Source organism: Narcine bancroftii, chromosome 1, assembly GCF_036971445.1.
Source record: "Narcine bancroftii isolate sNarBan1 chromosome 1, sNarBan1.hap1, whole genome shotgun sequence".
NCBI lineage: Eukaryota > Metazoa > Chordata > Chondrichthyes > Torpediniformes > Narcinidae > Narcine > Narcine bancroftii.
The window spans coordinates 362084667-362156755 of NC_091469.1; the positions used below are offsets into that span (position 1 = coordinate 362084667).

The 72089-nt window shown below is 39.8% G+C and overlaps 1 protein-coding gene across 1 annotated transcript; it reads left to right on the forward strand.

The window, feature by feature from the left end:
• The first annotated feature begins 14654 nt into the window (after window positions 1-14654).
• On the forward strand, window positions 14655-52176 carry pdia4 (protein disulfide isomerase family A, member 4). The gene is made up of 10 exons (XM_069912403.1): window positions 14655-14892; window positions 22545-22704; window positions 23695-23900; window positions 29735-29873; window positions 30193-30398; window positions 31220-31378; window positions 37511-37662; window positions 38093-38249; window positions 48892-49125; window positions 51495-52176. Exons 1-10 carry the CDS (start codon window positions 14817-14819, stop codon window positions 51908-51910), a joined length of 1905 nt encoding a protein of 634 aa, XP_069768504.1. The 5' UTR covers window positions 14655-14816; the 3' UTR covers window positions 51911-52176.
• Window positions 52177-72089: the final 19913 nt, after the last annotated feature.

Sequence of the window (72089 nt, forward strand, 5' to 3'; positions counted from 1 at the left end):
TAATTGAAGATATCAGAGTTCACTAGCATGTCAAATTTACAAAAATTTACAATCATATTTAGAGAAAAGTAATAAGATCTGGAATAAGATTTGGGCAGCACGGTTAATACTGAGGTTAGCTATTACAGTGTCAGTAATCCGGCGCTGCCTGTAAAGAGTTTGGACACTCTCCCCATGACAGTGAGAAGTCTGAGGAAATGGGGGAAAGTTTGAATGATTTCTTTGCCTCGGTATTCACTAGGGAAAAAAATGTTGAACCAGTTGAAGTAAAGAAAAGTAGTGGGGAGGTCATGAAGCATATAAGAATAACCGAGGAGGTAGTGATGGCTGTGTTAAAAAAGATAAAGGTGGATAAATCTCCCGGACCAGACAAAATATTCCCTAGGACACTCAGGGAGGCTAGTGGACAGTTAGTGGGGCCTTTAACAGAGATATTTAGGATGTCACTGGCCACGGGGGTGGTACCAAAGGATTGGAGGGTGGCGCATGTAGTTCCTCTGTTTAAGAAAGGGTCCAAATGCAAACCTGGGAATTATAGGCCTGTAAGTCCAACGTCTGTGGTGGGCAAGTTGATGGAAAGTGTTCTGAGGGATGCTATTTACAAATTTTTGGAGGTACAAGGATTGATAGGGAGTAATCAGCATGGTTTTGTCAGGTATAGATCCTGCTTGACAAACCTGATTGAGTTCTTCGAGGGGGTTACAAAAAAGGTTGATGAAGGGAAAGCTGTGGATGTTGTCTATTTGGACTTTAGTAAAGCTTTTGACAAAGTTCCCCACAAGAGGTTAGGAAAAAAGGTGGAGGCATTAGGTATAAATAAGGAGGTAGCGAAATGGATTCAGCAGTGGTTGGATGGAAGGTGTCAGAGAGTAGTGGTAGAAAATTGTTTGTCCAATTGGAGGCCGGTGACTAGTGGAGTTCCTCAGGGATCGGTCCTGGGTCCACTATTATTTGTTATATATATTAACGATCTGGATGTAGGGGTAGAAAATTGGATAAGCAAGTTTGAGGATGACACAAAGATTGGTGGTGTTGTGGACAGTGAGGTAGATTACCATAGATTATTTTTTTTTAAACTTTATTTAAAATTTTATGACATGAATAAAATAAAAATTACATTTAAAGAAATAATAAAAAATAAGATAATAAAAATTAGAATACTACATCATTAAACTACACAAATTAACCCCCCAATAATTATAACACAACATTAATCATCTAATTTAAAATTAATCCAACCCTCCCCCCAAAATAAAGAGTGAAGAATTAATTAACAATGTTGTAAATAAAATAGAAAAAACCCCACTTACGAAAAATAGGATAAAACTTAACAACAACAAAAAAAATTACTAACAACAAAAAAAAATCAATACTAAAATAATACCCTTAAACATATATTTAAATCAAACATAATTCATGTGTTTAACAAATGAAATCCACTTTAAAACTAAATTCAAATATTAAAATCATATATCAACCACATATCTGTTAAACAAAAAATCATAATTAATAATACATAAATACAGAATTTCCATTAATACCAAGTTTTCTTTATAATTCATCGAGAGAACAAAAACATCCGAGAAAAACAATCAGATAAACTTTTTATTCCCTTCCCCTCCCCTTATATAAAAAAAGAAAAAAAAGAAAAAAAAGTTCAAACTCTTATAAAATTCTCCATATTCTTCATTTATAACATCTTCAAAATTCTCTATCAAAATTAACTTAATTTTATTAAACTCTTCTCCCTCAATGTATTTGTACTTAATTTTCTTCTTCTTCTTATCACCTTTCCCCTCATCTTCCTCTTCATCTAATTCAACATCCTCAATTTTTGACTTATTATCTTCTGTGACATCATCCTCTTAAAAAAGAAAGAAAAAAAGAGAAAAAAAACCCAAAAAAAGAGAAAAAAAAGGAGAGAAAAAAAACCTCCCAATTCCCTCTCAATTACAATCAAAACAAAAAGAGTTTAAAAAAAATAATTATTTATTTTAAAAAAAATTTAAAAAAACCTTCACTTCTTAACCCAAAAATTAAAAAGAAAAAAAAACAGATCGGAGGTCACAACTACCTGCTCCTGTTTTTACCGCCCAAAGCGGTAACTCCCCCAAAACTCACAGATAACTCACAGGTAGCTGATGACTTCTGGAAACTAGTGCCCACCCAGTTCCCTCTCCCAACTCCCATTTCATTAAACTATCATCATTATTTAAACTATTTAAACACTTTTCAAAAAAAAGATAAAAGATTTATTTTTTTAAATCAACGTTACCACTTCGATCACCATTGCTTCCATTTCTTTTAAAAATCTGGATACCACCCTACATCTCTACTCTTTTTGGAGACCTTGAAGGACTACATCGTTCCTGAAACTGCATGATTGGTAGAGACTAAGCAAAGTCCATAACCTCTTTAGGATTGTCAAAGAATTTTGGCTAATTTCCATCCTAAAAAATCTTCAGTACCGCAGAATACCTGAATGTTGCCCTATGTCTTTTTTTCCACAACCGTTCTTTCACAGAATTAAATTCGCGTCATAATAGCATAGTATTAAATCTCCATCTTGAAGCTTTCTGAACATCTTGTGAACTCAAATATTCTAATAATAATAATGAATGATCCGAAACCAATCTAGCCTTATACTCCACAGATGTAACCCTATCCTGCAAATGTGCTGATATTAAAAAATAATCAATTCTAGAAAAAGAATTATGTCGCGAGGAATAAAAAGAAAAATATTTCTCTGTAGGATTAACTCTTCGCCAAATATCAATTAAATTCAAATCTGCCATCATATTAATCACTTGGATTGCCATCTTAGACTTCTTAATTACTCTTGAGTACTTATCCAATAAAGGATCCAACACCACATTCAAATCTCCCCCAACATCATATTAGAGTTCGATTGTCCAAGTAATAAAGACATATCCACAACAAAAGCTGTATCCTCAACATTAGGAGCATAAACATCAAGCAAAGTCCATGCCTCATTAAAGATTGTACAATTTAATTTTAATAATCTTCCACCATTTTTCTCTTCACTCTGTAACTAAAATGGTAGATTCTTATGTACCAAAATTGCCACACCTTTTGCCTTAGAATTAAACGAAGAATAAAAAACGTGCCCAACCCATTCACGTTTGAGTTTCAAATGTTCCTTATCTATTAAATGAGTTTCCTTTGCCTTTGCGACCACCGTTTCTTCCATTTCTTCCAGAAATCAAATTCCCTTCTTGCAGCTCTGCCCTCTCTGGAGACCGTCATTCCTGGAATTGCGTAATTGGTAAAGACTGAGCAAAATCCATAGCTTCTTTAGGATTATCAAAGAACTTTGGTTGATATCCATCCTGAAAAATCTTCAGTACCGCAGGGTATCTAAATGTTGCCTTATATCCTTTTTTCCACAATATTATTTCACAGAATTAAATTCACGTCGTTGAAACATAATTTCCTGACTCAAATCCAGATAGAAGAAAAGACGATTACTCTAAACCATCAAAGGAGATTTGTTTTGCTGTGCATTTCTAATAACCAAACGTAAAATAGTCTCTCTATCACAGTAATTTAAACAGCGAACCAGAACAGGTCTTGGATTCTGTCCTGAAAAAGGTCTCCTTCTCAAAGCTCTATGAGCCCATTCCAATATTAAACCTTCAGAAAACTTATCTTGTCCCAACACTTGTGGAATCCATTCAGTGAAAAATTTTCTTGGATCTGGCCCTTCTATGCCTTTTGGCAAGCCGACAATTTTCACATTATTCCGTCTGGATTGGTTCTCCAAATAATCAACCTTTTTTGCTAAATTTTTATTCTGAATCTGTAACGTTTCAATTGTTTTATTCACATCTTGCAATTGATCTTGTACATCAGATAATCCTTGATTACACATCTCAAGTCTTTCAATAGTTTCAACTTTAAAAGCTCCATAATCAGCCATCTGTTGAGTATTGACATCCACCAATGCATTAATCTTAGAAGTAAGATTATTCATAGAATCACCTAAATGCATCATTGAAGAAAATATCTTATGTTCAAGACTCTTGAAAAGTATATCAACATCAGTAGATCCAGACATGGTGGGATTCTGCTGTTCTTGTGGAATCAGAGGACCTTCTATCCCTTCTTTTAATTTAGTAGCTTTTCTTGCAGTTTGACTCCGTGTAAGAGCCCCTGCCACAGACCCCCCAGAAGTGTCAGGAGGCTGATGATCAGGGTTATCTTTGATCCAAACCTCCTTTAAAAGCTTTGTTACATCAGTATCTGGAAGAGCTGATATAACTGGTGGTATAGCAGTCAAATAACAACTCTTTAACTCTCCAACTGGTGGCGCCCCAGCTAATTCAGCAGTCAAAGTCTCAGTAGACGTTGTTTGAAATACTGGCATCCGGCCAGCCCTTTGTTCTAAAGGCAGCTGAAAACGACCTTCAGAAAGACTTACGGAATCAGAACGGAGCTCCAAGGCCGAATTCTTCGCTTGTTTTCCTGGATCCATTTCACGCTGAGTCGTGGCTTTTTGTAAACAAGCAGGCTCAGGTAATTTCAGAAAATATAATTTTTTAACAATCTGTTGATGTTTCCTTTTACTTTTTTTTAACAAATGTACCATTAGGTATTAATTCAACATCTCATACTAATTATAAACTTTTTAAAAAAGTTTTAACGGGCACTTAAAGACAAAACAATAAGTTAGAGTCAGGAGAGGACTGGAAGGCACGTCTGTTCCTTACGCCATCTTGCCACGCCCCCCAGATTACCGTAGATTAAAAGGTGATTTAGGAAGGCTGGAGATGTGGGCTGAGAAATGGCTGATGGAATTTAATACAGATAAATGTGAGGTGCTGCATTTTGGAAAGGCAAATCTAAATAGGTCATATACATTGAATGGTAGACAATTGAGGAGTGCAGAGCAACAAAGGGATTTAGGAGTTATGGAAAATAGTACCCTCAAGGCTGATACTCAGGTAGATGGTGTGGTGAAGAAGGCACTTGGAATGTTGGCCTTCATAAATCGGAGTATTGAATTCAAGAGTAGGGAGGTTATGATGAAATTGTACAAGGCATTGGTGAGGCCAAATTTGGAGTACTGTGTACAGTTTTGGTCACCAAATTATAGGAAAGATATAAACAAAATAGAGAGAGTGCAGAGAAGGTTCACGAGAATGTTGACAGGATTTCAGGGTCTGAGTTCCAGGGAAAGGTTGTGCAGACTGGGGCTTTTTTCTCTGGAGCGTAGAAGATTGAGAGGGGACTTGATAGAGGTGTTTAAGATTTTAAAAGGGACAGACAGAGTAAATGTGGATAGGCTTTTTCAATTAAGAAAGGGGGAGATTCAAACTAGAGGACATGGTTTAAGATTGAAGGGGGAAAATTATAAGGGGAACATGAGGGGAAATTTCTTTACGCAGAGGGTGGTGGGAATGTGGAATGAGCTTCCGGCAGACGTGGTCGAGGCGGGATCATTGGTTACATTTAAGGAAAGGCTGAATCGTTACATGGATAGGAGGGGACTAGAGGGGAATGGACCGGGTGCTGGTCAGTGGGACTAGGAGGGTGGGGATTTGCAACGGCATGGACTAGTAGGGCCGAACTGGCCTGTTCTGTGCTGTAAGTGGTTATATGGTTATATGACAGTGTAGGTTTCAAAAACATTCTAGGATTGATGGTTAATTGGTGCATTGAGGGGATTGGGGCGGAGTCATAGACTTTGTCGTGTGTCTGAATCAAAAAAAAATCTTGGACAATTGGAATGTTTTAGGGCAGAAGTGATCTGAACAAGAGGGACTGGTTGCAAATGAATTGGCTGGGAGATATGCTCCAGCAAATCAGGTAGGAGTGTGGGACCCAAAACAGTATTCTATTAGATGAGAAAATTGAGGGAAATATAGAAGTTCAATAATAATAATAAACACCATCAGTCAGTAAGAGTAGGACAAGGGCAAGGAGGGTTTTATAAACTGCATTTATTTTAATGCATGAAGCCTCACATGCAAGGCAAATGAGGTCAGGGCTTGGATAGGTACATGGGACTGAGATATTGTAACTATTATAGAAACAGGTAAAGACTGGCAACTCAATATTTCGGGGTACAGATGATACGGTGGAGGTAAGAGAGGAGGGGGAGCTGCGTTTTTGATCAGGGAAAACTTAATGGTAGTACTTAGGATGGATCGGTGGGGGGAATCGGCCAATGAGGCTTTAAGGATGGAATTTAAAAATAAGAAATGAGAGATCACTTTAAAGTAATTGTGCTATCAGTAGGAATAGTCAGCAGGAATTATCGGAGCAAATATGTAGGGAGATTGCAGATACCTGTAAGAATGGTTGTAATGGTTGGAGATTTTAAGTTCCCTAATGCTGACTGGGTCGGTTATAGTGCTAAGGACTTGGGTTGGACAGAATTTGTTAAGAGAGTCCTGAAAAGTGCTTTTGTACAATATGTTGATTGTAGCAATAGAGGCAGGCAACACTGGACCTCCTATTGGAAAATGGGCAGGACAAGTTACTGAAGTGGCAGTGGGGGAGCACTTTGAGGCTAGTGACCATAATTCTATTAGTTTTTATATAGCTTAAGGATAGGACTGGATGATAAATTAAAGTCCTAAGCCTCAGCAAGGCTAATTTAGAGGGCCTTACACAGGAACTTGCAGAGGTTGACTGGGAGAGGCTATTTGTAGATCAAGGGACAGCTTGTTCCTCTTAAGACTGAAGGGTAAGGCTAGCAGAATTAGGGAACCATGGCTGACAAAGGATATTGTCAGTCTGATTAGGAAAAATGTGGAAGATGACAGGTATAGGCAACTGGGATCAAGCAAATCCCTTAAGGAGTACAAAGGATGTAACCACATATTTAAGAAAGAAATCAGGAGGGCAAAAGAGGACATGAGATGACATTGGCAGATAAGGAAAATGAATTCTATAAGTATTTTGAAAGCAAAATGGTAAGTAGGTGGGAGAACAGGTTCCTTAAGGATCAATGACTGATATTTTTGAGGTAGACCAGGTGGTGAAGAAGGCATATGACACACAAGCTTTCATTGGTCAGGGCAATGACTAGAAGAATGGAACATAACGTTACAGCAGTGCAAGACATTGCTGAGACCACGTTTAAATGATTGTGTTTAGTTCTGGTTCCCTAGCTATGAGGAATACCATTAAGATTGAGAGGGTGCAGAAAAGATCAACATGTAACTTGCTGGGACTGGAGGCTTGAGTTACATGGAGAGACTAGATAGGCAGGGCTTACTTTCCCTGGTGCATAGAAGATTGAGAGGTGACCTTCATTGAGATATACAAAATCATGATGGGGATAGTTACATGAATGAGCTACTGTCAAAGTGTTTATCAGTGTGTTGAACAGTGAGTGACCAAGAAGACGATAAAAATATTCCACAATTGTAAACCATGGGTTAAATGGGAAGTTGAGTTGTTGCTAAAGAACGCATTAGTGCCATTCAAGCAGGAGACCCAACCCTCTTCAAGATATCCAAATACGAGCTCTGCAAAGCCATCAGAGAAGCAAAGAGACAGTTTCACACCAAGATAACATCACAGCAACTACGGCAGGGAATACATGCTATTGTGAAATATAAACCAAACCCAGTAGCATGAAATGCAACAATCCAATACTCCGATGAATTAAACATGATCTATGCTCATTTCAAATGGGAGGCTAGAGGGAGGTGGCATCCACAACTATTATCACTGATGTCAACCCATGGTCACCGCTGCTGAAGTCAGGACGGCCTTCCAGCAGATGAATCTGTAGAATGTGATTGATCCAGAACGTGTCTTGGGATGTGTCGGGAGATCTTGCACACATCAACTAGCGGACATATTGACAGACATCTTTAATTTCTCCTTTCAACAGACCAAGGTCCTCACTTGCTTCAAGGCCATCATATATCAGTACTGAAGGATAATATCAGCCTGAATGACTACCTACCAGTGGCTTTGATATCCATCATCATGAAGTGCTTTGAAAGGGTGGTCATGACACACATCAACTTTAACCTACCAGCCAACCTTGACCTACTTAAATTTTCCCATCAGCCCCCTAGCTCTCCACTTGGTCATAAAACACCTAGATTCCACGATCACATGTTAGACACCTGTTCATTGACTATAGTTCTGCCTTTGAGTCCACTGTTCCCAGCTCTACCTATTCCCAAACTTCAGGATTTGGGGCTCACTATCTCCCTCTGCAACTGGATCCTTAACTTCCTACAGACCACAATCAGTGAAGATGGTTAATAACATTTTTGGCGGCACGGTTTGCACAATGTTATTACAGCACCAGTGATCAGGTCTGGAATTCAAATTCCATGCTATCTCAAAGGAGTTTATACAGTTTCCCTGTGTCTGCATGGGTTTTCCTTGGTGGCTTTGGTTTCCTCCCACCTTCCAAAACAGGGTTGTAGGTCAATTGGGTGTGTTTTGGCGGCACGGGCTTGTGAGTTGAAAGGCCCTTTACTGTACTGTATGTCTACATTTTTTTGCTAAAAATTAATGTCCCCAGTGATCACACTCAACACTGGCAATCCTCCAGGATATGTACCTAATCCACTACTTTATTCTTTCTACACCCACAACTATATAGCTAAATACCATTCTAATCCATCTTCAAATCTGTCAATGACAACACAGTAGTGGTTTGGGTATCAAAGAGCAATGAGTCAGAATTTAGGAACGAGATTGAAATTCTAATAGTATGGTGCCAAGATAATAACCTCTCTCTCAACATCAGTAAGATGAAGAAGATGATCATTGACTTCAGAAGGAGCAGGGCCCACATCCATCCACATTAATGGACTTGAAGTCAAGAGAGTAGATAGCTTGTTTAAGATTAAATTTTTATTAGATCCGAAAATCTTCTTGTTGGATTATATTGTTCTATTTAATGATTTGGGGTTGGATAAGTTTCAGATCGCTTTTCTTCGTCTAGCATTGGCTGTAGCGTGTAAATGTGTGGTGATTTCTTGGAAGGATGACGTAGAAGTGAATATAACTCATTGGCATAATGAGTTTAGATCTTGTATTTATATGGAAAAAATAACATATAATTTACATGATAATTATAATTTTTTTCTTCAGATGTGGTCGTCTTATTTGAAATGTATGGGTTTGGTAAATATCTTAAATCATTGTATGTTTTTTCTATTATGTTTTTTTACGCTCCCCTTGAAGGGTTTATTGAGGGTGGGGGGCGGGTGGGCTCGGGTTATTTGTAGTTCTTTTTTGATTTTTATTTTATGTATTCTTTGATGAGTATTTTGAAAAACTTTAAATAAAGTTTGAAAAAAAAAAATGAGGGTAGATCGCTTCAAGTTCTTAGGAATAAAAATCTCCAATGACCTGACTTGGGACAAGCATGTTGACATGACAATTAAGAAACCACACCAATACCTCTACTCTCTTAGACAACTAAGGAAGTTTGGCATGTTCCCAACAACTCTACAGGTGCACCATTGAAAGCATACTTACTGGATGCATCACAGCTCAAGATTGGAAGAAAGTACATTACGCAGCGAATGCAGCTCAGAACATAACCTCCTTTCTCCTCCATGGACTTCATCTATCTCGGAAAGGCAGTCAACATACTGAAAGGCCCATCACATCGGGTACTCATCAGGGAGAAGGCTCGAGAGTGTGAAAACATGTACCAACAGGCTAAACAGGCTAAAGTGAAAAACAAAAGCCTGCAGACACTATGAATATATTAAGAACACAAAAATACTGTAGGAAATCAGCAGGTCTCGTAGTGTCCATAGGAGATTGATACATAACCAATGTTTTGGACCTGAGCCCCTCTTCAATCATTTGTTATATTTACCTTCTATGGATGCTGTGAGACTTGCTGAGTTCTTCTAGTATTTTTGTGTTTTTATTACCAACAAGCTAAAAGACATTTTCCCTGCAGCCATCAGGCTCCTGAATGAACCCCATAAAAGTTCTCCAAAGCTGCCTTTGCTTGGTGCTAACTGATCTGCCTTTTTATTGTAATCTTGCACTCTGTAAATTGTGCTATATACGTCGTTGCATGTAATGCTAGAGATAACCTATTTGTCTGTTTAACCATTCTCACTGTACAAATAAACCTAAACTTCATTTAAATTTTCAACAGGATTCAAGATCCCTTTTACTGTTATGTAAAAAGAAAATGTGATAAACAGGAAATTTCCTTTTGCCTGCTGTAAGGCAAAAAATGAGTCAACATTAGCATTGCCCTGTCCCCCTAACCTTAATAGAAAGAGAGCAAAAGAAAGTCCTTTCAGAAGGCCATTTCAGGTCAAGTCTCCGCCTGGAGACTGACTAGGGAGCGGATTAGAACTTACTATTCAGACTGCAGCCCAAAATTACTGCTCCAGTGTCCCATTCAAAGGAGAGGCGCCTCGTAGCGCCCTCCGGATCCACGTGGAGATGGGCCGACTACTGCCATAGCCCCACCCACTGACATCACTGAAGCGTGCCGAAGAAGAGCCCTATATACTGGATCAGGGCAGCCCCAGAGCAGGCCAGGCAAATGCTTATAATGTTCTCAGCCTACTTTGGTGCTCCAATTGAGATCCAGCACATCCTCGGTAAGGCCATTAATGCCATTAAAACTCTGATGTCCGTGAGGTCTGAGAATCATGTCATTGAGATTAGAAAATGATTCCTTCAGAGACTGTGGAGAAGCAGGAGGCAATTTGAGCTGGAAAGGTGAGCAGAGCGTAGGCACTGCAGACGAAGGCAAATACTGCTTATTAGCCAAATAGCTCTGATAACAAATTGGACTCTATAGAGGTTAGACAGATCCTAGGGGATGAGTTTTGGAGTAATGTCCTCACCAAATTTGATCATCATCAAGAGTGGAGGAGGCACTTCCTATGTTGCCTGGTACCTTTCACTTTGTGCTGGAACTCATAGAACCTCACCTAAGGCTTCAGGCAACAAACTGGCAGCAGCCATTTGAGCCTGAACTCTGATTGGCTGTTGCCCCGTGGTGGTCTGCCAGCCCTTCTGAGTATCAATCCATCAGTACCATCTTTGGCATAGATATCAGCACTGAGTGCATGGTGGTGCGGCAGGTGACTGGAGCTTTGAAGAAGGTCCTCGGTAAGCGTTTCATTTCCCTGCCAAGTGGAATGCATCTCCAGGAGACAAATGGACAATTGATGGCTTCACAGAAAGGGGCTATCCAATGTGTGCTGGTACCATTGATCGGTCATATATTCCCATTATTTCCCTCATTTTGGATGTTGCGGCCTACTACAATCACAAAGGGAGGCATTCAGTTGTTCTGCAAGCTATTGTTCACCACAAGTTCTGGTGAGTTTACGCCTTTGATGTTTCCCACTTCACATGTCTCCATGTCCATAATTGCACTCTGATTTCTGTTTCACAGGTTCACAGATGTGTTTGTGGGTGGCATGGCCACACACACAATGCACAAATGCTTGCCATGTAAGTGTGCTCCCTTCAAACCCTATGCGTTACATTATTCAAGGTTCCAGTTCCCTCGGCCAGGTGTCTGTTGTGTTTTCAGTGCATGGCTACTGACCAGGGAGTGAAGTAACATTGGTAGGTTCCCACAATGCGCAGGTCTGCATGGTGGAGAGCAGTGTGGCACCTGATAGATGAACTGACATCATATCTGCATTGTTGTGACCACAGGTATCCCAAGATGTGAATGGAGTGGAGGTCCCAGCACACTTTGTGGGTGACACAGCTTACCCCTTCAGAACGTGGCTGATGAAGGGGTTCACCCAGCACCGCGCACTGGATCCAGAACAGTGAAAATTTAACAAAGCCCTGAGTTCCACAAGGATAGTGGTGGAACATGCTTTTGGCCGTCTGAAAGGCCGATGGCAGTGCCCCTCCAAGTGCCTTGATATTTGTACCACTTCTGTTCTAGATGTTGAACTTGCATGCTGTGTGCTGCACAACATAAGGAAAAAGGAAAATTTTCAGCCAGAGTGGACGTCTGCTGCAACAGATCTCCTGGCACCAAACAGTCAGGATTGTAATGATCAGCAAGAACATGGACATCAGGCCATCCATTCAGCAACTATGTCCATCATATATAAAGGGAAGAGGGTCTCAGGAGTTATCGGTATCAATGGGAAATGTCCCCCAACCCACCATCCCCACTTGTTCCCAAAAGTGGTGGCATGAGCCTGTTCTGATAAGCTCCTGATGCAAACAGAGAAAGAAATGAAACACAAGAGATGTTACAACCTTTTGAAAGTTTAATAAAAATCATTTTCCATTGCACATGTATGGTTTTTTTAAATATTCAAGTTACATAAATATGCTAAGGCCACACATGACAGGACAAGGGAACACATGGCTGCCCTCTTCAATCACCTATGCATTTTACATGTATCATGACATGTAAAATCATCAAAATGACTACTATATATAGTGCAAAAAGCTATCACTGCGAACCACCACCATGTTATTGCACTCAAGAGTGCGTTATTCCATTGAAAAGTGCACAGTGCATTGCTCACATCAGTGTTTAATTCATAAAGTTATGCACATTAAATACAAAGTGTCAAATGCCTGAGCAGCATAAACATAATGCCCTTCCATAGTCATTTCAGACCTACACATCAATCCAGCATGCAGAGGAAGGAGGTGGAAAGGAGGACTCTGTAAATGACCCAGCCACCTCACTCGTCTCCATGTGGTCATAACCATAATCGTGTCGGTGTGGAACGAAATGGCACATTGATGGCAGGGGGTTGGTATATGTCATGCAGGGGACCATACAGCTGTGGAAATGGCTGCTGTGGAGGGAAGCCATTCTCAAATTGAGCTACCATGTTGCGGAACATGGAGGACTGCCTGTCCATTGCAGCACTGAATTCCCACAGAAGAGGTGACAAGACATTCACCACCTGCGCCTGGCTGTCAACTTCAGCCTGGCATGCTGTATCCTCCTCCTTCCTAAGATTGGCAAGCATAGCTCTCTCCTGCTCCAGCTGCATGTCATCATGCAGGCGAACACCCTCTCTGTCCACCTTGTTCAGTGATGTCATCATGACCTCCAACTCCTTTGAAAGAACCTACGCCTTTGTCAACCTCTGACGCTTGCGTCTCGGACAGGGTACCGTGGATCATATCAGGAAAAGGGGATCAATACGGAAATTACGTGCTTTTCCACACATGAAACATTGATGATACTATACCCGCCTTATCAGGTGTCCTTCCTGCCTCAGCCCTTTCAGTGCCATTGATTTGGTCCACCACCTCGTCATGTTCAGAGACGTCCATATCAGCACCTGTAGATATGTCAGAGGTGACCGGCCACTTCTCGCCCAGTGGCTCTCCACCATCAGCACTGCTAGTTGCTGCCTGAGATGACTCAGGGATGAGCACTGGGGAATCATGGCTTTCCAATGCACTAATCACATTCAGTGGTGTTGCTGAGCATCTTGTCCACCAGAGGTGTGGCATTGCTCAAAATACGGCCAGTCCAAACGTCTGCTGCCACTCCTGTTATGATCCAGCACAGAGTGGAACTTCTTCCTGAGGTTCTTGTGACTACCTGGCCTTCACTACAGCTGTGACCACGAGCTGGCCAGTCAATTGAAAGGGAGGACCATCCCTCACTATCCCTGTGAGCTCCTTTTCCTGGCCTTCCTCAAACGAGAGGTCAAGAAGCAACCTGGTTTCTCCATCTGCCCAATTACGAGTCTTTATCCATGAATGGCTCTTCCTCACTCTGAACGCGCCTGCAGGCACACTGTCGGGGCTTTAAAACACGTGCTCCTGCCTCGCAGGCTGAGGACGTCACTGCGACGTCATGAGCCTGCCCCCGAACCACCGCCTAGCGCAGCTCCCCATTCAAATCAATCGGTGAAGGGCTTCGCTGCGGAGATTCTCCCTCTGGGAGAGGGATTTGAATATGCGCCTCCACACATTCATATGCATTTTGGCGGATTTTCTCCATCTTTACATCCAGACTTTTGGCCTATCTGAAATGCCTGTGGATTCACCTCCATGGACCCGTTTGATCTATTGGCAACCTGAGCTCCATATCCAGACATCAGATACAATCAGGAAGCTTTTAACACCTGAGTCCCTTTGTGTCTTGCCATCAGCACCCCCTTGGCATAAACATTTCTCCAAAGAAGTTGAGTCCAATGCCAAAGAACACCTTTTTAAGATTAAAGGGGAAAGATTTAAAAGGGAGCAGTGTGGTGGGATTTGAGGGAACAAGCTACCGGAGCAAGTGGTACAGACTAGCACAATCACATTTTAAAAATATTTGGACAGTTACACAGACAGAAAGGGGAAGGCCAAGCACACCTGGATTCCTATAAGTGCAAATTCCAGGGGTCGCCCAATATCATTAAAAATACAAATCTATTCTTGCAATAAATTTGTGATCCATCTGCAAAGTCAAGAATACTTTGCCTCAAATCTGCAACAAACTTGCAGTTTGCAAAATACATTTTCAGCTTACTTTAAAGGTTCTCATTAGCATTCGGGGCAGCACCTTCCTATTTGTCAGTCTGAAGATGCCCTTCATTCCTCCACCACACATTCAAATCAGTGCAAACCTCTCCCACCCCGCCTTTCCTCCTGCACCACTCACTGACACCCACGTGCCCCGACGTAACGAGTGGCACCATCCCATTGGATGGCAGTGATTGACCAATAGAAAACCGGCAGCTCAGAGGAAAGAAAGCAAGGCGGACCTACCGCGGGTCGCGGAACGGGCGACTCCAGCTCGAGAGGCGCGGGAAGAGCCGAAGGTCTCGTGAGAAAGGAGGCGCTCGAGCGAGCGAGCCTTGAGGTCGAGGCGCGGGTCGCTGTGGGGTTCAATGGAGTTGAAGAAGGCGTCGCTGTTGTTGCTGCTGCTGCTGGCCCTGACCGCTCTGGCCCAGGAGGACGTAGTGGGTAGGTACCGCTGGGTTTGGTGGCCGAGGTAAAGTGGAGAGCTCCCTCTCCCTCTAGTCTCGATGAAGGGCCCCGATCGTGAAGGCCGACTGCAGTTCTCGCCGTGCCGGTGGTGGGGCCCGCTGAGCCCCTCCGCCTGCTCCTTTGTCGAGGACTCGGCCGACGCTGGATCCAGGCGGACAGGACGTCCCGCGCCCCGCGCCTAAGAGCACCAACACTTGATGCACGCCCACGTCCCCTCTCAAACCAGAAAGTCTGGAGGGGCTCGGTGGGGCAGACAACCTCTGTGGAGATGAAAGCAGTTAACGTTTCAACCCCCCCCCCCCGACCTTTTCACGGGAAGTATGATATTTTGCTGAGTTAACACGAAGCTATCAAGCGTTTATTCTCATTAAAGTCGGCTCTAAGTTGACTACAGCACGTTTCTTTTCCTGCGGTTGTAATCTGCATAAATCGGAGTAAATCAAGGATGTTGCTTAAAAACAACATAAATTACAATGCAACTTACTTAATGGTAAATAATTTAAGTTTAAAACTGGGTTAATGGCTTCCTAATTCTGCAGGCCAAGAATCTCCATTCATAGGGATTCTGATTTTTGCGGCAGATCTGACCGAGCGCTGAATTGGCGAGACTGTTTCCTTGCGTGGTATAATGTTGAAACTGGCCGGCAAGATTAGCCTGTCGCTGCTCAGTATCTGCCTGAATGTCTGAACAAGCTTCTTTGTCACCCTACTTTGCCCCATTGCTTATTACATGCTTGGCTGTAACCATTGTTCTTGTTTACATTACACAGAGCTGTAGTTAAATTTGTGACATTGAACCTAATACTAAGATTCAAAATTACATTCATTTAATATACACCAAATATGCCCTTTTTCCCCTTGTTTGCCTGTAAAAATAATTTAAAATGTTTGCTGAAATATTGATTAAAACAGCCATGAATTAATTTAAAATTAATTTGTGGGTAGGGCAAAGTTGGTTTACCTGGAAATGACATCACCATTTAGTTTTATACTGAAGCCAATCTTTGTCTTAACCAGAATGCTGTCTGAATTTGTATTTAATTGTTTTTTTAGATCTTTTAATCTTAAGAGAAGTCCCTTAAGTAATTAGAGTAACCAGAACAAAATACAATTGTTTAATCAGTCATTTTGCAATTGTTAAACATAACCAGGCAAAAAAAAAACCATGATGTTGAAAGGTGTTACTCTCATCTTATCTCCTAGAATTTGGCATTTTGGTCAATGTTTATCCTTGAGGTCTAGAGTTGAGGTGAAAGTGTCAGTTGATAGCACTGTCAATGACAGTTCCATCATTTTCTTTTAAAGAGTAGGCTAGGCAGGACTTAACCAGAGCTGATTTTTAAGAAATTGACATATCTGGATCAATTTCTGTTTAAACAGTCTGTAGATGGTAGTGTCCAGTTCAATACACAAACATGCTAGAGAAACTCAGCAACTCACACAGCAACCATTGGAAATAAAGGGTGATCAAGTTTCTGGCTAGATACCTACAGCATATCTGGATAATTTTCCATGTGCTGTTTTGTTAAAGTGAGCCTGTGGTTGCTTGGTACACAAATACAGATGCAAAATGCAAATTCATTTTGCAAAGTGTGAAAACTTCAATGCAGCAAGAAGCACTGCCACAAGCAGTTAGTTTCACCCCAAGAGAATCTGCCTTGTGGCTCACAAGTTATATATTTATACAGACAAACTTCTAGTTTTCCAGAATATTCGATCAAACTTTCATCATACAAGTATGTTTCTTGGGATTCATTAACCACCCTGATGGTTTATAGTCTTGTACTGTCTTTACCAATAACGAGTTCATAATCAGCTCTAGCTTTTTTGAATTATAAATGAGAATGAAATGTGATTGGTCTCTTCCCCCCCCACCCCCAGTCAACATGTTAAAACTCTCATTCGCAATTTCGATTCCGATTTATTGCTAGAGTATGTAAGTGACATTACATACTCCCCTAAGATCCTCTTTCCTTCAGGTGAGGCAGAATTACTACTTATTCATAGTGTAAGAAAAAAAAACTGTACTCAATGTGCACATGTAAACAAACTGACTGCAATATTGAGAGAAATATGAACAACAGAAGTGTCACTGAGTTTGTTGTTGAGGAGCCTGATAGTGGAAGGGTAGCAGCTGTTCCTGAGCTTGGTGTGAGTCTTGTGGCACCTATATCTCTTTCCAAAAACAGAGCATGTGCTGAGTGTGGATCCTTGATGATGCTGCTGCTCACACGTGACAGGGTTCCCTGTAGATGTTCTCGGTGCTTGGGAGGGTTTTGCCTGATGTCCTGGGCTGTGTCCATAGCCTTTTGCAGGGCCAGTAATTTTAATTGTGAGTATTGAATCTGTACTGGAAAATTGTGCCCCAGGGCATTCTATTGCCTTTTAGCACTTCATAAGAGTTATTCTCAACTCCCTGGTCTGCTCTTCCATGCCTATCACTACAACCCATTGAATGGTATTTTCCAATGTAATTCCAGGAGATGTAACATCAAATCAATAACTTCCTTTGTACCATCAGAGACCCAGAATATTTCCAGGTGAAGAGGGAATTCACTAACACTTCTAATTTTATGTTCACAATGTTGCTTCATCAACTTTGGAGAATCCAAACAGATTGGATGATTATCACCTGCTTTCTGACCTTTGCCTGTCACTTTAATCTGCCACTCTCACTTTGACTTCCTGAACAGTTTGACCTTTTGCAAGCTTCAGTTTTGGACACGCTTCAGCCTTAGGACTTGATATTCTTTACTCAACTGTTTATAAGAGATCTGATCACTTTTGTGCATAATCTGGCCTTGGTACATATCAGTTGACCAGACTGCATGTTACATGCTGTGCAACATTAACAAGAATGCATTGTCTAATTTTTAATCTGTCTTTTAAAAAAAAAACACTGAAATGCTGGAGATGTATTCCTGTTGTTTTGGGTTTGAGCCCTTCTTCAAAGAATGAGCCAGAAGCAGGAAGTCTCAGAATTCAGATAATGCTGGCTGGGGGAAGAATCCAGACCAACAAAAGGTGTTAATTGGATATGATGAGGGATGAGTTAAGAATTTATGTCTGTGTAAAAGGAGATAGGGGAAAGACAGAGCAGGGGGAAGGGGACTGGGAAGAAGTTTTTTTGGGGGGAGGGCTGTTATAACGAAAGCTAGAGAAGTTGATATCTGGTTGGAGGGTGCCCAGTTGGAAAATGGTGGTCCTCCCCATTACATGTGGTCTCAGTCTGGCAGTGCACGAGACCATGGATAGGCATGTTGGCAAGAGAATGGGATGGGGAATTAAAATGGTTGGCCACTGGGAGATCCACACTATTTATGGGAGACAGAGCTGAGGTGCTCAACAAAGTGATCTCCTAGTCTCTGAGCACAATGGGAGCACTGGATACAGTAGATGATCCCTGTAGATTCACCAGTGAGATGTTGCTTCACTTGGAAGGACTCTTTGGAGCCTGGACTGGTGGTGAAGGAGTGAAGCATCTCCGGTGGTCACAGGGGTAGGTACCAAGGAAGGTGATTGGTGGAGAGGTAGGAGTGAATGAGGAAATTGTGGAGGGAGCAGTCCCTGTGGGAGGGTTAGAGGGGAATATAATCGAGTGGTGGTTTCGTGTAGTAGATGGGAGAGGAGGATTTATTGGATGTGGTGGGTGAGGTCAAGAGGAATTCTACCCTTATTGCACGTGGGGGCAGAGGGGGCCAGGGTAGAAGTGTGGGTAATAGAAGATATGCAGGTGGTAGAGGGTAAGCTATGTTGTTTGAAGAAGGAAGACCTCTCTGATCTATATGAAAGTCCTCATCCTGGGATGTCCTCCTCCCTCAAACAATATGGTATTAATATCGACTTCTCTGGCTTTTGTTAAAACTACCTTCACTTCTTCCCCTTTTTCCTTCCCCAAGCTCTGTTTCTCTTCCTTTTTCCTGACTCCTTTAGCACACAATAAATTCTTACCTGCCCCTTACTGTATATCCTTTTGTTGGTTTGGATTTCTCCCTAGCCAGCATTGTCTGAATTTCGAGAGTTTGAGATTTCCTGCTTCTGGCTTATTCCTTGAAGGGATCGGGTCTGAAATGTTAGCAATATAGCTTTGTTTTTTATGGACATTGAAAAGACTGGCTGAGTTTCTCAGCATTTCGGTGTGTATTTACTACATTCACAGTGTCTGTAGACCTTAGTGTTTCACTCTATGCTTAAACTGCTACATTTTTTCACACAATCAAAGAAGTTCCCATCATTCTACCTAAAGCATTTTCTTTTCTCTCCTCACCTTGTAGACTAATATTTTCGGTCTAAGTAAGCTTGGGGGAAGTAAACAATTATTGAACAATCTTTTGAAAACCAACTAGTCAAGTGTGAATTGTGCATAAACTTCCTTCCAGAGTCTCAACTATTGTATAATTCAATTTGTATTTTGATGCAGGATCAAAAATACAAATGATGCTGCAAGCATCAGAATGCTTGAGTGTATGTATATCTTCACTCCATCATTCTTTGCTCATTGTAAAGTTGTGTATGTTTTGAATAGAAGATATCCATTAATGTGATGTTGAGCACAGTTCTCACTCCACATGTATGTAGTATCTTGTTGGATAGTGTTTGCCACTAAGAAGACTTGGTTTGTGTTGGATGTTATTGATCATCTCAAATTGTCCACAGGAATGTAAAGTGAGATTTTTGCCTTACTGCGTAAGGCATCTGATTCAACCCCACTATTTTTTTTAGGATGGCTGTTCCCATGCACTAGCTGCTATTCTATATAATAGGCACAACTAAATTGAAGAAACTTTGACAATTTCCTACATTATAGGAGATGGCATGTGATGTATCCATGTTGTGCAAGTGAAGTTAATGGTTAAGGTTGTGGATGAATCAAATGAATAAATGTTGTGCTTAATTATCCAAACAAGTGGTGCCTCCTTTGGCATCAACCAGATTTCCTGAAAATGTTCTGCCACTAAAAATATCTTTTCCCCTTCGAAGCTGTCAAAAGATGTTCCACAATTTGCTGCTTTGGTTAACCTTTGGTTGATTCAGAAACTTTATTGGTGATTTGATAGCAAGTATTCAGTGATGGCATAGTTCATAATATCCTGGGAAGATGTGTTATTACTGTTTGTGTAATGCAGATAACAGCGTCTTCATTATCTATCTCGGCTGCACCATTTCATCAGATGCAAGGATCGACAATGAGATAGACAACAGACTCGCCAAGGCAAATAGCGCCTTTGGAAGACTACACAAAAGAGTCTGGAAAAACAACCAACTGAAAAACCTCACAAAGATAAGCGTATACAGAGCCGTTGTCATACCCACACTCCTGTTCGGCTCCGAATCATGGGTCCTCTACCGGCACCACCTACGGCTCCTAGAACGCTTCCACCAGCGTTGTCTCCGCTCCATCCTCAACATCCATTGGAGCGCTTACATCCCTAACGTCGAAGTACTCGAGATGGCAGAGGTCGACAGCATCGAGTCCACGCTGCTGAAGATCCAGCTGCGCTGGATGGGTCACGTCTCCAGAATGGAGGACCATCGCCTTCCCAAGATCGTGTTATATGGCGAGCTCTCCACTGGCCACCGTGACAGAGGTGCACCAAAGAAAAGGTACAAGGACTGCCTAAAGAAATCTCTTGGTGCCTGCCACATTGACCACCGCCAGTGGGCTGATAACGCCTCAAACCGTGCATCTTGGTGCCTCACAGTTTGGCGGGCAGCAACCTCCTTTGAAGAAGACCGCAGAGCCCACCTCACTGACAAAAGGCAAAGGAGGAAAAACCCAACACCCAACCCCAACCAACCAATTTTCCCCTGCAACCGCTGCAATCGTGTCTGCCTGTCCCGCATCGGACTTGTCAGCCACAAACGAGCCTGCAGCTGACGTGGACTTTTTACCCCCTCCATAAATCTTCGTCCGCGAAGCCAAGCCAAAGAATGCAGATAAATAAATAATTTGATAGGCTGTGCCCAAATTTTTCTTAACTCTTGCCTGGGCACAATTTCTGCAATGAATGTATCATTAGACATTACGGTACAGGGAGTGCCCGGATTACTAATGAGATCTGTTCCTACGTCTGTCTTAAATTTGTAGATAAGTCAGAACAGGTACATGTGGTTGTTATTTAGCGTCAGTCAAATATTTATCTTTGTACTGTTTTTAAAAAAAAAAATTAAAGAAACTGTTCTTAAAACAGTTTAGATAGGAAAAACAATCATGATTAAAAGTTAACACTTGTTCCAATAATATCTTGCATACCGGAAGGGGCATTGGTGAAGAAACATTATATGCATGTGCGAATTGGGGGCACAGTTTCTTAAGTTGGACATTTGTAACTTGGGAACTCACTGTCAGAACAGTTTGAATGCCAAATATATGTGTAATAGTCAATACAGTGTAACAGTAGACCCCTCCATTTTTGGCCCCAAAATCTGGTACTTTCTATATATTGTGTAAAAGTTGACACCACTCTTTCTCTCTCCGCCCCCCCCCCCCCCCCCGAACTTTGGTCCCGGCCACCCGCCTGTCATGTAGAAAGATTGACTTTTGTTTTCTATGGATGCTTTATAACTTAATTTCTCTAGCACTTTGGTGTTCTGTTTCAAGTGCTACAAATTTGCTGATGACACCACAGTCACCGGCTGAATTACAGATAGCAATGACGGAGGGAGATGTTTCAGCTAGTTGAGTGGCGCCACAATAACATCACACTCAATGTTGGCAAAACCAAGGAACTAATTGTGGACTTGAGTAGGGGGAAATCAAGGGAGCATGAACCAGTCCTCATTGAGGAGTTAACAGTAGAAAAGGTTAAGAACTAGAGTTCCTGGGTGTCAACATCTCAAGGCATGTCCTAGAGCCTCCATATCGATGCAATCATGAAGAAGCAACTACATGAGCAATTTGAAGAGATTTGACATGTCACCAAAGACTTGCAAATTTCTATAGGTGTACCGAGGAGATCATTCTGACTGATTGTATCACTGTCTGGTATGGACATACCAATGCACAGGACTGGGGGGATAAAACTACAGAATTGTGAACTTGGCCAGTGCCATCATTGACATTAACCTTCACTCCATTAAGAAAATCTACAAGAGATGGTGACTCAAGAAAGCAACCTCAATCCTCTAGGGTCCTCATCCAGTCCATGCCCTCTTCTCATTGCTACCATCAAGGAGGTACAGGAGCCTGAAGATACCCAACATTACAGAAACAGCTTCTTCCCCTCTGCCATCAGATTTCTGAATGGTCAATGAGCCATAGTCACTACCTCACTTTCTCTTATTTTTGCACTAATATATTGATGTAATTTATAGCAATATTTTCACTGTAATGCTACCACAAAACAAATTTCATGATATGTTCATGACAATAAATTGTGATTTTTATTATAAATGTTTGCATGAGACCTTAGTTGTGCATTGATGACTTTTAAATAAAATTGATGCGAGTCTCCACCTTTTGGTTCAGAGATCTTGCATTCTGATTTCATGGTGTATTAGATTCACACAATACACTATTAAATTAGATTTTGTACACAGTTTGTTGACTCAACTGATCTTGTTGAAACAGCATTTTTTAGACTAAAATGAAATCTTTACTCAACCGTTTAAACTTTCATTTTATCTAGAATCTGATGGGGAAGAGGAGGAAGATGGTGATGATGAGGAGGAGGAGGAGGATGATGAGTCGGTCAAGGAGGAAAATGGTGTTTTAGTTTTGACAGATGCAAACTATGATTCCTTTATTGCAGACAAAGATGTTGTGCTAATTGAATTTTATGCCCCTTGGTAAGTATGAAATGAAAATTTGTTATTAACTCAGTTGGAATACAGTGATCGCTAAAATGAATGCTTTGTATTATCTTGCTTCAGAAGAGGCCGCTCATTATGTAGGTGCCAGTTCAAAATGATTGTTCTACCACTACTTTGCATTTTCCCCATAGCCTCCTTTCCATTAAGGATACCTATTCTACTTCCTCCAATTTTATTTGGCAAGTAAATTCTGTTTAACTCTGATTCAAATTTGATCATTTTTCTGCCCATGATTTAAAATGTTGACATCCTTTCTGTTTGAGCTTGGAATGGGACCCTATATTTGAGCTGAAATCTAACAACAAATTTCTGAATGTTCATTGTTTTCTTAAACGTATGTTCACTTACAGCCAGATCCCTAAACTAATAAATAACTTCAGTTTCTGTAGCCATTTAGTACAATATTTGCCTGTGAACTCCCTGGTTTGTCCTATACCATTTGTAAAGTTTTACCATTACCATAGTTGATGTAGTGGTTAGCACAATGCCTTTACAGTGCAAATTCAAATCCTGCTTTGTTTGTAAGGAGTTTGTACGTTCTTCCCATGCCTGTATGGGTTTTTCCCCCAGGACTTTGGTTTCCTTCCACCATTTCAAACGTACTGGGAGTGTAGATTAATTGGGTGTATTTTGAGCAGCATGGACTCGTAGGCCAAAATGGCCTGTGACTATGCTGTGTTCAAATTTAAAATTTAGGATCAGTTTTCAATTTTTTTATTCTAAAACCTATCTTTGTACTTTAAATTTATTTGCTGTACAATTTAATATTTTCATTAAAAAATACTTTCGTGTAAAAGGGACATGAAATAGACATTAGAAAATAAATTATTCAGGAAAGATTCCAATTAATTTTGGTGTGATTTGTTAAAATTGTCAAGTGTTTGGGATGTTTGTTTAAATATCTGGAGTCAATTTTCCATTTACCAGGATGTTAATCTCCTGCTCTTGTAAATTATCTTTATGTAGGTGTGAGCACTGTAAAAAGTTTGCACCAGAATATGAAAAAATTGCCAGTGAGCTAAAAGAGAAGGAACCTCCTATTCCAGTTGCCAAAGTTGATGGCACATCACAAACAAGTTTGAGCCAAAGGTTTGATATTGGCATGTACCCAACAATCAAAATTGTAAAAAATGGACAACCTATTCGTTATAAAGGAACTTTAAACAAAGAAGGTAAGAACACTTTCTAATCATGTTTTTTTTAAATTATTTAACTCTAAAATATACTTGCTAATAGTGGTCAACTAAAGTTGACATTGAAGCCAACTTGTATTGACTTGTCCATCAATCCTAAAGTTTAATTAGCCCAAAATGTAGTGTACAATTAAGTATTAACCTGTGCATGTGTCAGAGAAATTATTTTGGTATAAACCCTTCCAGAATGTTTACATTCTCAATTAGGCAATAATAAAAACCTGAAGAAATTACTTATGATTTGTACTTTCCATGCAAGGAATTTAGTTTTTAACTTGAGCATATTGAAGCCATGATATTCTGATCTTGTCATGCTTCATACATATGTTACTTCATTCCTTTATAGTTGCAACTGGGATTTCTTGGTTTTTTTTGTATCATGTGCTAATGTTTCAATTCTAAGAACAAGGAATCTACATAAATGAGGATAAAGATAGTAGGGAAGGAAGGGGATACTTTGATCTAATTGGAAAGGAGGTGGTAGGGAAATAAAGGAATTGATTTCTAGAAACTTAGAATAATGTAATAATATGTTGTCATTCATTGGATTCTTTTGTACATTTAACCATTTTTGAAGGGTTTTGGCTTAAAATTTTGACACCTTTTTTCCTTGGACTGATGCAGCTTGATCCCTGAGCTCCTCCAGCAGATTGTTTTTAGCTTCTCATTCTAGCATCTTGAGTCTACTGTGTGTCTTTAAGTCATTCTACTTTTGCAATGCTATCCCACTAAAGCAGGGTTTCCCAACCAGGGGTGCGAGATAACATTTCAGTGTTTTTTGTTTATATTAATGGTACTGTCCTATATATTCAAGATAAAAAATATCAATATTTTAAAAGTCCAAATTAAAGACGGGGATCTCCTTTTTTCTATCAATAGAATGAGATTCTCTATGAATTTTAGTGCGTTTCGACGCGTTGGTTCCTTTTAAATGGCTTTTCCCTATAACTTTTTAAATTGAGACATTTAAAATGGGGGCCAAACTTGTTGTTTCGTGTTTTGTAGTGAATTACATTAGATTTTTATTTCTTATTATTTATTTGTGTTATGTAAATTATTAATTAACCCTTCATTATGTCAAAGGAAATGGAATGATGATGATGTGCAGTTTGGTTTCACTTGCACCGCGGAACTGAGGATCTGCAAATACCCCAGTGCATGCTTTGTTACACTCTTTTCAAACACAAATTTGAAGCCATCTAAGCTGCAGGAACACTTCCAACAACCGACATGGTGGAGCGAATGTTGCAGGACATGATGTTGGATCATTGAAAGCTAAAAGGGCCTGCTTTGATTCTCGAGCAACCCTTCCAAAATTAGGTTTTATATCTGCTGACAAACCACTGCTGATGGCTTCATACCACGTGGCGTATAAAGTAGCTAAATCCAAGAAGCCCCATACAATTGCAGAAGAGGTGATAAAACCTTATTAGAAATGGCAACAATTTTTCTGGGAAAAGAAGCCTCAAACAAGCTTAAATTAGTGACGTTATCAAATAATGTTATTCAGAGCAGAATTGGTGATTTGAGTTTGAACATTTTGGACCAAGTTATCGCAGATATCAGGGCTAGTCCCTTGAAAATCTCTCCAGTTGGACGAAACAACTGATGTTGCAAATTGCAGTCAACTCATCCATGGTGTCATAATGGAAGATTTCCTGTTCTGTGAAGATCTGAAAACAACCACAAAAGGAAAAGATGTCTTCCAGTGTGTGAAGGACTTGGATATCCAAATTATTGGTTCTGTGTGTACTGACAGTGCCCCTGCTATGCTAGGAAATAAATCAGGATTTTTTTGCACTGATGAAATGAGAGATTCCGCACTTGCAAGGTACCCAAGGTTTTCTTCATCAACTTGCTTTGGCATCAAAAACATTGCCTCCAAAGTTGAAAAAGGTCTTTGACACTTCTGTGCAGACCATCAACTGGATTAAGGGTCGTGCTCTGAACCATCGCCTCTTCAAGTCGATTTGTGAAGATTTTGGAAGTGAGCATTCAGTTTTGGTTTTCCACATGGAAGTCCACTGGCTGTCACGTGGGAGAGCTTTAATGTACTTCTTCGAACTGCAAGAAGACAAAGCTGTTCTTAAGGAACGTGACGATCTACCCGGAGAAATGGAATCACAAGAATTCAACTAAATGCTAGCCTATTTGAGTGATATTTTCACTCGTATGAATGACCTGAGTGTATCTATTCAAGGAAAAAACATAAACTTATTGAAATGCTGCAAAATATCAAATGTTTTCAAAGAAAAGTTGCATCTTTGATGTCGACGAGTTAAAAGAGGGAATCTTTCAAATTTTCCATCACTCGAAGAAATGGTTGATGATGATGAGTTCCAATTCCAAGTGTGTGTGTGTGAAGAAATTGTGGATCATTTGGAAATACTATCAAAGTCATTTGATGGATATTTTGGAGGAGGAGAACTGGAAACTTCTGAAGAATGGATAATCCATAATCCTTCAATTTGGATAATATGTTGGATGATGAAGAGATGAAGGAAGATCTTATTGAACTGTGCACAAATAGTGTTCTTAAAATGCAGTTTGAAAGCCAGACTTTGGAACAAATATTGGTATTTGGCAATGGCCATGCTTTGAAAACTTTGTGAAAAAGCACTAACTGTGCTCATCCCATTTGCGACGACATACTTGTGCGAGTCTGGATTTAGTGCCCTTTTGTCAATCAAGACACAATCTAGAAATCGCTTGGGTGTGCAGGCAGACGTGCGGATTCCTATCAGCAACAAAGTGCCATGTTTTGAAAAACTCCTGAACAATAAACAGGAACAAAAGAGTCATTAAATTTAAATTGGCTTATGAACATTTGAACAATAGTTCTTTAATTTTTTTAAAGAAATTTCATGCATGGATGAAAATGTAATTTTTTTGTAGGGTTTATGCAACTTTTAATTTGTTATAATTTTTCTTTTCCATATGTTTCATTTTTGTTTATTAAAAATTGATTATACAAATTTGTTTTGGTCACCTTCACCTTTATTCTTAAATAAATTATTACTTTAAGGGGTGCGAGAACATGTTTAAAATTTTTTAGGGGTGTGGGGCATAAAAAGGTTTGGAACCACTGCACTAACACTTGCTGATTTGCTCTTTCCCTCTGGCTGTTTCTTACATTAGATGTACAATATATCTTGTTCTCTTGTAAATACTATGCATTGTCACTGAAAATAGTTTCTTCGTCTATTTCTTATCCCTATGTTATGAACCAAGTTCTGTCATTTTTATTGGGTCCTTGTTGGGGATCCAGACTAATGTCTTCAAATCCTGCCATGGCAACTGGAAATTTTGAATTGTTAAATTTGAATTTAAAAAAAAAATGAAAACCCACATGTATGACTAAAGTTTTTTCTACAGTCCACCATGTTAATCAGAGTTCCTCTCCCTAATATTTTTTTGGATATGCCTAAATATAATTTTCTGATTTGTCAAAAAATCAGGCTGTCATATTCTATCATACCTTTCAGCCAACACCCAAGACCTCTAAATCTTGAATGACTATCCTGCCTTTAGATATGGCAACAGCACAAAGATATCTTGGAAAGGGATTGATCTGGAATTTGTTGACTTTGAGTCCATGAAGTCTTGTGGCATCATTAAATGTGGGCATCGTGATTAGTATGTCACCTTTTCTTAGCTAATGTTAAATAACACTAGCAAGCATCAGGCATATGGGAGATGAATAGAATGTAATCTGGATGGAGAACTTCAGGAAGCACAACCACGGAGGTGACACAGCTGCTAGATTGAGCTTGCAGTAGATGGTGGGAGGAAGGAGCATTGCCATGTTTCAAGTGCTGGTCATCGAGTCCATTACTGCCCATCTGAACTACCCTTGAAAAAGTAGTGAGGAACTGTAATATGTAGGAACAGAATTAGGCTATTCGGCCCACTGTATCTTTGCCATTCAAATCATGGCTGACATTTTTTCCTCTCAACCCAATTTTCCTACAAGACCACTACCATAAGCTGCTGTACATCTTCTGGTGGAAGTATTCCCACAGTGCTGTTGGAATGAAGTTCCAGGATTTCAACCCAGTGACAATGAAGAAACAGTGATACATTTCCAAATTGGAATGATGTGCAACTAGGAGCAGAATCTTCAGGTGATTGCATTCCCTTGTTCTGATTGACTGTAGTTTGTGGGGTTGGGAGGTGCTGTCACACTTAGTAAGCATAATCTTTCTAGATGGTATACATCAAAGCTGTGTGCTTTGGAAGGAAAGAATGAATAAGATGAGTGCTTTTTCCCTCTGTTAAATGGAATGTCGTTGAAGCTGCACACAACCAGCCAGGTACAAGGAATCCAATTCCAATCCTAACCTAGACTTTGTTGATGGTGGAAAGATATCAGTAGACTAGATGGGATCTTAGTCTCTGAACTATTGTGTAAGTCACAGTATCTGTGGCTAGTTGAAAATGGATTTCAATCTCTTATTGATAATGGTTGAATTGGATTTATCCTGTTTTTCTTGGATGGATGATACCTCAGTAATTACTGCTTTGACAATACTAGCATTACTGGAACTGCTTGGTTAGAGATGTGGCTGGTTTTGAAATGCATTTTCATTGTGGTACAGCTGTTTCTTGATATCACAAGGCATGAATTGGCTATAGGCTGGGTTCTGTGATGGTGAGGTCTCTGAAAATCAAAATGTATTGTCCACATGGCTCTTTGTGGAGGATTTGGCTTGGAGTGACTTTGACTCTGACTTTGTTTGCTGGTTCACAGCTGGATTAATTTTCTCCATAAATGTTATGGCACAGATTTGAGCATTTGACTCGACAAGTTCTATCTTTCCTCATCTTGATCTATCAATCTATTCTTACTTATGGTCATCCTGTTTACTACAATCTTACCATTTTAAAGCAGCTGAATGGTTGGCTGGGTTACATCAAAGGGCAGTTGATTAGCTGCTTAACTTGCTATGTCAGGAATCACAGTTGGCAAAGACTAATTTCTCCCACACAATGGACTTTTGGGTAAGTGCTCATGATGATTAATTCTTGTAATTAGGTTTCCAGATTATGATCGTAAATTTCCATTCCATTGTTATGTAAACTTGTGTTTCTAAATTGTTAAAGACATTTGGGTTACTAACTGCTCAACTGCCCCACCACCATTCTCTACTGTTGTAATTGCAGTAATTGTGTTTCTAATCATCTGAAAAGATGGTACCAAGGGGCATGGTGAAGGTAATGGTTTTGAATTTTAATGTTTGGTTATTGCACATTTTTTTTTGAGATGGTCATTGCCTGAGATTTATGATAGAAATATAGCTTTAATTTCCTGTGCTGAAATGTTATCCAGGTGTTGCTACTTGCAGGTATGAATTGCTTCATTTTTATTTTTAAGGAGCCAGTGAATGTAATTGAACACTAAATATCAACATGTACCTCTGGATCATGGAGATTATTGATAGACCTGAAGATATTTAAGAATAAAGTTTTTTTTTAAATATTTCATTTTATGCATGAATGCCATCTTTTTGACAGTGATTCGTGTTATTTTCAATTCCGGATCTGAAGTGTGCACATCTAGGCTTGAACACTTTTTAAAACTTTTAGAGCACAATATAGCAGAACCTACACCTTCAGATTCATTCTTTTGTTAACGAGCATTTGTGTATTTAAATATGTTGTAGCACTAGCTAATTCAATAACTGAATTAAAGAAATATGATTAATTTCTCCTTTGTAAATGAACACATTCCATTCCTGCGCCATAAATATATATTTGGATAACTGTGTCCAATTAAAAATTATTCATTTCTGATTTTCTTAATCTTTGAATAGAGATTGTATCTAAAGTGAAGGAAGTGGCTTCCCCTGACTGGGTTCCACCACCTGATGCAACCATCACCTTGACAGATGAAAACTTCGATGCTATGGTGAATAATGCTGATATCATCCTAGTTGAGTTTTATGCTCCATGGTAAGCACATGCAAAGTTATTATTTAAAGTAGATACCATTTTATGATCAGTGACAGTGAGAAAGGAAAAAGACAGATGCTTTAGTATTACAAAGTATCTTTGGCAGATTAGAAATCCATGTTACATCCATGTGCACCTTTATCTGTTGTAGCACATGGATATCATAGGCAAGACCAGCATTTCTTGTCCATCTGATTGTTCTTGAAAGTGGTGGTGAACCACCACCATGAACCATTAGTTCTTTTGAGGATTCTTTCACAGTGAATAACTTGCAGTTCTGGAGTTGTATGCCAACTGAGTTCATTGTATTTTGTTACAGGTGTGGGCACTGTAAAAAGCTTGCCCCACAATATGAGGATGCTGCCCAAGAACTGAGCAAGCGTTCTGTGCCAATACCTCTTGCTAAAGTAGATGCTACTGCTGAAACAAAGCTTGCTAGCAAGTACCAAGTCACTGGCTATCCTACTCTGAAAATTTTCCGCAAGGGTAAACCTTTTGAATATAATGGACCAAGGGATACACATGGTAATGTAATATTGGATCCTTAACATTCAATGTTTTTTGCACATTTATGAAAATGTTTATTTTTGCAAGTTGGAATTATTTTGCTGGATGGCAGTCCCAATTTAATTTTTCATTCCATTTTCCAGTTTGTATTGAGCTTTTTAAAAAAAAAAACACTTATGGAAGCAATCAGTTTGAAAACCAAAGTGAAATGGGAAGACAAATTGGTCTGCTCTGTAAAACATGGGATGATTGATTGCCAGTGCATTTACATAAGATGCAAGAAGGCAGAACATTGTACACCAAACCTTTTTAATTCAAGACAGCTGCTAGTTGTGATTCTAGTTAGTGCTGTAGGTCTTTTTTTTTAAAGGCTCATTGTCCTAGGGTTAGTAGAGAAGCTCCACACCATCTTTACCTGATGAATGTAAACAAAAGTATCATGCTTTAAATTTAACCCATCTTTATGGCATAATGCTAAATTGAATGGAGATCCTTGATTTAACTTGGAATTGCTAACCTCAGTTTGACAGTACCAAATTTCCCCTCTATTCTGCCATGAGAAACTTTGCAATTGAGTGACCATAAAATGTTGGATTTGATCCATGTGTGCTTGAGTTAAATTCCAGGACTTGGTTTTCTGGGGTTGTGTGTGTATATTTGACAAGATTTTCTTTTGGAACTTAAGTTCTGCAACTGCAACACAATCAAGGGAAGATGGGAGCAAATGGAATGTATAATTTTTGAACACAATATTTTGTAATTCTAGTTAATGGTGTAGATTTTTTTAAAGGCAATCAACAGTCAAAATGTAATAAAGTTGATATGTTTTTCAAATGTAGGTATTATTGAACATATGATTGAACAAGCTGGTCCACCTTCAAAGCAAATTCAAGTTGTAAAGCAAGTACAGGAATTTCTTAAGGATGGTGATGATGTAATAATTGTGGGAATTTTTAATGGTGATCAAGATCCCGCATATTCCATCTATCAAGATGCCTGTAAGTAATCTGAAGTTCTGTAGAACCATTAGAACATGTATGGGTTATTGGCTTAAAACTAGATAAAAACAGGATAGAAAATTGAGTAAATGGATCAAATGAAATATATGGATGGAGAAATGGATTATACAGAGAATTCAAAATTGTATTCTCCAAAATCTTCATTTATCCAATTTTTTTTTAATTGGATAAATGAGAATATCCAAAACCAATCAGAAATTCTCATTTATCCAAAAATTTTTTCAGAGCCAAATAACTGGGGCCATTGGGCTCCCAAGCAGGAGTAGGGCCTTGGTGGTGAAGTGTTGGAGATAGGTGGTGGTCAGCATTTTTTGGAGATAATTAAACACATTTTTAATGCTTAAAAAGACTTCCCTTGTTTGTTTAAACAACTGTTACAAGTGATTTGCTGTTGCTACTGTTACTTTTAAAATGACCAGTTAGCCCAAGGAATGTGGATCTAAAAAATGGTCCCGACCATTTTGGATAATCGGAGTTGAACTGTATCTCTTTAAAAAATAAAAACTTCAAATCATTGAAAGTAGTAAAGGACAGTAGAGTTGTGTTTTTATAATTGAACTGGAGTTCTTCCAGTTTGTTTTATTGGAAATTTGAAGTGTTGTCATTTATTCTATTAGTATCTCCAAAAGCCTATTTGAAATGCTGTGGGTTCTTCACTGATTGTTTTCCCCTTCAGATATTAAGTAAATGTGCTATTTTGAATCAACCAGATGTCATAATAGAAATCTACAATGGTGTGTTCCCTTTAGTGCTAATTCAGTTGACCAACTCTACCCCTAATTGGGTTTCACTTTTTAATTGTAAATGTTGATCTCACCACTGTTTCAGCCCCATTCAAAGTGAAAGCTATTTTAGAACATCCGTATATTCAGGCAAAAATAAATTCATTCTAAATACCCATAATTTGGGCTATGTGGCCTCTTGTGGAATTATTTTTAGGGGAGGTAAAAAATCAATTTTTTTGCCACGTTAGAGGCATTGGAAAAGGAAAACATTATTTACAATTTAGGGGACATTGGAAAAGAGGACATTTACAATTTAGAGGAACCATCTAAAATTAATTCATAGTAAATAAGGTTTCAATTTAAAGCCGATTTTGAAGAACCGTAATTAATCTGGTTCATTTCATTGAGACCTCTGTTGTATTTTTAAACATTTGCTCTATCTGCAGAATTTGAACCTAAAATAGTTTACTTTTTGTCATGTATATTTGTGTCAGACACCAGTTAAATGAAATGGGCCCTTGGATCATCAAATGAATTTTGTATAATTTTCTTGTGATTTTTTTTTTAGTACAAAATTCCAATAGTTTCCTTACACATTAAGATATCAACTTGATAGACAAGGAATCTTTCTCAAATTGCACTTCGGTTTAATAGACCAGTTTGTAGAAGATAATTATTGGTGTTCATACTATACATTTTTGTTTTACTCTAACTGCTCTTGTTGACCACTTCCAGCTTTATCCCCTCTTTTCACTGACATGGTTGTCATTTGTATTAATTATAATTTTGTCCTGAACTCGTGCACTTTTGTGCTTGATTCAGTTTCATTCATGCTTTCAGCATTTTGGATAACTGAAGAAGTTTTCTTTTTACTGCTAGATTTCCTTCCCCTATTTTCCCCCCCCCAAAAAAAAAAACTAGGTAGTACATCATAACATCTTCTTTGGTTTGACTTCGCGGACGAAGATTTATGGAGGGGGTAAAAAGTCCACGTCAGCTGCAGGCTCGTTTGTGGCTGACAAGTCCGATGCGGAACAGGCAGACGCGGTTGCGGGGGAAAATTGGTTGGTTGGTGTTGGGTTTTTCCTCCTTTGCCTTTTGTCAGTGAGGTGGGCTCTGCGGTCTTCTTCAAAGGAGGTTGCTGCCCGCCAAACTGTGAGGCGCCAAGATGCACGGTTTGAGGTGTTATCAGCCCACTGGCGGTGGTCAATGTGGCAGGCACCAAGAGATTTCTTTAGGCAGTCCTTGTACCTTTTCTTTGGTGCACCTCTGTCACGGTGGCCAGTGGAGAGCTCGCCATATAACACGATCTTGGGAAGGCGATGGTCCTCCATTCTGGAGACGTGACCCATCCAGCGCAGCTGGATCTTCAGCAGCGTGGACTCGATGCTGTCGACCTCTGCCATCTCGAGTACTTCGACGTTAGGGATGTAAGCGCTCCAATGGATGTTGAGGATGGAGCGGAGACAACGCTGGTGGAAGCGTTCTAGGAGCCGTAGGTGGTGCCGGTAGAGGACCCATGATTCGGAGCCGAACAGGAGTGTGGGTATGACAACTGCTCTGTATATGCTTATCTTTGTGAGGTTTTTCAGTTGGTTGTTTTTCCAGACTCTTTTGTGTAGTCTTCCAAAGGCGCTATTTGCCTTGGCGAGTCTGTTGTCTATCTCATCGTCGATCCTTGCATCTGATGAAATGGTGCAGCCGAGATAGCTGGTTGACCGTTTTGAGTTTTGTGTGCCCGATGGAGATGTGGGGGGGCTGGTAGTCATGGTGGGGAGCTGGCTGATGGAGGACCTCAGTTTTCTTCAGGCTGACTTCCAGGCCAAACATTTTGGCAGTTTCTGCAAAGCAGGACGTCAAGCGCTGAAGAGCTGGCTCTGAATGGGCAACTAAAGCGGCATCGTCTGCAAAGAGTAGTTCACGGACAAGTTTCTCTTGTGTCTTGGTGTGAGCTTGCAGGCGCCTCAGATTGAAGAGACTGCCATCCGTGCGGTACCGGATGTAAACAGCGTCTTCATTGTTGGGGTCTTTCATGGCTTGGTTCAGCATCATGCTGAAGAAGATTGAAAAGAGGGTTGGTGCGAGAACACAGCCTTGCTTCACGCCATTGTTGATGGAGAAGGGTTCAGAGAGCTCATTGCCTTATCTGACCCGACCTTGTTGGTTTTCGTGCAGTTGGATAATCATGTTGAGGAACTTTGGGGGACATCCGATGCGCTCTAGTATTTGCCAAAGCCCTTTCCTGCTCACGGTGTCGAAGGCTTTGGTGAGGTCAACAAAGGTGATGTAGAGTCCTTTGTTTTGTTCTCTGCACTTTTCTTGGAGCTGTCTGAGGGCAATGACCATGTCAGTAGTTCCTCTGTTTGCACGAAAGCCGCACTGTGATTCTGGGAGAATATTCTCGGCGACACTAGGTATTATTCTATTTAGTAGAATCCTAGCGAAGATTTTGCCTGCAATGGAGAGCAACGTGATTCCCCTGTAGTTTGAGCAGTCTGATTTCTCTCCTTTGTTTTTGTACAGGGTGATGATGGTGGCATCACGAAGATCCTGAGGCAGTTTACCTTGGTCCCAACAAAGCTTGAAAAACTCATGCAGTTCAACGCTCGTGTCGGCAAAGACTCAGAAACCTGGCCAGGAATCCTGGGCAAGCATGGCGTCGGCAAGTGCAACGACAATGGGCGCCTCCTGTTGGAGCTCTGCGCAGAACAGCGGCTTGTCATTACAAACACCCTTTTTCAGCAGAGGGACAGACTTAAGACCACCTGGATGCATCCCCGATCCAAACACTGGCACCTCCTGGACTATATCCTGGTGCGAGGAAGTGACAAACGAGATGTGCTCCACACCAGGGTCATGCCTAGCGCGGAATGCCACACTGACCACCGGCTGGTTCGCTGCAAGCTCAACCTTCACTTCAAGCCAAAGCCCAGGAACAATAAAGCCCCAGAAAGAGGTTCAATGTTGGAAACCTGCAGTCAGACGAAGCGAGAGGAAACTTCCAGGCAAACCTCAAAGCAAAGCTCGACGATGCAACCCGCCTCACGGACCCGTCCCCTGAAACCCTCTGGGATCAGTTGAAGACTACCATACTGCAATCCACTGAAGAGGTACTGGGCTTCTCCTCCAGGAAAAACAAGGACTGGTTTGACGATAACAGCCAGGAAATCCAGGAGCTGCTGGCAAAGAAGCGAGCTGCCCACCAGGCTCAACTTACAAAGCCGTCCTGTCCAGAGAAGAAACAAGCCTTCCGTCGCGCATGCAGCCATCTTCAGCGCAAACTCCGGGAGATCCAAAATGAGTGGTGGACTAGCCTCGCCAAACGAACCCAGCTCAGCGCGGACATTGGCGACTTCAGGGGTTTCTACGAGGCTCTAAAGGCTGTGTACGGCCCCTCACCCCAAGTCCAAAGCCCACTGCGCAGCTCAGATGGCAAAGTCCTCCTCAGCGACAAGATCTCCATCCTCAACCGATGGTCAGAACACTTCCATTCTCTTTTCAGTGCCAACCGCTCAGTCCAAGATTCCGCCCTGCTCCAGCTCCCTCAACAGCCCCTAAGGCTAGAGCTGGATGAGGTTCCCACCCTGGATGAGACATATAAGGCAATCGAACAACTGAAAAGTGGCAAAGCAGCAGGTATGGATGGAATCCCCCCAGAAGTCTGGAAGGCTTGTGGCAAAACTCTGCATCATAACATACTGCATCACAAAATAAACAGATATTCCTGCCTGTGAAACCTAATAAAAGTGACAAGATACTTTATTGATGTGGTTCTTGACCACAGCTGCAGGTATCTGCTTAAAAGTTTGTTCTACAAAGGAAACAATGTTTTGTATACATCTGTGGTTGCATATCTCAAGATTCCTTTGCATATAATAAAACAGCAAATGTAATAGTGTAAAACCCCAGTATCTGCAACCTGTGGGGATTGCTAGATATGTGGATTTTCTGGTTGCATGAGACTCTTTTTAGTGACTATCATACATCTGCATTAAGAATAAATAGTTCAAAAGATACAAATACTATACTGTGCTTGCACTGAACAAACTTCATATACTTGCATATTCTTTGAAAACGTTTGCTGTTGCTGTATCTCCATGGTGCCACCTAAAAGATTAAGAATGACATTATAGATAATTCCCTAAATTAATCCTCTCCCCAAGTTTACCAATAAAGCCTTACTTCTATACTTAATAATATAGTAATAAAGACTCTTACTAAGCAGGGATAAGGAAGAACTTAAAGAGAGTCATCCCCAGCAGTGATTAGCATCAACCAGCTCATTCTGGACACCACCATTTTATTGAAACACTACTTTATTTAAACAGCTGCTATGAGAAAAGCTCTTCTTCCTGGATGAAACTATTTTGTTCACAGCACTCTGCTGGCTGAATATTTGCTCCCACCTTCACCAAAGGTTGATGTCTTGCTTCTGAGAGCACTTGCTTTTACAATTTTAAACTTATTTTTTAAATATATTCTTATTGATTCAATTTATTTCCTGTCTTTGCCAGTTGCTTCAATTCCAGATAATGCAAATTTTATTGTATTACACTAACTTACCTTATGCCTACTGTGAAGCAAGCAAAGAGTGGCCATTAGTATTATCCAATGCCCCTTGGAGTAAGAGAGAGCATCAAGAGTCCTTTTGGAGACCCTAATTGTCCATGAATTTACCTCATGGTACAGTAAATAAAATGGGCAAACTTTACTTTGACTGGGAAAGATGACCAAAATATCAAATACCAAGAAACTAATCCATTTTATTCCATAACTACCTATGCAAGCATTAGGCAATTAACTAAATATTAAACCCTTCAGTTACTATTAACTGATTTGCTTGGAAGGATCAAATATGGAATAAGGCTCAAAGCTTGTGTGCTTTGAACTCTCAATGTTTTAATAATCATTTAACATTTTTATCAAAATCCCTGATTAAATAATCCAAGGTATTCAATTTTAATGTCCCCACCACTCCAGAGGAAACTAATGCATACTTTCGTAAGACCAGAGGACTTTACTGAAACTATTAAGATTGAGTAATGTCTTCCTCCTGGCAATATAGTTCTGAAATGATCACTTTGTAAATAAGAGGCTCTGACCTCTGAATTTGATCCAAGCCATCACCAGAAAGCCATAAACAGGCTGACAGACTTGAAACTCATGTTCTTCCAATAGCGATTGGTAGTATAGCTGTAGTTACTGAGGGTCAAAAGTGACTTTTATTTATAATTGGAGGTACAAGAGAAGAAGGGACTCGTGACCAAAGAGGTTATGATGGTGTCAGTCATGAGTTTTGTCATAAAATCCACGAAAAGGTATCTTGTTGGTTATCTGCAATGCATATTGTTAAATATACAAGAATAAATTGAAGTTTTTCTTTTAGGTAATTCCATCCGTGAAGACTACAGATTGCATCATACCTTCAGCAGTGAAATACAAAATTTCTTAAAAGCATCATTAGGACAGCTAGTTATAATGCAGCCTGAAAAATTTAATTCGCAGTATGAACCAAAAATGCGCACTTTGACGATTATGGTAAATGTTGCTTTGATTTTATCAAACTGTTACTGAACTCTCTTGACTGGTTATTCAACCACCACAAGCATTGTCTCTTGATGCCACCATTTTTCTCTTTACAATCAGAACACATCTGTGTTCAATTTTATTTGGCCTGTTTAACATTGCTGAGGTTAATACACAGGGAAACCCTGGAGCACTTAACATTTTGTGTTCTGTTGCCTGAGGGGGGGGGGGAATATAATTGACCATTTGATGGTTCTAGTCAAATTGCTTTTTGACCAGAATAAAACTTAAATTATCAATTTTTTTTGGATAGTTTTCCAAGGTGTCATGCTTCCCATTTCCCTCACCCACAATTTCTTTATAGAAACTTTATTTGAAATATTAACATTTTAAAAATGCTTGCCAATTAATTAAAATGTGAACATTTCCTTTGTTATTGCAGGAGACTATGTCTCAATCTGATGTGACAAATTTTATTACAAATAATAGTGTGCCTTTAGTTGGACACCGTAAGCAAAGCAATGAAGCAAAAAGATACAGCAAGCGGCCATTAATTGTGGTATACTATGGAGTGGACTTCAGTTTTGATTATCGTGTGGGTGAGTACAGGCCAAGGAATTTACAAGTAGATTGGTAGATTCTTGATGTTTGTTATAATTTGATTCACATGACTGAAGGGAGTTTGTACATTGTGCCCGTGTCTGCGTGAGTTTTCCCGGGAGATCCAGTTTCCTCCCACTGTTCAAAGTGTACTGAGGGTGTAGTCAGTTGGGTGCAATTGGACAGCATGAGCTCATGGACCGAAATGACCTATTAAAATGCTGAATGTTTAATTTTAAATATTGCCCTACAGAAGGGGAGGTGGACAGAATCCTAGAAAATAGGTGCAGGAATCAGTACGGTAATTTGGACTTCCAGCCTGCGTTGTCATTAAATATGATCATATTACTTCATTACACTGTTCTTGCTTTCTCTCCATACCCCATAATCCCTTTAACCATTAATGCTTCATCCAGCTTCCTTTTGAACATGTATAATAATCTGGCCTTAACTTCTTAACTTTAAGTAGCAGGAAGATCCAAAAGCTCATAACTGAGTGAAGAAGTTTCTCCGCATCTGCATCCTTAGACTATGGACCCCCCCCCCCCCCCCGCAACCCAAAAAAAAAGCTTTGGACTTTGCCATATCAGGAATATTCTTCCTGTGCCTAATCTGTCTAGTCTGTCAGAATTTTGTCTAAATTAGGTCCTCGTTTTCTCTTTTCCCCCCGCTCCCCATTCATGTCCAGTCTTAATGCTTCAATCCTGTCATCCCAGGAATCAATCTGATGAATGTTTGCTGCATGCCCTCAATAGCCTTCCTCTGATTAGGAGACCAAAACTAGTGCTCAAGCTGTCTTTGAAGGCCTATACAACTGCAGTAATTCCCTGCTTCTATATTCAAAATTTTCCATCAGAAAGGGTAATGTGTCATTTGGTTTATCCTCTGCTGTACCTGCATTCCAACACTCAATGTGGCGTAACACCCAAGTCTTGTTGCACCTCTCCTTTTGCTACTTTGTCACTGTTAATAACTCTGCCTTCCTGTTATTGCCTCCAAAGTGGATAACCTCACATCTTATCTAGTACTGAAAGCCATGCACTCCAAATCTGTCCAAGTTACCCTGCAGCCTCTTTAGAATCTTCCCTGCAGCTTGCATTGTACCCCAGTTTAATGTAATTGGCAAGCTTGAATACTACATTCCATGTAAATAGCTGGGGTCCCAGCATGAACCTGGTGATACCACAAGTAACTGCCTGCCAATCGGAAAAGGACCATTTTTTACCATTTACTTCTTGCAGCCATTCATGTCAATATACTATCTCGTACAATGTTCTCTAATTTTGCACACCAAATCCTTTTGTGATACCTTGCAGAAAACCTTTTGAAATTCCAAATGCGTTACATCAACTGGTTCACTATTGTCCACTCTACCAGTTATATCCTCAAAAAAAAATATCTTGATCATTTGTTGAACATGATTTCTCTTTTGTAGATCCATGCTGACTTGGACTAATCTTGTTATTCCTCTTGAAATGTGGAGCAATGGCATCTCAAAGCAGATTTATTGTCAGAGCATATGTATGACATCACAAACAACCCTGAGATTCTGTCTCCTGTAGGATGGACAGAATTTCTATTTATTGGTAGTGCAAAAGACTACGAAAAAATGGATTGAAAAGAGAAATGTAAACAAACTGCAATACAGAAAAAAATTGAGTAATAATGTGCAAAGTAAGAATCCCTAAATGAGTGAGTTTGTGGTCTAGAAGTCTGGTTAAAGCATTTGTTCCTGAACTGGTGATACAAGTCTTTTGGCACCTGAGCCTCTTTCCTGATGACAGCAGCGAGAACTGTATATCCTGGGGGGTGTGGATACTTGATGATTGCTGTTGCTCTCCAACAGCAACGTATTGTGCTTTTGCAAGGCCTTCTGCTCAGAGGTATTGGTGCCCCTATATCAGGCATAACAAACCTCTTAACTCCTGAGAAAGTTGAGGTGCTGGGATGCTTTCTTCGCAACGTCATTAGTGTGTTGCATCTAGGAAATGTCCTCCGAGATGGGTAACTCCCAGGAATTTACATTTGCTCACCCTTGTCACATCTTAATTTCTCACAGTGATCACTGGATTGTTCACCTAGTTTTTCCCACAATCAGCTCCTTGGTTTTGGTGATCGTGTGAGGTTGTTGGTACATCATTCAACCAAATTTTCAATCTCCCTCCTGTATGCTGACTTGTTGCCTTTTTTGTACAACCTACTGCTGTGGTATAATCTGCAAGATTTGTAGATGGTGTTGTCATTCCGGGTTACACGGTGATGAGTGTAGAGCGAGGGGTTAAGTATGAAGCTCCCTGGTGCTCCAGTACTTATAGATTGTGGAGATGTTATTGTCAGTCCTCACTGGCAACTGGAGGTGAGGAAATTCAAGATCCAATTACATAGAGGGGTTTTTAGGCCTAGGTCTGGAATTTTGCCATTGACTCCATCATTTTCCCCAAGTGGTGATTTGGGGAGAAACAAAGACCTTTCTGTAAAATGATTAGATTGCAGCCAGAATTTTCAGTCCTTTCTTGTGATTTCCAATGCATATGTATCTTGTCACCAGTTTCAGCAGCGATTTTGGTACTGGCCATTTTCTCTATCAGAATTGAGATATTGAACTGTTCTGTATTAAACTCTTCACAAAATTTACATGAGTAAACCATGAAGCTTTGTTTTGATATCCAAGTTTCCAATAGTATGCTCAAACTTTCATTACCATACAAGTCGTGAAACCTAAAAACTCAAGAGGGGTAGACGTAGAATATGTACATGCAGACCTCCTGGGAAGGCATCCATCTTGAATCTACTAAAAGATGCAACAACATTTGCGAGGTGCAACGTTCCCCAGATGCTACACACTGTCTCCATATCCTGGTCTTAGCACTATCATACATCCCCTTGATGTTTAATCAAACATGGCATATTAATAGTGTTCTTTCAATTTAAAATTCAACACAAAGGTAACAGCAGCACCAACTTTAAATGTGCAGTTCTTCAAACAGGTTTCACAGATTGAAACTATCCTATCCATGTCAGCATTTATCCATGGCCAATAAACAGCAGTTCTGGCCCTCTTGCGTTTTTCAATTCCAAGGTACCACTCATGTACCCTTTTCAGTGATTGAGGAATAACAATTCTGCTCCGTCTGAGTAGAAACCATTGATGACACTCGGGTCAGTCTGATGTTGTAGTATGGCTGACATTCACCACTAAGCCATTCTTCATTCAGATTCTTGACCTGTAGAACTGTCCTTTTCTGTTTCAGCTGCTTGGATTTAATGTCAGATATGGGAAGAGATTAGGTGATCGGGTTCACATCTGTCTCTATGGAACTCTTATTGTGTGCTTCACTCTGCGTCATTGCCCTGTATAATACATCAACTAACTTAGCTTCATCATTGGTCTTTGGATTCTCACAGTTTCACTGAGATTTTTGTTTATTGCTATTAATTGCTTGTAATCTGTCTCTGCCACGAATGCTGGTCGACAATAACGTGGAATTTATCGTGTCCATAAACCAGACCTAGACGTTCTTTCTTGATCTGTACATATTGACATTCAGATGTTGTCATTGTCCTTGATGCATATACTACTAGTCTCCAATCTTCTATAGCCTGAAGTAGTACGGCACCTATTCCATGTTTTGAAGCGTCTGTGGATATTTTCGTCTTTCTGGATGCATCAAAGAATGTCAAAATTACTAGTTCTGTAGTTAGAATGGTCTTCAGTTGTCCCCATTCATCCTTGTGATTCTGTCCTCTTGAATTCTTGTTTTGTCCTGTAACAGCTTCCTTAAGTACATTGTTTTGGAAGACTGGTTTGGTATGAATTTACCAATCAAATTGATCATTCCTGGCACTTTTTTTGGTCAGTGGGCCTGGACATCTCAAATTGCTTTCACTTTGGTCTTGTCTGGCACTACACCTGCCTCTGACAGTTTATCTCCCAGAAAGATGATTTCCTTCTCACCAAACTGACATTTTTTTTCTCTTTAACTTCTGGATGCATTGTACCACTTTGAGCCTTTTGTTGTTTTTGTGTGGATCCCCATATGATCATGTCATCTATATAAACACATACACCATTTATTCCTTCTCTGATGTTGTCCTGTGGAACACTGTAGAAGCTGAGGAAGACATTCTCAGACAGGATTATTGGCCAAACAGTATTATTTTGTGCGATCATCATGCAGTTTTATTTGCCAGAAATCCTGGGATGCATCCAATTTAGTGAAAAACTTTGCACTGGCCAACTCGCTTGTAATTTCCTCCCTGGTTAGAATCTGATAGTGTTCCCTCCTTGTATTGGCATTTGTCTTTTGGTGTCCGTGCACATGTTCCTCCACTTTCTTTGACCCCACCCCAGGCCATCATTTGGTTGAGTTCCTGCTTGAGCTTTTTGTTGTGGTCCTGGAACCTGCCTCATAACATGCACTACTGGCTGTGTGTCCTCTTTTAACTGCATCTTATAGATGTTTTGGTAGAACTCCAAACCTCTTGAAGATGTTGCAAAATTGATCCAGTAGTTTTTCCATGTAATTCTGTGCATGGTCTCTGTTAATGGATTGCACCCTCTTGACTAGGTTTAAGTTTTCACATGCTTTGTCACCCAAGCAGTGAATGTTGTCCATCTGGGACTACTGTGAACCTAAAGTGGTGCTCTTTAACTTTCACCTTGAGTTTACATGTACCTCTCATGTCAGTGCTCTGTCTATTGTGTGCTTTGAGCTGAACAGAATTTACAAGGATGTATAGCTTTATTTTCATTGCCCTGATGTTACACTCAGATCAAATTGACCTTTGCCCCTGTGTTTAGCTTGAAAGGAAATTGTTCCATTTGTAAGCTTGACACTCTTCACTTCCTGTACCACCATATCCACGAAAAGTGTATCACTGAGAGCAATTTTTTTGAAAGTGTACAGTTTTACTTTTTAGTTTCCTTTTGGAAAACATTGCTTTGCACTTGTTAGACTTTGGCGCGTGCTTAGTGCCACATTGTTTACAATTGAATGTCTCCATCTTTTGATTTCTGTGTCATTTTTTGTTTGTGTCCAGACACTGGCTATGATTGTCTTCATTTTCACTGGCTTTTACACTATCACCAAACTTTTTTGTCCTGCAGTTAGTTCACTGGTGTGGCATATCTTCAGTTACTGCCAAGATAAGCTTGGTCTTGCAGCAACTTCTCTTTATCAATAATCCCAAACACAATTTGATCACGGATCATTGAATCTTGCAGCTGTCCAAAATTTAGTTTTGTCTTTTTTAAAAAGTATCAAAGCTCTCTCCCTGTAGCTGTATGCATGAGCAAGACGTAGCTCTCGAACATTTTTCTTTGGTGAACAGTGTTCATAAAAGATCTAACTTTGTTGAATTTGCTCTGGTCTTCTGCCTCGGCAAAAACAAATGTCTTGAAAAGCTAGAGTTTGAGGTCATGCCATGGTAAGTAGCATTGCAATTTTCCTTGTATCTGGTTGGATATCGATTCCACTCATTTGCAGGTAAAGCATAAACCTTTGCTTAAACAGCCACCATTCGTGGTCAATATTTCCAGTCCAATTTACAACATCAGGATCTTTTAAACCCTCCATATTTTCTTTGCTGATATTGACAGTTTCTCATTATTCACACTTTTTTCTTTCACTCCTCTGCACAGCAGAACTTGCTGTTTATTCCACTTTTGATGCCATGTGATGTTTCTTTAATTACAACAAAGAAACGGGTTTTTTCAAACTAGATATATCAACTCAGCTACCAGCATTGAAAACAGAACACGCATGCAGACCTCGGGGGAAGGCATTCAGCTTGAACCTACTAAAGATGAACATTTGCAAGATGCAACATTCCCTAGATGCTATACTGTCTCTGAATCCTTCTGGTGGTGGCACTCTATAACTATGCTATTATTGTCTGAGGCAAAGATGGCAGCAAGTACATCCATACATTCACTGTTTAAACACTCATACTATGGGTCTCAGTCTGCATCAGATGAAGCAGTGTCAACTCCATTATTAGTGTCCCATAACAGTCTTCAGTTCATCAATTGCACAAGAGATATCACACTTTTTGAACTATTTTATCAGTCTCTAACTTTGTCCCATGCTTTGAGCACAAAATTACGCAGTACATCAAGTGATGCAGCACAGATTGCCCTTCCTTTTGTAAATGACTTCTGCATTCGGCATTCAAGTATTCCATTCCTTATGCACATGGTCTCTGAATAGCTTGTTCAAGCAGATAGGGAGAGGTTGCAATATAGACCTCAACCCACCCAGAATAACTGCCATATAAGTATTATGTTGTGATAATCTACTTTTAGCCCTCTTAGTTCAGTCACTAGGAAACGTATCCCAGTCCAGCAAACTGTTCTTTGTGTAAATCGCTTGGCTACCTGTTCCACACATTGTCTATCCATAGTTTTACACTATTTTCATCCATCCATCCTTTTATGAAAATGTACAAAAATACCTGCAGGGAATTTGGGGTTTAATTTTGCATTTGAAGATTACCATGGGTTTTTGTCCCATCATCCATGCACTATAACACCTTTCCACTCCACTGTTCTATTGCCTATTCACAGGGGTTTCATTCATGTCTTCACTATTTGCCAATGCAAACTTATGCTTCTAGTGGTTAAGTAAAATAAACTGGTGAAAACTTGGAACTTTATGATCAAGATCTTTTGCTAGTTTCTGTGCAATTTTTGTTTTTGTCATATTACCAGATTTTCCTGTTGAAATGGTTGCACCATTCTACTGTAGCCTCAATCTTTACTGAGGTCTGGGTGTGACTTTGCCCACTGCAGCGTAAATATTTTATTTCGGGTGACTATGTAGCAATGTTGCATCTGTTGACCTACCCATTCTGCAACAAGATTTAACAACTCTGGCCAATGAGTGATTCAGTATTTTTCTTAAAATCTCTTATTTCTCCCTCCAATCTCTTACCAACTTCTCATGTACATCAAATTTCTCTTGCAGTGCAGTTGTTGATTTTTCTTGGCTGTTTTGATCATTTTCTTTTTTTAAAACTTTATTTAAAGATTTTATCACAAGAATAAAGAGAAAAATTACATTTAAAGAAAAGATAAAAATATAAAATAATAAAATTACAATACAACATTAGTAACCTAACTTAAATCTGACTAATCCCCCCCAATAATCACAACGCAACATTAATGACCTAATTTAAATCGGTCTAACCCCGACCCTACATATATGGCCACTAAGAAAAAATAAAATCTATATTAAAAAAAAAACCACCCTTCCCCCCCAAAATAAAGAGTGAAGAGTTAGTAAAATTAATAAAATTGTATATATAAAACAACACTCACCTACAAGAAAAATAATAATGAAAAAAAAGAATCATCAAATCTAAAACATCACAAATGGAGTCCACTTCTTATAAAAGGACATCTTATCTTGAATTGAGAAAGATATCTTTTCCATAATTAAACAGGATTTCATCTCTAAACACCACCTATCCAAAGTTAATATATTTTATCTTTCCAAGTAAGCGCTATACATTTCTTGGCCACTGCTAAGGCTAAATAGATAAAAGAAATCTGATGATCATTTAATCCTGTCAATTAATGATTGCATATTCCCTAATAAAAATATATCAGGATCTAATACAACATAGATATTATATAAACTATTAAATATAGATTGAATACCTTTCCAAAACTGTTGCAATCAATCACAAAACCAAACAGTATGTAAAAAAAAAAAGTATTAGCTGTCTGATCACAGCGAAAACAATCTAACTTACTAAGACCAATTTTTTTTAATTTCTCTGGTGTTAAATATAATTGATGTATAAAATTATAATTAATCATCGCTAATCTAGCATTAATCAATTTTCGAATACTATTTTGACAAATTTCCATCCAGGCTTCTTCAGCTATTGTAGAACCTAAATCTTTTCCCCATTTTAACTTATCTTTATCCTAATCTTTCTTACTTTCATTTTCTTGTAAAATACAATATAAATCAGATATATACCCCTTTTTTGGTATTGAAAGCACATATTTCTCAAAACTAGTTTCAGGCAATAGAATCATATGCCGGCCACATATCTGTTTTACAAATGATCTTAACTGATAATACACAAATACAGAGTTTCCACTAATAACAAATCTCCTTTGTAGTTCCTCAAAAGAACAAAAACATCCTTCGAAAAAACAATCTGATAATTTTTTTATTCCTTTCCTTTCCCATTGTTTTAAAATGATATTGGAGACTAAAAGGAACAAGTTGATTATATAATGGCAATCGCCCAGACCACTTATTTTTAAGCCCCAATTTATTAAGTTTACTTGTCCATAAATTCATTAAATGTTTCAATATTGGTATATTATAAGTTCGTAATAAATTTTTATTCCATCGAAACAAAAATTCATGTGGAAATTTTTCTAAACTGACTGCCATTTCTATCTTTGCCCAACTATTCATTAGAGCACTAAGAAATTTAAATTGAGTTGCCTCATAATGATATTGAAAATCCCACATCAACTTTCTCATTCCTACCCTCGGAAATTTTCCCTTCCATAAGAATTCTCTAACTGCTTTATATAAATCCTTAAAAACTTTTTTATATATATAAAAAAAATAAGGAATTGATTGAAATAAATATTGTATCTGAGAAAAAAATATTCATTTTTATAGTATTAATCCTTCCTAATAAACCTAAAGGTAAATCCTTCCACCTAATCAAATCTAATTTAATCTTTTTTTATTAAGGGAAGATGATTAATTGAATATAAATCTTGATATTCTGTATTAACATTAATTCCTAAATATTTAATTTGTTTAGTCCACTTCAAATTTGTAATATTTTTATATCTTGAGTAATCATCTTTACAAATTGACAAAATTTCACTTTTGGCCCAACTTACCTTATAACCTGATAATTGACCATAATTTTCTAAAGATTCTTGAATTGCTGGTAAAGAAATATCAGGATCCACCAAGTATAATAAGACATCATCAGCAAATAAATTAATCTTGTATTCCTCATTCAAAACTCTCATACCCTTAACATTTTCATTTTGACGTATTAATTGTGCCAAAGGTTCAATAACTATAGCAAATAAAGCAGGTGACAATGGACATCCTTGTCTAGTAGACCTTGTTAAATCAAAAGATTCTGAAATCTGCCCATTGGTAGCAACTCTAGCCTTCGGACTATTATATAAAGCCTTTATCAATCCAATAAATAAGGAACCAAAGTAAAACTTCTCAAGTACTTTAAATAAAAACTTCCATTCCACTCTATCAAAAGCCTTTTCTGCATCTAATGAAACCACTATTGGATAATTCATTTGAAATTTAGATTTATTTATCAAAGTAATTAAACACAAAATATTATCAGACGCATATCTATTTTTTATAAATCCTGTTTGGTCTTTATGTATTATTTTAGGTAAATATTGAGCTAATCTATTAGCCATAACTTCAGCTACAATTTTATAATCTACATTTAGCAACGATATTGGTCGATAAGAAGAAACCTGCAAAGGATCTTTATTTTTTTTGGTATAACTGTAATTATTGCATTAGAACAAGATTCAGGTAGTTGAAAAGTTTTATAGATTTGCTGTATTGCATCCTTAAAAATAAAAGATATATCAACATAAGTTTTATAAAATTCTATAGAAAACCCATCTTCACAGGTGCCTTTCCATTTGGCATATCTCTTATCGCCATTTCAATTGTTTTGATCATTTTCAATTTAAAACTTGCTTCATACTTTCATCGTGAGTTGCATTGTTTTGATGAACCCTCCATGATGCCAATCACCTCTACACAATGCACAGCAGAGTATTCCACGCAATCTTTGGGAGGTGATGTATACGCCAGTCAATGGCCCATCTCTGACATAGAGATCTTTGGGGGTCAACTTGTCAATGGGCCAACTCTGGCATCCAGAATATTGGAATTGACTCATATGCCAGATATACCATAAACCTTTAAAATGAGGTTTAAAAATGGGGGTCAACTTGTACACCAAATACAAACTACCTTGGTTTATTTATTTTCAGCCTAAATGTACTTTTATTTGTTTCCTAAAGGCATTGTTATCACCCACTCTACCTCGACCATCTTTTTATGGCATCTCAATTTTTTTCCAGCTCCTCAATAATAAAAATTCTTTTTCTTACTATAATCTATTTACATTGAATACCTGTTGCATCACTTCTAATTCAAGTATGACTACTAACTCAGTCCTTGTTCTACTTGCCTGTCCCCACTAATTTGCTCTGGGTTTTGTTTCTTCCTGCATTTGTGTGACAATAAATTTGCTATTTTTGTTTTGTCAAGTTTTATAAATGAGGATTTTGTACAATTTGTATATAATAAGCATGATTTGATTTTTAAAATTTAAAAATGCAGCACTGGAACAGGCCTTTTTGGCCCACGAGCTCATGCCATCCAATTACACCCAATTAACCTACAAGCCCTGGTACACTTTGAACTGTGGGAGGAAACCGGAGTCCTTGGGGAAAACCCACGCAGATACTAGGATACCCTGGTTCCAATCACTGGTGCTGTAAAGGCCTTGCACTAACTGCTCTGCCAACCATTGGAGTTTCTTCAGCTTTTTGTTCACTTGCACATTGACCACTGTATTCATGGTGTCTTTTTCTTCTGCCAGCTACACAGTTCTGGAGGAAAAAAATATTAGAGGTGGCAAAGGATTTCCCCGAGTATACTTTTGCAATTGCTGATGAAGAAGATTATTCAACTGAACTGAATGATTTGGGTCTTGGAGACAGTGGTGAAGAAGTGAATGTGGCAATTCTGGATGCAGGTGGCAAAAAATATGCAATGGAACCAGAAGAATTTGACTCGGATATATTGAGAGAATTTGTACTAGCATTTAAAAAAGGTACTGTATCTTGAATGTAATTAAATTAAACTAAATGTTAACTTTTCCTGAGTGAATACTGATGAAAAAATAATTTGAGACCTCTCCCATCTCATTTAGCTCCATACAAAACTGACCACTTTAATCCTCTTTTGATATCCTTTTGCTCTTAATATACTTGTAAAAACCCTTAGGATTTTCCTTCACTTTGTTTGCCAAAGCAACTTCATCTTTTAGCCTTGATTTCTTTCTTGTTTTTCTTGCTTTTTTTATGGTCAAGTACCTAATTTGCTCCATATTGCCTATACCTGTTGTATACCTTTTTGACTGAACCAGATCCCCAATATCCCTCAAACCAAGGTTTCCTATGCCTTCTAACACTGCCTTTTGATTCTGACAGGAACTCTGTACTCTCAGTTTCACCTTTGATGGACCTCTACTTATCTCACACATCCTTCTCCGAAAACAATTTATCCCAATCCATGCATCTAGATCCTTTCTCATTTCCTCAAGATTAGCCTTTCTCCAATTTGGAATCTCAACCCGAGGCCCAGATCTATCCTTCTCCATAATTAACTTGAAACTAATGGCATTATGATCACTTGGACCCAAAATGTTCCCCTATACATTCTTCTGTTACCTGTCCTGTCTTATTCCCTAACAGGAGATCCATTATTGCACTCTCTCGTTGGTACCTCAATATATTGATTTGGAAAACTTTCCTGAACACATTAGCAAACTCAGTTATCCTGCCCTTTTATAGTATGGGAGTCCCAGTCAATATGGGAAGATAAAAATCTCCTACTATCACAACCTTGTATTTCCTGTAGCTGCCTGCTATCTCTCTCCAGATTTGTTCCTCCAATTCTTCCTGACTATTGAGTGGTTTATAATACAATCCCATGAGTGTGGTCATACCTTTCCTGTTCCTCTGTCCCACCATACAGCCTCAGTTGATGAGCCCTCTGGTCTTTTCTGCTTGAGCACAGCTGTGATATTTTCCCTGATGACCAATGCCACTCTTCCCCCTTTCATCTCCCCTCCTTGTTCTAACACATCTAAAGTAACAGAATCCTGGAATGTTGAGCTGCCAGTTCTGCCCCTCCTTCAACCAAGTTTCGCTAATAGCCATAATATCCTAATTTCATATGCCAATGCACATTAAGCTCGTCTGCCTTTCCTACAATACTCCTTACATTGAAATAGATGCACCTGAGATCATTACCACATTCAAGCTGTGATTTTTGAACAGTGCATGCAATTTTCACATCTTTTCCCTTCTCCACTCTTATCTGCTCTGGCACTCTTGGTTCCCCTCCCTCTGCAAATGAATTTAAACCCCCGGAGCAACACTAGCAAACTTTCTGGGAAGGATATTGGTCCCTTCCAGTTCAGATGCAAACTGTCCTGTCAGAACAGGTTCCACCTTCGCTGGAAGAGAGCCAAATGATTCCAGAAACCTGAAGTCCTCCCTCCTACATGTCTTTAGCCACATGTTAAGCAGCATTATCCTCCTATTTCTAACCTCACTAGCACATGGCATAGGTAGCAATCTTGAGATCACTATCCTGGAGGTCCTGTACTTCAACCTAGCACCTAACTCCCTGAACTTTCATGGCAGAACCTCCTCACCTTTCCTACCCATGCCATTGGTCCCTACATGGATCACAATATCTGGCTGCTCACCCTCCCTCCTGAGAATGCCATGAACTTAATCTGAGATATCTTGGACCCTGGGATCAGAGAGGCAACATACCATCTGGGATTGCTTTCACAGAATCTCTTATCTGCCCCCATAACTATGGAATCCTCTATCACTGCAGCTCATCTATTTTCCCTTCTTAGCCACAGGACCCGACTCTGTGCCAGAGACTTTATTTCTGTGGCTTGTACCTGGTAGGATGTCCCCCAACAGTATCCAAAGTGGTGTAAACTACTTGTTATTGAGGGGAATGGCCACAGGGTGCCCTGCCCTGCCTGCCTGTTTGTTTTCCCTCTCTTGACTGTCCATCTACCCTCCTCCTGTTTCCTTGGTGTGATGGTGTCCCTGCAACTCCGATCATCCACTCTGCCTCCTGAATGATGTGGAGATTATCCAACTCCAGTTCTTTAATTCAGGAGCTGCTGCTGGATACACTACCACAATGACCCCCCCCCCTCCCCCAACAGTTGAACTTGATTGCCCAATCAATTATCTGGAGTGACTTTTGCTGTGGGCTACAATCTTGATATTTGGTCTTTTGAGGGACTCTACTTGCCTGTAAAGGTAGTTCTTGCTGTATCTCCTACGGAATAATGATTTCCTTCTATTTTTGAAGCACTTTTCCTATGTTTTAAGAAACAATACAAGTTGTTTTTGTATCCATTTGCATATCTTTTTTTTCTTTCAGGTAAATTAAAGCCTGTTATTAAGTCGCAACCAATCCCAAAGAGTAACAAAGGTCCAGTAAAGGTTGTGGTGGGCAAGACGTTTGCTGAAATAGTTATGGACAAAAAGAAAGATGTGCTAATAGAATTCTATGCCCCTTGGTGTGGGCACTGCAAAAAATTAGAACCTGTATACTTGGAGCTAGGTAAAATGTACAAAAATGAGGAGAACCTGATCATTGCAAAGATGGATGCAACAGCAAATGACGTTCTGAGTGATAAATACAAAACTGAAGGCTTTCCAACTATTTACTTTGCACCGAGCAACAATAAAGATAATCCAATTCAATATGACAAAGGTGAGCGAGACCTTGAATCTTTGAGCAAATTTGTGGAAGAACATGCAACCAAGCTGTCAAGAAGAAAAGATGAGCTATAAGAATTGTATTACTTTATCCAAGAAAAAGAAATATCAAGGACAACAAACTTCCAGCAATGCAGTATCGGAATTATGAAATGATCAATTTCAACACAATTCCTTAAAACAATTAATGGTAATTAGAGTTTAAACCATCTCTGCAAGAGAGTTACAGTGTAATCAAAATATTTGCTGAGAATGTGAAATCACAATTTTGTGAAGTTTGTATGGTTTGTCATCTTTATATTTTGGTTAAAAAAAATCTTCAATAAAGATAATCCAAGTAATTGTTTTTGAATGTATTTCTTTACCAGTCCTTTGGCTAAACAATGAAAAAAAACTTATCGAAATAGGTAATTCTGTTCTTTGTTTTGTTTGGTGGTGAAGGGGTGTTATAGTATGCTTGCACCCATTATAAACTATCCTGTTAATTGTAAGGAATAAAAATCAAACTTGTTGCTCACTGATTTTAAAAATCTGTTCTGTTACAAGGTAGCTTTGTTAGAATACAGATTACATAGCCATGGCCCATCATTTTTCCCTTCTAGTCTGACTCAACATCTATGAATGGATGAGACCAGGATGATGCCAAAGAAAACTTTGTCCCCATGTTGAACAGGCCCTCTGCATAGCTGCAGCCATGTTGAGAAGAATCCTATCTAAGGCAGTGGAACCAGATAACATACCTGGTCAGGTACTGCAGGACTAAGCAGACCAAATGACAGGTCTTCACAGACATCTTCTACACTTGTTGTTGCAGTCCATTGTTACTGCAGGGTTTAAGATCACCACCATCATCCTGGTATACAAGAGGGTGACGATGACAGGCCCTGTTGCACTGACCATTATGCAATGCTTTGAGCATCTGGTGATGCAATGCATCAAAGCACACCTTCCAGAGATGATCTATTTTAATTTGCCTATAGAAGAAACTATTCCCCCACACGATGCTATAGCCTTGCCCCTTCACCCCTTCCTGACACAACTGAAGAATGATGCCTTGTACATCAGGCTGCTGTTCATTTAATATGATCATTTCCCAGAGACTGGTGGAGATGCTGTCCTCATTGGAACTCAACACTTCTCTACTGGATTCTGGACTTCCTAATGGAAAGACCACCATCTGTCCAGGTCAGTACCACAAGCATACATCAGGGCTATGTGCTAGTGATCCACGGCTGCATTGCCAGATCTAGCTCGAACAGTGTCATCAGGTTTGCAGATGACACAACAGTAGTCTGCCTCATCAGCAACATGAATCACATTACAGAGGAGAGGTGGAAAAATATTGTGAAACGTATGAGTAACAACCTGTCTCATCTTTGACAAGACAAAGCAAATGATTGTGGATTTCAGGACCAGGAATGACCACCTTTCACTACACATCTCTAGCAGAGATAGTTAAGAGCACCTTGGAGTTCTTGTCCAGTGACTTATTGTAAACATGCAACATCTCTCATCCAGAAGGCACAACAGTGGGTGCACTTCCTGAGAAGACTGAAGCGCGCAAGGCTCCATGGGAGCTCTATTGAGAATCAGTGTGGTTCATCTGCTGCAGAGAAATGGATTGGAGGTCAATTCACAGGACTAAGAATGGCAGAAGATTACTGGAGTCTTCCCTTTCCAATTTTAATTTGCTTAGATGAATGCTTGTCTTGCATATGTATTTTGTCTGGTTGTATGTCTGCATGCTTTGCACAGAGGGCAAGAGAATGCGGTTTAGTTGGGTTGTACTTGTGCAATCTGATGACAAACTTCACAAGTTATCTTCCAACCCAGACAACAAGGGTAAATCTCCCCTGCACCCTCTTAAAGCTTCAATATCCTTCCAGATGAAGTGACCAGAATACTGACCTAATCAGATTTTTTTTAGAGCTGCAACATTACCTCAGCTCTTGAACCCAATCAGCTCAGCCAGTCTTCTTGACCTCTAACCTGTGTAGCAATCCTTGAGGGTTCTATGGACTTGGACCCCAAGCAAGATCCCTCTGTTTCTCTGCATGCCAGGAATCCCGCCATTAACTGTTTTCTTGCCTTCAAGCCCAGTCTTCCAAAGTCCATCACCAGAATCTGAAAAAGTGAACTTCCATATGCCAAATAAAATTTAAAAAAATGCCGAATATTTATTAATTTTTCTGACCCATCAGTTTTAACCTCTGAATTTTACACTTTATTCTGATGCTTCAGCAAATTAAAGAAGGTCTTCCCTCATAAATAGTCCATCTAAAATAGTCTGACTAATGTTATATTGACTGGACATAAGAAACTGGTCCACTTAGTGAGCAATGCCTCATAATTGAATGAATAAATATTGGTCAGGAAATATTGAGAATTCTTGATGACGTTGAGGCCTGCCATTGTTCCCTTTTGAGTTTGCCACACCTTGTCTACGTGCATCTTGAGAAATTTGTATCATGCTGATGTTTCATTACCCTGCTAAATTCATTCACTGTTGTGACTGAGTTGCATGCAAACTGAAGCTCTAGCTATTAAGGTATTCAACACAACAAACTGCCATTCTGGAACAATGTCCGATAAATCACAAAGAACCTTGCTGAACTCAAATTAGATTGAGGTTTTATACTTGTAGAACAAAAAAAAATAGGTGATTAAATTGTTTCACTGTAAAATTCATTTTCATTTCTCATTGCCTCAACCGAAAAACAACTTTAAATAGTCAATGCCTGTGAAAGCTGTTGAGCACTAAGCCTAAGCCACTCAACAATTGGGAGTATTGGAGGGTGATTCTGGGTATACAAACACTGAATATTTATGCACAGAATAAACCCCCTTTGTATTAAGTGACACCTAATCAGTATCCTGATCTCGTCTGGAGAATTTGATTCTGGGCAGATTAACATAAATCAGGGGTGGTTTAACTTGTTTAATTTAAGAGCCAACATGCAATAAACTTCAGATGTTTGAGAGCTGCAAGCCATGAAAATAATCTCTCCTGTTTTTACTCTTGCATGTATTGTTACAAAAATTTTGTATTAAATATGTATGTTATGCATGTATGTAATTTTAAACTGCTAATTTGTATTAATTTCTAAAATCAAAAGTACACAGATCATAGATATGTGTAATTGAATTTTGTGACCAATTTTATGGTAAAAATTTAGGGGGTTGCATATGTATGCTGCTTTTGACTGAAAAGCACTTGCATCAGGCTGTTGGGAGCTAGGATGGGCAGGGTGGCTGGGATGGGGTGGTAAGTTCACAATTGGGACACCTGGAGCTGGGATGGAAGGGCCGCTGAGGCTTTGGGTGGGAGATAGGATGGATGGGCACCCTGGGCCTAGGCGAGAATCCCCGGTTACATGAAGCTCTTTGACATATAATATGCAGCTTGCACGATCCCTGTCTCAGCTAACACATTTCTGTGAGCTGCATATTGTATGTCAAAACCGCGTTTGAGTTTGCTTACAATTGTGCAAGGCCAGGATGTCCATAATTTATTGATGAATTCATAAAATATCTTTGTACATGTCAATAGAAGAGATTGTGCTGTGAGCTTTCAAAGTATAGCTCTTAAGCGATCTTCCTCTATGCAGACAATGGTGTCTTCAATTATTGTTTTTAAATTAAACATGAACAGGTTTTTTTTTAAATCCAGTCTATAATTGAGATTCTGTACTCCATAAGACATTGATTGTCCTGCCATTCAATCATGAGCTGATCAATTTTCCCATTCAGTCCCAATGCCTGGCTTTCTCCCAATAACCTTTTGATACCTTAGCTGATCAAGAACCTATCAATCTCCCTTAAATACACCCAATGACTTGGCCTCCACCACAACCACCATCTGGCTAAAGAAATTCCTCTCTATATCTGTTCTAAGTAGGTGCCCTTGAATCCTGAAGATGTTTGAAGTTCTAAGCCTTCAGAAAACAGTTTGACTAAATCTTGATATGCAGTAGCTGTCGGAGTAAGTATGCAGATGCTCAGACTTTCTTCTTTCATTCCAGTAGAAATAAGTGGTCCTTTTTGGGTGGTACAAGATGGTTGGATATCATCTACTCACAATGTACTTCCATGAATCTGATCAATGTATGGAATGTTACATTTCTAAGTTGCTGATGGGTGGAGTTGTCAAAATGAAGCTTTATTAAATAAAAAGTCAAGTGAGTATACAAATATGCAGTGCATTCAGTGTGATGTGGAAAAAGGTGGCATTATTTACCTTAACAGGAAAAACAGAATAGCAAAATAATTTAAATAGTAATAGTTTGGAGAACATAAATATACAAGCACACCTAGATCTATTTGTACCTCATTTACTGAAAAGTGCAATGTCTTCTTCTTTGGCTTGGCTTCGCGGACAAAGATTAATGGAGGGGTAATGTACAGCTAAGGCAAATGACGTGTTGGCCATTGAAAGAAGTTGGAGTCAAGGAACAATGTTTATATAGAAAACCTTGTGAGACCAATGATGCATGGTGTGCAATGTAAGGGAATTACTTGCCAAAAAGGGAATTCAACAAGTTTCCCAGACTAATTCATAGTAGTTGTATGAGGAAAGATTGAGGTCCTTTCAGCCTGTATTCTCTGGAGATTAAGAGTGAGGGGAGGTTTCATGGGAAAGCACAGAATTCTGACAGGATTGGAAAGATTAATGTGGGAAGCTTGTTACCCAAGCTAGGGTCTGGAACCAGGGCTCACAGTCTCGGGACACATGTTCAATCATTTCGACCTGAAATGAAGGGAGTTGCTTTGCAGGCTGATGAACCTGGGAAGTTCTCTATTACAGCCTTCTGGGTGAAATCAGTTGCTGAATATATTTAAGGATAACTGTCCAAATCAACAGCTGCAAATGGATAAGGGGAGAGAGTATGATGTTATGTTTGTTTTCCATATATTGTTGTATCCATGATCTTCACAGGTTTAAATCCCAATATTGACATCCTCCCATGTCCCCAACCTATACAATCTTACAATCCATTCCTATTCATTTTCTACATTCCTTATTTTTACATGACCATTGGCAGGATCATGTCTAAAGATTTTTAACTTGCTCTGGAATTGAACGATGGACAAATTAAAACAGCTCTCCTTAAGTATGCACCACTTGCACCTCACCACCCTTGTAACAGCACATACCTTACAATGATCTCTAGCGTCGCCCACAACTCCCCATGGAGTGGAGTTAGGGTTCATTCCTGGGGGAAAGAGGAAGAGCTGCTCCACATGGTGGGCCTTGAACTGCAGCTGGCTGGAGGGACTGGCTCGGGTATACCCAAAATAAGGAAGGTAATTAAGAGCCAATCGCAAAGTGTGGGCTCATCCTTGTTTGGCAGGTTAGGTGATTTCTAATGAAGCTCCTGTCAGAGGGTCACATGACCCTCCTTGTTATGGGGTGGAGGGGGGAGAAGATTTCCTCCTTTTCAATAACTATACCATTGACCCTTTCTTTAATGAAGATAGCCATAAACTGTGTTAAAGAACTTTGTGTTTATCTGAAGGGATATCTTCTGAAGAGATCATTTGGAAGGGATAACTTTTGTGTTGAAACAGTTTTTAAAACTGCCATTCAAAAGTTCTCAAACTCGCATTTGTTTTCAGAGGAAATTTTTTCACACAAACTACTTCACAAATCCCTCTTGTATGGAGGGTTCAGAATCAATGGTTCACATGATTATTTCACAGACTCTGGTATGAGTCAGATGAAGTGGTTATGATCCAAAACAGGAATGATTTTGCTTACTGCCACTGCAGCACTGCTCTCTCTCTCTCTCTCTCTTGACAGAGGAGCAATAAAGTGCCCATCCTTTCCAAAAAACCACCACAATTCTGTATTCCTCCTTTGACAAGGAGACTACAAACAGTTCTTTTCTAACTGAATGTTACTGCATTTTTGACCAGATGAAACTGGTGTAATATTAAAGAGGTCTCCTTGAAGAGTCTTTAATCACATGACATTACTGCAGATTTTGTTTGAAGTTCCTGTCTTCCAGTTATAAGAAAATGCTTCCAGGCTGTCTGTTCAACTAACCAACAGATGGCTTTCTTGTGTTCACTCTGAGAAAAAAGTCATTGTCTTTAGTTTCAATGGACAATCACTTCAGTTTTATGGCTGTTTACACAGCTTCCACTCTAAATGGCTCTGTGTGTCCCTGTCCACCCATAAAATAACTTTACTAACATAATATAATTTTCCTAAAGATTAATAATAGCATAATTTCATCACAACTCTAACCAAAGTTATGGGTCTAGCCCTTGCTCAAGGTATGAGCAAAAAAAAATGGTTTAAGAATGGGAGGGGAAGGAGTGCAAACCAGCAGACAAAAGTTATTAATTGTATATGATAAGAGAACAGGAGAGAGGAAAGGAAGAAATGTTAGAGGTTTGTACTATTTTTCAGTCCTCATTATAGGAAGGTTGCTGGCAATGTAGGATTGAGGAAAAGATAAACTGATAGACAAATTAATTCAACTTCAACAATAGGGAAATTATTGGAATCAGTTCTGAAATGCAGTATAACACCTCATTTGGAAAGGCACAGATTAATAAGGGACAATCATCATGGATTTGTTAAGTGAAGTGTATGTCTGAATAATTTGATTAAAAGACTTTTCAGTTAGTAAAAAGAAGCTCGAGGCAGTATTTTTGATTGCCTTTACATGGTGTTTAGCTAGGCTTTTAAAAAGATCCCACATGTCAGACTGGTGAAAATGCCCATGGGATCTAAAGAGGAGTAAATTAGTTCCAAAACTGGCTGAGTTGCAAGAAGTAAAGATAATGACCAATATGTCTTTGTGATTGAGATGGTAGAGTCACCTACCATATGAATCAGTTCTTGACTTTTTGCATAATAAATATTTTAATACAGATTTATCCATCCAGGCATTACATGATAAAGCAGAATGCAGATATTTAAAAAAATAAAATGGTTGAGAGTGAGGTGGATAGGTTCATGTGGTTTGCTCATTTGGGCTAATAAATGGCGAATGGAAGTTTTCCGGAAAAGTTTATGATTATTTGGGGAGGTGTAAAAAGGGCATAGGAATATTGAGAGACTTGGGGGGGGGGGCCTTTAAATTACATTTTAGTTAACAGGATGGCTGATTTAAAAATGCAAAAAAAATCCTTTATTATTGAAGATGCCAGAAGTTATGTATACAACAGCCATACATTAATAACGAAGGACTTTCCATTCTTTAACAATACAGTTTTGGACACTGGGTTATAGCAATGCTGTGGTTTCACTGGAGCGAGAGAAGGCTATGGAAATATGAGAATATCACCAGTAATGGGAAAATTTAGCCATGAGTTATGATTAGATATCTGGGGTTGTTTTTCTTGGAAATAAGGAAGCTGTGGGAGATTTATTTAAGATGCATAAAATTACATGGAACCTTGATAGAGTAAATATCAAAGCCCCATTTTCTTTAGCAGAAGGATCAGAATTCAGTGGAAATAATTTGTATAAGTGGACGTGAGGAGATTTCCTTCATCCAAATATTGATAGAGGAAGAAATCTCACCACTTTTAGGTATTTGGAAAATTAGGTAGTGTTGAGACCTTCAGGACTATGAACAGGTGCCAGAATATGGAATTAGGTTGGAGAGTTCTTTTGTGAAATACTCCTGCATGTTGTCATCTTTCTGATTGAATGAATGACTCATCTCCAAATTCCTCAAAGCAGTTGCACTATCTACAAGGCACATGTCGGTAGTAAAATCGAACAGTGGCCAATTGCTTGGCTGAATGTGGTTAGAAAGACACTTGAGAAGTTCAAGATTATGAAAGGCCAACATTTCATTTGCTTTTCTTACTCCTTGTTGTACTTCCTCTCCAGATTGCAATTGTCAGACTTAGAAATATATCCCCAATGCTGATCCCCAATCAGCAATGGGTTTATATCCTGGAGCTCCCCGTGCAACAGCACATCAAGAGTACTTACACCAGAAATGAAGCAATAGTTCAACAAGGCAGCTCACCACCATCTTTTTCATGGATGCTTAGGATTGGGCAATGGATGCTGGTCTTGCTAATGATGACATAACATAACATAACATAACAATTTACAGCACGGAAACAGGCCATTAGGCCCTTCTAGTCTGCACCGAACCAAACACCCCTCTCTAGTCCCACCTCCCTACACAATGCCCATAACTCTCCATCTTCTTCTCATCCATATACCTGTCCAACCTTTTCTTAAATAATACAATTGACTCCGCCGCCACTATTTCTCCCGGAAGATCATTCCACACGGCTACCACTCTCTGAGTAAAGAAGTCCCCCCTCATGTTACCTCTAAACCTCTGCCCCTTAATTCTTAACTCATGTCCTCTTGTTTTAATCTTTCCTCCTCTTAACGGATCAAAAAATGAATGTTAAAAAACTGGCTTATTATTGAGTATGATTGGATTTGTTCCAGATTATATGAGGACATTTCTGATCAATAGTCCACATTGCCAAGTGAGTAAATGCCATTGATTTTATTGAAATAAGAAACATAACATAAACTAGCTCCTTGAGCCTGCTCTGTCATTCATTAAGATCATAATTGATCACTCAAATGGCACCCTGTTTTTATATTCATCTGGTGCTGCTTCCTGAATGCCCTTCTGTACTCCTCATTGAACTCCACTAAATGATGTGTATAACATTAGCCTCAGTCCTATGTAAGAGGCTTCACAATCATTATTGCCACATGTTACATTTAAACTTGTATCCATTTTAAATTAGAAAATTATTTTGTTCAGCAAATAATTTTTTTTTAAAATTCCACTGGAATCAGAACATATCAATATCTAAAATCAAATTCATTGAGGTTATTTTGCTGAAGAATACAGTCATGCCATTAAGTAAGGAATTTCTGTACTTTCTCTTTCTGGTCTCTGTTGTCAGGTTCACCATCTGCTGGTATGTAAAACTACAAAAAAATATGTAAAAAGCTTGGTTAGCTGTGTGATTTGCAAGATGTGAGGATCTTTGCACTCACCAGTAATTAACAATACTCCATTAAATGTCATGTCACTTTAAATAATGTGGATTATACTCAGATGCTCCTCAAAACCAAGAAAATATCTTACATTTTCTCTACTTGTATGGAAGTGAAATACATTCAAGCATTAGATTGGGACATTGTGAATAAAGAGTATGGGGAAAGGAGAATTGAGATAAAAGATCAGCTATGATTTTTGTGAATAGTACAGATGATTTGAGTGGCCTCCTGCATATTATGCTCAAATTATTGGAAAATAAAGGGGCCGTTTAGCCTTTAACGTGAAGTAAATTATTATTTCGAAGTATTTTCTTGGTAAACAAAAGAACCAGTCAAGTGAAGCAGTGAGCAGGGGAAGGGTAAGAGCGAACAAGGAAATCTGTAACTGACTTTGTAAGCAAATATCAACGATAACCCACTACCATCGGACCGGTAATGGAATCTAGCTGTTTAGTCAGTATATATAGCTCGAGTATTTAATACACATTTTAGTCATAGCAGATATTTTTTAAAATTCATAAACAATTATGTCTCAATGTAAAGCAAACAATGAACTAGAATCAATTATAAATCCACAACAAGTAACAGTGTGCTCATCTGTTCAAATCGCACTTAAATTTTTCAGTGGTGCATTCTGGGATATATGCTAATTGCTTCAATATAAATCTGGGCAATTTGGTCTTAACAAAGATGATTTAAGTGGAATTAACATTTTGTAAAACACAGTTCTGCGATTATGCTTGATCTATTTTCTTTTGAAAGATGATTTTTATCCTTGATAGTCTTTCCCCCTCGGGTTCAATGTGATCTCGCCGGAGAACCAGTCGTGGCTTGTCGCTGTACACACCGCCCATGGCGCTGTAGCTGTCACATGATGTACTGGATAATGTGGGCATTCGCAGGGCTCGAGGCAATGGTGAAACTGGAGACAGCACAGCACTCCCCATACACACACACACACACACACACACACTGCAGATTACTACACACACACACACACACACAATTTTTAGACTTTATTCACAATATATTATTTACAAAAGAGAGATCATTCAAAAGCAAAACTGTTCAATGTCTCCTCCCACCCTTAGTTTTGTATCCATACATTTCCATCACTGTACATTGTTAGTTTCATTTGCTTTTAGACCATTACTGCCACTGCAGCACCCCATTACTCCCCGCTCTGTTGATTGAGGGTCTTCCTCTCGGTCTCAGCCCCTCAGTAACCGATCATGGAGGGCGCTGTGATCCTTCCCCACAGTGCCCTCACGTTGGCTGCACCAAACCTCAGTGCATCCCTCAGCATATACTCCTGCCATTTGACAGCATTCCCTTACTGACATCTCCTTGAGTTGAAAGACCAAAGTGTGTCTTTCACTGAGTTGATGGTCTTTCAGCAGTTCTGGATGTCTAAATCTATGTGCGTCCATGGGAAACGACCTTCAGTCAGGGAGTTCTGTGTCGCACTGCTGCTGGGGATCAACCCTGAGAAGCACCCTTGCACCTTTGAAGGTGGGCAACTGTCTGCTCTCCACCACAGTCACGTTGGAGACAATGTACACTGTGGGTAATATTCCAGTTGTACAGGAAGGATCTGAATGGGAGGGCTCCTCTCACCATGAGCCAAGCCAAATCCTGGTGCTTGTCCGTAAGCACTGGCAATGAGGGATTCCAACAAATAACGTGAAGAGTAGTGGGAGTACCTAGTTCAAACAATATGGGTCAAGAATGTATTCTTCCTAGTGCTTCATCAGTGATGGTTCCTGGTCTACTTAACAATTAGTAGAAGTATTCTTGCTATCTTTTCATGTGCTCTGACTTCTCAGTGAAGATGGAGGATTTTGGGGCATCAGCACACTCACAGTGTTTCAGTTTGGTAGTGTTCAGGGTTTGGGGGGTTTGGCAACAATCAGCCTGTGTGGAGGTTTGATTGATAAACATAGATCTGACCACACCATTTGATGATCAGTTGAGCACTCAACTCCACACTTATCTCTGGTGACACGAACATCAGAGATGTCTTGTTGCTGGGTTATGATACAGTCAATGAAATGCCAGCTCTTAGATCGTGGATACAACCATGTGCATTTGAGCTTGTTTGGCAATCTGAACTGTATGTTAGTAATGCACAGTTTAAATTCACATCGAGAGAAGCAGTAGAACTGGTACATCTGGACAAAAGAGCATTCTCCAGTCCTCAGTATTAAAACATGCAAACACATATTTAGACATAGCACACATATTGCAAACAATTTATATGCAGTGCATATATAAAAATAAATAAATATGGTTAAATAAATACCTGTAGTAGTCTCAGAGGGTTTGTATGAGCAGTTCACCAGTCATTCAGCAGTCTCACTGCCCGTGGGAAGAAGCAGTTTCTTACCCTGGTGATTCTGGCTCTGAATCTTTGGTCTCTCTTTCCTGAAGGAGTTAGGTGACCAAAACTGCACACAATACTCTCCTACTCATACAATTTTGGTCTCCAATATCTTCTACAACTTTACCATAATTTCAGATTCAGATTTATTGTCAGTGTACATACATGACATCACATACAACCCTGAGATTCCTTTCTCCTGTGGATGCAGCAGAATTATCACTAATTGGTAGTGGGGGAAAAAATAAACTGTACACAGCATAAAACATGTAAACAAAAAAGAACTGTAAACATATAATGAATGTAAACAAACTGACTGTGCAATACCGAAAATCAATAAAGTGCACAACTAAGAGTCCTTAAATGAGTCTCTGATTGAGTTCGTCATTGAGGAGTTTGATGGTGAAGGGGAAGTAGCTGTTTCTGAACCTGGTGATTCCTAGTCTTTGATGATACTGCTGCTCTCCAACAGAAGTGTTTTCTGTAGATGTACTCAATAGGGGAGAGTTATGCCTGTGATGTCCTGGGCTGTGCCCACTTCTTTTTGGAGAGCTTTATTGCCAGAGGTATTGTTTCTATTCCAGACTCTGATACAGTCAGTCAGCATTCTTTCCACTACACATCTGTAAAAATTTGTCAAGGTTTCTGGCATCATACCAAACCTCTGCAAACCCCTGCGGAAGTAGAGGCACTGACATGCTTTCTTCATGATGCCATTGGTGTGTTGGGTCCAGGAAAGATCCTCTGAGATGGTGACTCCAAAGAACTCAAATTTTCTCACCCTCTCAGCCTCTGATTTTCCCCAATGATCACTGGATTGTAAATTTCTGGCTTTCCTTTCCAGAGGTGAACAATCAGCTCCATAGTTTTGGTGACGTGAAGTGCAAGGTTGTTATTGGTGCACCATTCAGCCAAGATTTTAATCTCCCTCCTGTATGCTCACTCATCCCCTTCCTTTATACAACCCACTACCATGGTATCATTGGAAATTTGTAGATGGTGTTATTGTTTTACTGAACCACACAATCGTAGGCGTAAAGTGAGTAGAGCACAGACCTCTGGTGCTCCAATACTGATGGAGATTGTGAAGGAGAAGTTCTTACCAATCTTCACTGCTTGTGGTCTGAAGGTGAGGAAATCCATGATCCAATTACACAGTGGGGTGTTAATTCCCAGGTCTTGGAGGTTGCTGATCAGTTTTGAGGGGATGATAATGTTAAATCCATCTTTGCTCTCCTGGTGTTCTTTGGCTTTATGCAGAACCAGTGAGATGACATCTGCCATAGACCTGTTTCAGCAATAGGTGAACTGGAATAGATCCACGCCTTTTAAAACACTTCATCACTGTTGATATAAGTGCTACTACAATAGTCATTAAGGCAGGTTACTACACTTTTCTTGGTCACTGGGATGATTGACACCTGTTTGAAACAGATGGTACCACTTCCTGCTGGAGTCATATATTGAAGATATCCATAAGTTGGTCAGCACAGATCTTTAATACTCAGTCAGGTTCTCCAAATGGGCCTGATGCTTTCCTCGGATTCACTCTCCTGAAGGTAGAATGCACGTCATCTTCAGATATGGACAGGACAGGATCATCAGGGGATGTGGGGGTGCGGAGGAGTGGTTCTTTGCTGTTAATGTCATCAAATCAGATGGAGAAGGGGTTGAGTTCTTCTTGCAGAGCTTAGCTGTCTGCTACTTTACGGGATTTAGTTTTGTAACTCGTTATGGCATTTAGGTCCTATCACATCTGTCGGGTAAACCTCATTGTTTTCATTTTCATCTGGTATCTTCCAATTCCCATACTTAGTACTTTGATTAATGAAGGTCAATATGCCAAAAGCTCTCTTCTCAACCCTATTTTCCTGTGGTGCCACTTTCAGGGAATTATGTATCTGCATTTCCAGATCTCTCTGTTCTACCACACTCCTCAAAGCTGTACCATTTACCTTGTATGTCCTTTCTAGGTTTGTCCTTCCAAAATGCAACACCTCACACTTGTCTGCATTAAATTCCATCTGCCATTTTTCAGCTGGTCCAGATTCCTCTGCAAACTTTGAAAGCCTTCCTTGTAGACCACACCTTCAATCTTTGAAACATCTGAAAAATTGCTGATCCAATTTACCACATTATCATCCAGATCATTGATATAGATGACAAACAACAATGATCCCAGCACTGATCCCTGAGATCAAGTACTAGTCACACACACAGGTCTGAGAATCCATCATCCACCACTACTCTCTGGCCTTTCCTGTACGGCCAATATCAAATCCAGTTTACTGCCTCACTATGAATACCTAGCATCCGAATCTTCCTGACTAACCTGCCATGTGGGACTTTGCCAAAGGCTGTACTAAAGTCCATGTAGACAACATCCACAGTCTTTCCTTCATCAACTTTCCTAGTAACCTCCTCAAAAAAAAACTATAAGATTGGTTAAAACTTACCATTTCCAAAGCCATGTTAACTATCCATAATCAGTCCTGAGCAATCCAAATACTTGTATATCCGATCTCTTAAAATACTTTCCAATAATTTATCTACTAATTTCAGGCTCACTGGCCTGTAATTTCCTAGGTTACTTTTGGAGCCTTTTTAAACAATGGAATAAGATAAGCTACCCTCCAATCCTCTGGCACTACACCCATGGCTAAGGACATTTTAAATATTTCTGCCAGAACCTTTCTCACGGTCCAAGGGAATATTTTGTCAGGCCCTGGGGATTGATCCACCCTTATTTGCTTTAAGACAGCAAGCACCTCCTCCTCTTTAATCTACATCAGTTCCATTACCTCGCTGCTTGTTTTCTGTGCCAGTCAATCTTGATGCAAAAAAATTAAGATCTCCCCCATCTCTTTTGGCTCCATACATAGCTGGCCATTCTGATAATCAAGAGGACAAATTTTGTCCCTTGTTATCCCTTTGCTCTTAATATACCTGGAGATACCTTTAGGATTTTCCTTCACATTGTTTGCCAAAGCAACCTTATGTCTTCTTTCAGTATTCCTGATTTCTTTCTTGAGGTTTTTTTCTGCCGTTTTAATGCTACTCAGGTCCCTCATTTCTGCATATTGCCTATACCTGCTATACATCTCTCTTCCGAACCAGATGTCCAATCTCTCTCAAAAACCAAGTTTCCCTATGCCTGTTAACGTTGTCTTTTGTCTGATAGAGGGTGATGGGGTAGGGAAGGCTTAGTAGTTTTTTTTCAGGAAGGAATATATGGGTCGGCACAATATCACAGGCCGAAGAGCCTGTACAGTGTTGTATTGTCTTATGTTCTATATATCGCTTTTGCCATGGTTTGCATCTTGCAGTCTAGCCTCTGTATTTCTGTTCATTAAATCTTCTGCTGACACCTGCCTCCTGAAGAGTATTTCTGATCTGTCAGACATAAGTTTGGGCATTATTCTTCATTATGAGGAGAATTCTTCTCTCAGCAGAAGTGGAGGCCTTCCTTGGAATACCAGTCGCTTTGTGATTACTGAACTCACCAGTATGCTCTTTCTTCTTAATGATGTTCTAAACTGTTGATTTTCATAAATCTATGGTTTGGGAAATGCTCATAACATCACTGAGTTATTTATTTGGAGCAACATCAGATGTTGGTAATTTTTTTTCACGATCACAGAAGCACTGAAAGGCAAAGACATGACTGTTTATTTGAAATACCTAAAGCAAATACACACAGATCTGTGGGAAAGATTTAAGGCCTGTTAAAACTCAATATTGGATATTAGTTCCATTTGAGGAGCAATCCATCTGTGTTGATGTAGAAATTCAAGAGACTTTTATTGATCTTCAGAGTGATATAATTGCATGCCAGAAGTTCAATCAATTCTGCTGAATTGATTCCAAAACTATGGGAAAAGGCCAAAATATTTTTAAATTCTTTTTCCTCAATATAGTAGTTGAATGTGGATTCAGCAAGGTAGTTTTGTCGTGGTCGCATTCTTATCTTCGTCAGGAGCGGCGCTGGCCTTCACTGATGATGCAAGCAATGCAACGTGTGGGGTAATTGCACACATGGGCAGGTATGTTAAGCGTCAGTATACCGGTGATGAATCTCAATGCAGGAGGAGTAGAATGAGAGGGTCAGGACCACCTGTGTGGCAGTGAGCCAATGAGAAGGTCAAAGGAGTTTAACCGGGTGGTGTTTGGGGAGTTGAAGAATGCAATGTTGTGACAAGTGAATAATAAAGAAAAGAAAGTTGACTTCATGATGTGCTGAATGAAAGGAGTGAGAGTATTCTTTATTTGTTTGCAAGCTGTGGTAAATCAGTGCCTTAGAAGTGGTGACCCCGATGTGATCAGCACCTTCTAATTTAAAATGGAGAGTGATGAGGATGAACCCTTTACAGGAGCTGCTGGGGACGTCACACTAAAGACTCCCCCTTTTCATTAATAATGTATCAGTATGATTCATGTTCCTTGAAGCGTGTTTCTCTGCTCTCAGTATGACGAGTCAGAAGACAAAGTACGTTTTACTTGTGGAGGGTCTTCCAGAGCAGATTGCCTGTGAAGTGGAGGATACCTTAATGGATCCAGATGGTAATCTCCCATACAACGTGCTTAATATGGCTATTCTGTGGTGTACTCAGTCACCTAGGGAGACTCATGTTGCCCAATTACTAGCTGATGGCCTAGGCGATAAGGTAAACAAAGCAAACATTGAGCAGACTGGCTGGAACAGACCGTGTTGAAGGTGATTTTTGGAAACAGAAGTTCCTCAACATGTTCAAGAGCATTTGGTGAGTGCCTTTTGAATGTTCACTCTCGATCACTTGACAGATCATGCCGACCTCGTTGTGTCCATGACCTCTGAATTGAAGATAGAAGGATTGGTTTCTTCCCCAATCAACAGGAGAAAAATTGAACTGGAACAACTGCTTACTGCACCTTATTAATTGAAGGTAGTGCCAGCACCTTCTCAATTGAAGATAGCACCAACACCATATCAATAGAAGATACCAGATTTGGAACAGCCAATGGCAGCACTGACGACACAGGTCCAGGCTTTGGTTTCTGTCAATCTGGTTGGAATTGTGGTGGTCGACAGATCGCATATTTGTTGGAAGTGTCAAAGATTTGGTGCTGCTGCCAGATTCTGTCAGCCACCTTGCAACTTCTACAAATAGTAGCCGGGAAACCATCAGGCTCGGCAGTAGAGGCAACTGCTGCCCATGGGTATGTCAGCGACCATCTTTTCCTCAAAGACCATCTCTCGGGTGTTCAATTTCTTGTCAGTTCTGGTGCAGAGATTTCAGTGGTCCCTCCAACCACAGAGGAATGCAGATACCCCAATAGGTCATATGTTCTTTCAGCTGTAAATGATTCTCATATTCAAATGTATGGTTGCAGGTCACTCACGTTGGATTTTGGTCTCAAGAAACCTTTTTGGTGGATTTTCACTGTTGCAAATATTAAGTCCATATCCAAAAGACCATTTACTCTGTGAGATGATGCTGTGTGTGCTTTCAACAATGTGAAGACCGTGCTTGCAAATGCCTTGATGCTTGTACATCAAAAGCCCAATGCCTTGCTCTCTCTTATCATAAATGCATCCATCAGTCTGTGGGCAATTGGAATCTCTGACCGACTCAGACGAAGAATAGTATGTTTGGCTAAGAACTCTTGGCCCTCTATCTTGTAGTGAAACATCTCTGCTTTTTACTGGAAGGTCATTCTTTCACCATTTATACAGATCACCAGCCTCTTAGGGATACTGTGAATACAAGCACACATCTCTACTCGCCCAGGGAGATTTAGCACATGGACCTCATCCTACAATTTTCCTCGGCCATATGGCACATCCAAGGAAAAGCAAATGCTGTGACCAATGCCCTGTTCAGATGCAACATTGATGCTTTACATATACTACTGCCATTGATTTCACCCCCATGGCTTGTGCACAGCACACCAGTCCTGATCTCATCCCGGTATCGCCGGATCAACTCTGGTCTCCATCTTCAAGATGTGACCCTGGATGAATTGGGTGAATAGTTAGTCTGTGATTTTTCCATAGGAAGGCCTAGGCCTTTTGTGCCAGTGGCTATGAGACAGGAGAATTTTGAGTCTCTTCACAATCTATCATATCTTGGTAGACGAGCATTAATCAAACTAGTTATGAAACATTTTACCTGGCCTCATTTAAATGGGATGTTGGATTATGGGCAAGGACCTGCTTGCCATGCCAATGCTCTAATGTCTCCAGACCCACAAAATCCAAGGTGGGAGATTTCAGTATTCCAAATTCCCATTTCCAGCACGTGCACCTAGACCTGGTAGACTTGCTTCTGCCATCTCGGGGATATACTTATCTGCTCACGCGTGAAGACCAGACTACCAGTGGGCAGGAAGCCATTCTTATCACTGACATCTCTGCAGAGACTATCACTAGGGCTTTTGTGGATAGTTAGATTTCGTCTTTTAGTGTTTAGGTCACTATTAGAGCGGATCAAGGGTCTCAGTTGGAGTTGCCGTTGTTCTGTGCTCTCACTGATCTGGGAAGGACCCATATTCACACTACAGCTTTCCATCCGCAGGCCAATGGCCCAGTTGAGTGTTTCCATCAACAATTGAAGGCAGCATTAACAGAAGGTGGTGATGCATTCACATGGAGCTAATGTAGTGTGCACTACTGTTAAGGCAGATCTTGGATGTTCAGCAGCAGAGCTAGTGTATGGCAATAGATTAACTTTGCCAGGAAAGTTTGTGAATCTGAGTCCAAGCACAATGCTCTATGATCTGATCAGTAACGTTGATCGTCTTCTGGGAAACATGAGATTACTCCAACCTACTCCTACCAGGCAGGTGTCTCCTGCAGTGTACGTGATGAATGATTTACATTGCTGTACTCATGTTATTCTGGCATGATGCTGTTCGCAAACCTCCAGCCCATTTACAATGCTCCTTTTCAGGTCTTGCAATGCCACCCAAAGACTTTTGTGATCAACAAGAATGGAAAAGTTGACATGCTTTCAATCAACAGGTCAAAGCCAGCGTACATCAATGGTCCATGTTCGGTATCGGTGCCAGAGTTAGAGGATCAATCGGACTATGCATCACCTTTCTTGCACAATCGTATGAGGTTGGGCCGAACTGTCAGCCCTCTGGACCGCTATGTAGTGGGACAGTTCCAATCAGTTGCCTCCTTGCATGACATGGAGACCGAGATGAGGGGAGGGATATCATGGTAATGTACTTACCTTCATTGGGAGCAGTGCTGGCTGCTGATGAAAGCAATGGGATGCATGAGGGTATTACCACACAGGTGTGTTAAATGTCAGTATAAAGGATATGAATCTCAGGGTGAGAATGTCAGGATCACCTGTTTAGCTGGGTAGTGTTTGGGGAGTGAAGAATGCAATGTTGTACTGGGTAATGTTAGAGGAATTAAACCTAGATTAAAATTAAATATGTATCAAGTAGAATTTGTCCAATTTGCTTGGGTAATAGATATATTGTTATAACTTGGAAGTCGGATATTGATTTTTGGGAATGGACAGATGGCATGCAGAAGTTTGGAGTTGTGTTCCACTTGAGAAAATTACTTACAATTTAAGAGATAAATATATTTTTTGTGAAATATGGAGCCCATTTTTATAAACCGTTGGTATTAAAATTTAAATGAATCTCGAACATATCCTTTCTCCTATGAGTCTCTGTGAATATATATGTTTAAAAATATCGAAACGTGAAGTGCTTCTGTTGTGGTTTTCTTGCCCCTTTTCTTTAGTTTGCAGGGGGTTGGGCGGAGAGGAATGCGGAGATTTAGAAGAGGTTTTTCTTTCTTTTGTATTTTTCTAACTTTCTTTTTTTAATATGTTGGATACCACATGTATTTGGATTAAGTTTGAAATATTGTGATATGCTTGTTAAGTGGTTTTATATTAAATAATTTTTTTTTTTAAAAATGCAGTGCTGTGTCCAGTGAATAATTTAAAAAAAAAAGAAATTTGACTTCATGGTGTGCTGAAAGAAATAAGTGAGTGCATTCTTTGCTTGTAAGCAGGAAAAATCAGTGCTGTTAAAGATTTTTTTTGACAAAATTCAGGAACAGACGATATCACAACAAGAGACAACCTACAACTATCACTGTAAGAACCAAAGGCTCCGTTGTTACCTGTCGTGGCCACAGGTGTCGGCAGCATCCCAGGATCTGTAGGTAGGCCTCTTCCCACAGGCCGCACATGCGAAGGCTGGCACTGTTTACTGAACAATGGAGTGTGGCGGTGGCTCAGCCCCGGCGTCTTCAGCCAGGGTCGCTGTGTCCACCAGTGCACATGTGCCATGGGCTGGCTCGATGCATACGTGCTTGGCTTGGTGCCGGCAGCGAGCAGTTGGAGCTTGGGCTAGCGCGTACACCAAATCAACATACACCCAGGTTTTGCGCACTTAGAAAAGGAGGTTCGCGAGCCATCATCGTCAGTTGGGCAATTCAAGAAGGGTGAGTTAGGAGTCGATAATTTCTGTCGACCATTACATTATATGGAATGTTATAGAGACATTAGAATGTTTACACGAGGGTTGCTATCAATTCCCAGGGGTCAATGGGTCCATCCAGAGGGTTGATAAGTGTCATGGTGGTTGATAACACCAGGGAAGTTGGAGGGGGGGGGGGGGCGATTTAAAATAGCGCCTCCAAACCACCCACCCTTGCAGCATGGGGGCGGGGTGTGGGAGGCTTATCTGCTATGAATCTTGGTGTGCCGCCATCGCACATGGCCTGCAGATCCTGGGATGCTACATTTAACAGTTAAATCCCCTTAATTTGTCCTCCATTTGGGGGTGTAGGGCAATGGAGGACAAATTAACATCCTGCTTGAGGTATCACCAAACTCGGCTTTTAGTAAATGGTT

What these genes read in the sequence shown, in the direction of transcription:
- pdia4 (XM_069912403.1), top strand. Translation starts at nt 14,817, where the DNA reads ATGGAGTTGAAGAAGGCGTCGCTGTTGTTGCTGCTGCTGCTGGCCCTG. An exon ending in GTTGAGTTTTATGCTCCATG is followed by an intron (nt 29,874 to 30,192) that starts GTAAGCACATGC and finishes ATTTTGTTACAG; the next exon opens with GTGTGGGCACTGTAAAAAGC. An exon ending in TGGACCAAGGGATACACATG is followed by an intron (nt 30,399 to 31,219) that starts GTAATGTAATAT and finishes TTTCAAATGTAG; the next exon opens with GTATTATTGAACATATGATT.